We start from the raw sequence: 72089 nt of genomic DNA on the forward strand, positions 1-72089 counted from the left end.
ACATGCCAGTCAGGAGGGGTGTCACATACCCAACAACAGTCACAGCCAGCAGGACAGGTGTAGACAAACACAAACAAATGCCGTCCTATGGCCCCTGAATGAGGGGTATGGCTGACCCCCACCCAGGCCTACACAGACTGACCACAGCAGGCCAGGTAGTGGGATGTCAGTTGTGACAGCTAGGAAGTATGAAACCAAAGAGTATGCAATCAAAAGATAGAAACGGAAGTATGGTATGGCGTAGCCAGCATGATGGGTAAGACCACTGACAGAATCAGACTACAGGACATACCAGCACAGTCCTAGCAAATGTGTACAACTGTCAGGTGTGCCTCCGCACCTCACATAGAAATACAGTAACAGTCAGGTGCGCCCCCCCACTCCTGTGTAGAAACATATAGTCAGGTGTACCCCCCCCCCACTATGCAGACATGTTGCAACAGTCAATGCCAAATGATCGGTGGATACCCTGCAGACACAGCATGCTACCTGTCGGTGTACAACACAAAAGTCAGCTGTACAGTACAAACCACCGGACATGCTCCACACATGCATAACAGATGGTCTTACTAGGCATGCTCACACAGTTAGAGTAATGAAGGCAATGTCAGTCATCAACATACTGAAACGTCATACTGGGCATGCTCACACACTTAAACACATGAAAGCCACGTACGCAAACACCAGTGGCCCAGACATATCCAGCGGTTGCAATAGTTACTACAGACACATGTCAGTATGCACCACTTATGCCTTGCACACACAGTGGATAGGAATACAGACATATATGTAAGGACAAAACACCATAATACACCAAAGGTAGATGGATATTGATGTGTGGAAGAGAGTGACTGTGACAAGGAGCCATCTAAGCTGGACCCACCGAGCACACAGCCAAAGGGCCCCAAACACATCAGTTGCAGATGTCACATACTGCAGTTACTAGCGACCAGTACCTATCAGCACCACAGACTATGTGGTCCACGTGCTAGCTGTGCAACATGGCTGTACAAGGACATAGTCTGCTAGTTGCCCTAGACATGCACCTATGACATATGACCCCGTGTGTGGCCATCTGTGGTGTCTCACCCCTATATGAATGGTGTATGGGCCATGCACACACTGGCCATCCCATAGCGGTACACTGACAAGCCTGCTGAGGTTATCAAATGTGTAATACACCTTTGGGGGAATTGTAGGCAAGTAATCTCTGTGGCGTGTCCCATAACTGTGTATTGCTGTAGTGTTATATATTAGTTAGGTAAGAGTTCTAACCCCAGCCATGGCAACTGTGAGTGTGTGTCATTGTTCGTGTGTGTGAGTCAATCTCTCACTGACTGTGTAGAGAGCAATGCTTTTAGGTAACACACACCCTGTACATTTCTCATACCCACCTTTGGCAAGGCTGCTGATGTCACCCACCTAGAAATACTCCCCTGGGAGAGCTGTAGCCCAGTAATCTCTGTAGCGCATGTTGTAACTGAGTACTGCTGTAGTGTGATAATGTAATTAGGTAGAAGGTTGAACCCCAGATGTGGCAACTGTACATGTGTGTGTCTGTGTGTGCGTGTCTGACTGTGTGGCTGCTGATGTCACCCACCTAGAAATACTCACCTGGGAGAGCTGTAGCCCAGTAATCTCTGTAGCGCATGTTGTAACTGCGTACTGCTGTTGTAGGAGGTCGAATCCCAGCTGTGGCAACTGTGTGTGTGCATGTCTGTCTGTCACTGACTGTGTAGAGAGCAATGCTTTTTAGGCACTCACACCTCTTACAAGTCGAATACTCTCCTTTGGCAAGGCTGCTGATGTCATGCAACTTGAAATACACTTCTGGGACAGTAGTAGCCCTGTAATCTCTGTTGCATGTCCCGTAAAATCATATGGCCATAGTGTGATTAAGGAGTTAGTCGGGAGTTCTAGCCTCCGGCCTGCCGACTGTGTGTGTATGCGTGCATGTCTGAATGTGTAGAGAGCAATGCTTTTAGGTAACACACACACCCCCCATACATTTCACATACCCACCTTTGGCAAGGCTGCTGATGTCACCCACCTGGAAATACTCCCCTGGGAGAGCTGGAGCCCAGTAATCTTCATAGCACATGCTATAACTGTGTACTGATGTAATGTGATAATGTAATTAGATAGGAGGTCGAAACCCAGCTGTGGCAACTGTGCGCGTGTGTGTGTGTGTGTGTGTGTGTGTGTGTGTGTGTGTGTGTGTGTGTGTGTGTGTGTGTGTGTGTGTGTGTGTGTGTGTGTATGTCTGTCTGTCTTTGACTGTGTAGAGAGCAATGCTTTTTAGGCCACTCAAACCCCTTACAAGTCGAATACTCTCCTTTGGCAAGGCTGCTGATGTCACGCAACTTGAAATACACCTCCAGGACGATCATAGCTTAGTAATCTTTGTAACACATCCTGTAACATCGCATGGACCTAGTGTGATTAAGGACTTAGTTGGGAGTTCTAGCCCCTAACCTGCCGTCTGTGTGTGTATGTGTGCATGTCTGACTGTGTAGAGCGCAATGCTTTCAGGTAACACACACCCCATGCATTTCACATACCCATCTTTGGCAAGGCTGCTGATGTCACCCACCTGGAAATACTCCCCTGGGAGAGCTGGAGCCCAGTAATCTCCGTAGCACATGCTATAACTGCATACTGATGTAGTGTGATAATGTAATTAGGTAGAAGGTTGAACTCCAGATGTGGCAACTGTACATGTGTGTGTCTGTCTGTCACTGACTGTGTAAAGAGCAATGCTTTTTAGGCCACTCACACCCCTTACAAGATGAATACCCTCCTTTGGCAAGGCTGCTGATGTCACCCACCTAGAAATACTCACCTGGGAGAGCTGTAGCCCAGTAATATCCATAGTGCATGCAACTGCATACTTCTGTAGTGTGAATTAGATGTGTGTTTGGGTTCCATCCCCACACATGGCAGTGCCGGATGTATTGTGTGTGTCACTGTCTGTGTAGGGAGCTATGCATTTTAGGCTAGTCTCTCACAGTCATTTCAAAGCCCTACTTTGGCAATCCTGCTGACGTCAGTCAGTGTGAAATACACTTATGGGCAAGGACTACCCCAGTAATATCCATGGCACTTACTATAACTGTGCATTGCTGTAGTCTCATACACTAGTTAGGTAGGGGTTCTACTCCCAAACATGACATGTGAGTGAGTGTGAGTGTGTTTGTAACCTATATCCTGTGTACAGGTGATTGTGACTGTGTGACACCTGTGGCCAATGTGGAGTGGGTTTTGCATTTTCCTATATGGTGGCCATACTATATATCACAGTGTCCTCTGTACAGGGATAACACATGTGATATGGCTGAGAGGCCGGGGTGCAGAGCCATACCCAGACATGTGACATCAAGGCCAGGCAGTCACAGTTAGCAACCCCAGTATTACTCAGAGCACACTCTCATCCCATTTGTCAAACATACACATGCCTAGGTAACAGCCAATATGTGAGTAGTACACTGCACATTGGCCACCGATAGTAACTATTGAGTGAGAGCAGTGGGCCACAGAGGGCATGACACCCAGTCCATCTGTCCAATATGCACAAATGTGTAGACAGTGCACCTCCCCCATGTTCTCCAATGGACAACTGCACCACCTGTGGTGCCATCACATGTGACCCACAACAGACATACCATGCATGACAACATGCCCGTATGGACAAATGCCACTGACACCAAGGAATGCTGATAGCATGCACACCATGTAGGTGCAGGGTAAAGCTGCTGGCCATTACCAGCCCCCCCTCCACAGGTGGACAGGGCTGGCACATCTGATGATAATCTGTGTTCATAACATGGGCAGAACACCCCAGGTACAGTTCCACATGTCACTGTACATGCATTTGGGAGGTGTGCACATCCCAGATGCAGTCCATGTCATGGACAAAGGAACACAGACATGGCAAGCGATGCACAGCAATGCCCACATACAGTAGTCACCCAGGTGACCAGATAGGGGATACAATACCCACCTGTGTGTGCAAATGCAGACACTAAATCCCTGAGTCACAATGCAGACCATTGTCATGCAGCCTGATGCCAAGGTACACCCATCGCCTAGCCATTGACAGCCATCTGGCGCAGTGGAACACCACACACCTGTGCAGACATGCACAGATGCATGTCAGTAGTGGCACACTGTGTGTTTGTGTGTGTGTTGCATGCTGCAGATGTTCACATCCACACTCCCTACAACCCCCATGGGCATACTGCAGCATGCTGTCTGATGTCAGATACCTTCCCATACCCTTCACCCGTACTACTCCCGTATAACCTGTGTGGTGCATGGGATACCTGCACAGTGATGTGATGTGGCAATCCCACAACTGATGAGATGTACACCTGGCCCTGCCACATGTATCAATGTGTGTGTGTCTGAGTGAGTGTGCGACTGTGTTGACGCTGTCAACTGTTCATGCCGACAGGCACGTGTATGTCACCTACCATACAGCTACTGTATCCCTTTTGCAGATGTCACTCCCCATCACATATATGTTCTGAGTGCTCCACAACAGGTAGCCCATGTGGCGCATCCAATAATTGCAGCAGATTGTGCTAGCACTACATAGTCGTCAGGGGTTTGATACCCTGTGCTGCTAGGTGTGTGACACAACCATACCTCAGTTTTACCCTTCCACCCCTCCCTGACATGTATTAGCCTCTGACTGCATCCCCCACCCCCTCTCAGGTGGACATGGAGACCTACATATGCCTTGCTTATGCAGCAGCATGTGTAATGTAGGTAATGCTCATGATCAGCTGATGGCCTCTGCACGAATTGCAGCCCTCCCTTAGCTGATTGCATGTGAAACAGCTGTGGTAATATCCCCATCGCCAATTGTATAGAAACACACTCCAGTACCCAGGAACATCATGGTGGTGTTTGCCCTTGTCACCCACTGTGAGCAGGAACTAGATCTGGTGTGTGCCAAACAGCATCCCAGATGGATTACAGTGTACCTCTAACAATGTACACTGTGGAAACAGTGCAACAAATGGGAGGTGGATGTGCCTGACCTGACTACAGCCTGTAGGTGCTGCTATACCGCATTTGGAGTAATGTTGCTTTCACAGTGTTTGTGTGGATATGGCTGATGTACATGTCTCAATACTTGCCATGTCAGTTCCATGTTGATGGGGAATCACCATCTGCAGGGTCATCTGGAGCCTGGGCAGTGTTGTGTCCATGGCTGCATGTGCCACCCATGGAGCATCTAGCTGTTGACTGCTGAAGGTAGTGTGAGGATTGCAGTCAGTAGATGGAGAAAGCTGTGGTAGTCACAGACGTCATATCCCTCAAAGGACATATGTTGCAACATCCCTGTAACAACAGTAAATGTATGTGGTCATCACAGCAGCATGTCAATATTGGTCCTGTGTATGTGCTCCCAGCCACACCTCTGTCAACCTTTGTGCATATGTCGTGCATGAAGTGGTGTATATGTGCTGTACACCATACTTTATGGCATCAAATCTGAGAACAATCCATGGATATATCTGACTGCTACACATGTTATGTACAGTAGGGGTTACATTACATTACATTACCTACATATTCTGAGGATGTTTGTACAGTACTGAGATCTATGTGCTTATGGTGAATGTCGACAGTATGTGTAGTGTTGATATGTACCTTAGCCTGTATACAGACTGTGGTAGATGACATTGTTCTAGTTCCCCTACTTGCAGATGTTACATACTGCCCCACTGTATGGCACTGTAGTGATGTGCATGTTTGTAGGGCCATAAATACATGTGTCCCATACCACAGACACCCACCAGACCAAACTGTGTAGCAGGCCAGTATAGGTAGGGAAGTCTGTGAGTGACACATATGAGGATGGTGTCTAACACATAGTCCATATATCATCAACCATGCTAGCTAACCATATGTGGCTATGGCTGTGTTCACAGTGGTTGTGGATATGCACTGTCACACAGGTGCATCCTACCCTGTGCTGTGACATGCCTGTGGAGCCTGCTGTAAATGCTGGTACATGTGCATTCCCCCTTGGGAGGTGTAGGCCAGTGTTGAGCCAGTCTGCCTGCAGCCTGCACAGTGCATTGTGGCATGCCTAGCAGCTGAATATAGCTACCCAGTGGGATGTCATGTGCAGGTACTAGCCAGATGTCCCACTGCCGAGCCTCCACTAACAGTCATGTATGTCAGACAGGGCAGTGGGATGCAGTGCGGATGTATGTTAATACCTATTGTGTAGTATGTGGCCATGGCACCCCTGTACCAGTGGTCATATCGTTACAGGCCAGGCAGGGGTGTGTGAATGCATGACCTATGGTGGACATCATATAACTGTCGTCATGTGTTATACACATCTACATGGCCATCCACATCCATATTGTGAGGCATGGTACACATGTGTAGCACTAAGGGTGTATGTATATACCTCTGGAATGTACAGATTGTGTCAGACCCCCACATATACTGGCCAATATCTCTGCTGCAGTCCACAGCGGCATTACATGCTAGCAGCAGTACTGTACACTGATGTCCCTTGGATGTTGTTCAGTAACCAATGGCACACATGTTATGAGCAGATGTGATCTGCCACACACACCATGTCTGTGAAGACAATACCAAGGACAGTAGCAATAGCCTACTAGTATACCTGCTAGAGATACCTGACATCCCCTGCAACTATGACATTGGGAACATACAGGCTGGGGTGGCCTACACTTCATGTCCAGGAACTATGGTGGGAATTTATGTACATTTACATATACAGATAGCCAGATATATGAATACACATGTGTACTACAACCATTTAACACTGTCATGGCAACCACCCACCATTGATCCCCACATTATGTGTGCGTGGTCCCATTACATCTTCTGTGTTATGGGCATTCATCCCGTGTGTGGGCAGCAGTGCTACCAGCAGCATGTAGCAATACCCCCATACATGAAAAGTGGCACACTCAGGGCAGCCACATATACAGCGGAAGATCAGAATGTACAGACAGACTGTGAGTGGAGTTGTGTTATGCATTGTACAGTACTGGTGTTGCAGGGTGTGGGTGTACATACCACTTTGCCTTGGAATGCAGTCCATCTGCATAGCACACAACTGTGGGCTTACCCTCATGCTGGCTGGAGCTGTGCCTATCACGTCATGTCTGTCCACCACACAGGTCTTGTTTCAGATAATACACTGGCAGTGTGTGTTTTGCGTGTTACCGGTACATGGCTACATCCATGGCCGTCCATACCAGCAATTCCCTGACTAAGGGTATGTTACGGACTAGCTTGTAACACCTGCACCTTGTGTAGTGTATGGCAATAACTGTCCACATATGTGCCTGTATTCCAGCCTCTGTCCATCACCTACATACCAAGCTGTGCAGATATGTCATGTTGTTGTGGTTGATCCATAGTGGGCTGGTAGTATAACACACTGCCATGTCTGCCATCAGTCCACTGCTGTTGTAACCCCCACACATATGGTGGGGCTGGGCCATATACGTGTGGGTGCCACTTATACATGTGTGCCTTCATGCACTGCAGAGCCCAGTGTATGTAACAGTGGTATATGGCCCTGTATAAATGAATCTGGGGGGAGCACCTGAACAGACTTAGGCTGCTACAAAATGTGTGGTTATCAGGGCTGAGCTGCCTTAAGGTATCTGAATGTACAGTACCACATATTTCACCTATATACACATTACTGTTATGGATCTGGGTACTGCAGGACTACTGCTTCCTGCCAAACAAACTGTTCTGTGTGTTGGTGTGCATGTGATGGTATCAGTTATGCCAAGTTATGCAGCAGTTACAACCCATGTGGTCATAAGACGTCCATACCACCTATTGTGTCTGCACAGTGTGTAGATAGAGGCTGCTGAACTACACACCTGTAGTACATACTGTTGATTGTTAGGTATCCTGTGGCCCAATGTGTCTTTCCTATTTTACAATGTGTATGGCTTGGTCTGGACAGCAGCTGTGAACCTTTCCAACCTACTGTATGAGTGTAACTGGTCCACTGTAGCATCACTCCGTTGATATAGTTGTCAGTGTCTGAACAGCTATATGGCATAGCATGTAGAACTGTAATAGTACACAATGACAGGTTACCATGTTAGCATACCTGTGGGTGTTGTTTCACCTACGACCTCTCTGTGGGTGTATGTTACAGACAAGGATTGTCATTTGTATGGGTGGCACATACAGTGTGCAGTCATTCAGGGGTCAGCTGTAGGCATAGTGGTTGTTCCATATTGTATGCACCTACTGCTTATGTTTTGGACTGTACATATAACTGCGTGTGTATGTGTAGTCACATGTATATGTATATATATATATATATATATATATATAATCATGTATATGTATACCTGTATCTGCATATCTGTGTCTGTGTATCTGAAGTCTGGTAATGTTGATGGCATCCACATAATACATTTCCCATAGGTGCCAGAACATACTGCATGATATGTTACCAATAACAGCCTGAAAACATAAAGGTGGGATGTAGTACAGGTAACATCATATGCCCATGTTGCCACTGGCCCTGGTTATGAGTTTGCGAACACTTGGTAGTTATTTCCAGGGTGGACGTGTTTGGCTGGGGGGATACCTATCCATACAACCTGTATAGTGTGTGGTGCCTCTCAACCCCATTAACGTAACATGTAGCCTGTTACACTCCACTCCCTAACAGCTACATGTGCCTTGCAGTACCAGCACAACAGTGTTGCAGCAATGGGTCAGTAGGCATGGGAATCCCATTGAGGTCTGCCACATGTGTGTATATGTGCATGTGTGCATATCTGTAGGGTACACCGGTCCAAGTCCACACACTCCTATTGCAATTCCCCATGCCACACAGTAGTATGGATGTTGTTGTCACCCATAGGTGTGGCAATGCAATGCAACACCATACTATGCCTGTGGTGTGTGCATCACATGCATATCCCTGTGGTACCACTGTTGTGATATGCGATGGGTTGTTTTTGCGTTGTGGCCGCTGTGTGTTAGTGGGTATGTCAGAGTATCTAGATGGGTTCTAGTGTGTACAATACCCAGTGGGGTATGTGGGTGCTGTGTGCACTGTCTTTACATCATGGTACACCTGGTATATGGCCCATGTACCACCCTCAGGTGGCCAATGTCACCATCACCCATACAGGTAACAGAAAACAGAATACAACCCTGTTAAACATGTGCTGTGTGCAGCCTACCTGTAACACATTGGACACATGGACTAGTTAGTTATAAACTATACAACCAGGTCTCTAAGATGTGTGTCTACCTGTTATGTGTCGGTCAATGTGTATATGATGCTATGTATTCACCATATACAAACATTACATCCCCCATTACCATATTGTACATGTTTGTGGGTGGTCTGCATATAGCACGTGACCTGCTACACACCTCACCCTACAGATGGTGTTGTGTGTGCAATGACAGCCACACAGTAGACTAGCACTACATATCCGGGTTGGGGTCTTGACACAGTGTCACAAAGTCAGGATGTGTGTGTATGTGGATGGGTTGACATTAGGGTGCAGATCATACCTGTACCAGCAGGCCACCAGTCATGTTTGTACAGCCAATAGCTGTTATACATACCTGTGGCATGTGTGCAACTGTACACTACATATGTCATGGCCATGGTATCACCACACTGACATACCCATGTGGAATATGACTGCGGACCATCCTCCTGCTGACACATGTATGCCTACAGCACAAATGGATGACAGTATGTGGATATCAATTGGTGTTACCAACAGCTGGAAGGCATCCTAGCTGCATGGCTACACTAACTGACAAGTATGCAGTACATATTACCCCTGACTACATTCCACACCGCAGTACATTGTGGCACTCTATCACAGTTACCATGTGCATCAGAACCATGTTAGCCTGTCCCTGCATCGATGTTAGGGATGGCAGGGATGTGGCACAGATATCATCATATGCACAGGATGTGTGACTGTCATCCTAGCTGCATTGCTACACTACCTGACATGTATGCAGTACACATTACCCCTGACTACATTCTACACTGCGATACATTGCAGCACCCCATTACACTCACCATGTGCATCAGAACCATATTAGCCTGTCCCTGCATTGATGTTATGGATGACAGGGATGTGGCACAGGTATCATCATATGCACAGGGTGTGTGACTTTCATCCTAGTTGCATGGCTACACTGCCTGACATGTATGAAGTACACATTACCCCTGACTACATTCTACACTGTGGTACATTGCGGCACCCCATTATAGTCACCGTGTGCATCAGAACCATGTTAGCCTGTCCCTGCATCAATGTTATGGATGACAGGGATGTGGCACAGGTATCATCATATACACAGGGTGTGTTGCAGGTGTGCCAGAGGCTGAGGGTGGTCCAAACATGTGTCAGCATGTGTGTGAGTGAGGGGTGTGGTTCCTTGATTGGGGCATGGTGATGTGGTGTGTGCTGGTATGGGGATGCCCTAGGCACCCCCTGTGCCAATGCATATGCCAACCTTGTCGTATTGGAATGGGAAAAGGAACATATTTTTTGTGATCCCAGGTTTAAGAATGTCATACTATACAGACGTTTCGTAGATGACATCTTGTTGCTATGGAATGGAGATGAAAATAGCCTCATTTCCTTTATTAGCCATATGAACAGCGTCACTTCATTCTTTAAATTCAGTTTTGACATTTCCTGCCATAGTGTAAATTTTTTGGATATTAATATCAAGAAGGTCAACCAATGTAAGTTGGCAACGGCACTCCACAGGAAATCTTGCTGGAGGAATGGGATCCTCCATTATGATAGTTTACATCCGCGACACATTTTTTGTAATATAGTAAAAAATCAAGTAAGTAGGATAAACAGGATCTGCAGTGATAAACTGGATGCACTAAATGTTTTAACTACTCAGAAGAAGTATTTCATGGATAGGGGTTATCCCTCGAAATTGATAGATGAAATATGTGAGCCTACATCCGTTAATATGCTATCACAGACTAAAAAATTTTTTAACTATCCAAGATCCATTAAAAATCTAACTAATACTTTGTCCTATGATATAAAATTTACCAATGATGTACAACATTTAACTAATATAGTGAGAAGTAATTGGAAAATTCTACTCTCAGATTTATCTATTACAGAAGTTATTAGTGACAAACCAACGTTCAGATATATGAACTGCATGAATCTGAAAAGGCTTCTATGTAAGGAGAAATTGGTAAATACATCTATTGACATAAGATCCCAAGTGAAAACAGGTACTTTCCCATGTGGTAAATGTTCCTTTTGTGGATATATTTCAAAGAAGCGTGGGCCTGCACCTCAAGGTATCCACCTGGATGTAGTTTCCACGTTTTATGCAAACTGTAATACCAAAAACGTGGTCTACCTCGCTAACTGTACGCTTTGCGAGGCTTATTATGTGGGTTTGACCTCACGGAGGTTAAGGGACCGAATCTATGACCACATATATAATATCAGAAGGAATAATTTTAATAATGCCTTGGCATTACACTGTAATTCTTATCCTGAGCATAGGTTTTCATTCCAGGTACTACAAATAGTTGAGCACAATAGGAGGGAGGGTGATCATATGAACACCCTGGAAACCTTTGAACTAAGGTGGATTCTAAGGCTAAAGGCTCATATACCACCAGGTCTGAATACTATAGTCAATCTTCGTCCGGCCTTAACAGGACCTAGTTAACATTTGGTCCACAATATAATGGCCATCCAGCTTTTGTTAGCTTCTTTAGTATCCTAGTTTTTTAGCTCTCTAGCTTGGATATGTTTAACATTTCTATGATGTAGAAGTACATTACTTCGTTAAAGACCTTATAGAAGTGTCTACCATGATAGAATCTACGTAATAAAAAGGCATTGAAATAGAAAAGCATTATAATACAATGGCCATTATGTTTTTAACCTGGATATGGTTAATATGAATATCATATAGAAGTACTTATCCTTTTTAATAACGTCTAAGGATCTTATAGAGATATTTGTTATGACAGAATTTATATAAATAAAAAGTATGGTTTTCCATGCTTATCAGTAACTATCATGTACATTACATCCTAATCTAATATAAATTTTTCCTGAAAACATGTTGGGAACCTATATATTAGTCTTCCGGACCATCAACCTGATTGCCTGGTTTGATTTGTGCTGTAGTATAATGTATTACGTTAGAATATGTTCTCTGATATGATTACATCTTTTTGTCCGGTTAAGAAAAAGGGGCACCTCAATAATATTAGGCTAGTTAGCTTTCTGGAAAATCAGGAATATTTAATTTTACTTGACATATTTTTTGAAAAATTAATATTTTATTTTTTAGGTTTCACATCTTCACATTTTAACCTTATGCATTTTCTACGTAATGTGAAATTATTAATTTCTCATATTAATATGCTAGCTTGCAGACTTTGAAAATTTTTTATGTTTCTGGATAATCGGCCAACATATATTTTTAACGTTTTTGTTAATGTTTTTTGTTAATGATTTTTAGCATGGATTTTGTTATATTTCTTACGTAGTGGATCTTTTTATATGACTATATTGTTGTACATTATATATGCCATAACCAACTAGTATAAATTATTGTTCTTAGGTTATTTAATTAATATAGTTTTAGCTAACCACGGTTATTCTTCTCTTTCGTTAACGGCGATTTTTATATTATGTATTTTGATTTGAGTTCTTTATATCTTATAGCTCTGGCATTATCCATAAATATATAAATTTAAGGTGAAAACAAAAGGCAGACTTAAATAGTGAAATTATCTATTTGTAATGAGACAATATCTCAGAGAAAGAACGCTGCCTTGCAAGTATTCATTATTTATATGATGACTATGTATGTTTGCTTTTATTATTATTTTTCATTTAATATTATATGTAGCTTTGGCTTGTTCATAGTTTCTATCTACAATTAATATAGTTTACTTTATGATATCAGTGGATATGACACTCACTTATATGAGTATAATCTCCTTATACTAACAGGAATGTTTGGTTCCCGATTTACTTTGAAATGATTGTTAGCTAGCAAGGGACTAGGTGCTACATAAGTATTGCCTATGGCAATTGTAAATGTCTTTGGCGAATGCTGCATTTCATATTTACATATTTAAGTTCATATTTCTTAGTACTCTTAAGCATTCATGATTTTACAATGGTTGATTTAATTATGCTTTAGATTGTGCGCATATGCTCTGAATCTTGTTCCTTTAAATAGATTGACAATGAACAGCAAATGAGCTTATGAAAACTGCTGCCCTAACTTTTGGGAATAATGAATGTAAAGCATTGACGTACTAATGGTTTTACTCCTTCTAAAAATGGGCATTATTTCCTGTTAAGCAGGATTGTATTTAGCAATCATGCCATCAATTAAGGGATGTCTATGTACGTTGACATAAATTTATTGCATAAACTTTGGCATTATCATGTTATTGAACTTGTGAGCAGTTTCATTATGTTGCTTGTTTTTAAATATTACACTTAAAATATTTGGATTAGGTATTTGGATGTTGTTTTAGTAAATTAATATTGTAAATGAGTCTAATTTAATTAACATAGTTAATTGAATTATTGTAGGTAATGGACTAATATATAAAAGATGTTGGTAGCTTTGAAAGATTGTAACCTGATGAAGCGCAATCCTATTGCGTGAAAGCGCTTGTTCCAGTTTTATTTTTTGTTATTAAATGCTGTTTGACTCAATTCGTGGTGGTTTCAAGCAATTTCTTCAACACTGTCCCTGCATCGATGTTAGGGATGGCAGGGATGTGGCACAGATATCATCATATGCACAGGATGTGTGACTGTCATCCTAGCTGCATTGCTACACTACCTGACATGTATGCAGTACACATTACCCCTGACTACATTCTACACTGCGATACATTGCGGCACCCCATTACACTCACCATGTGCATCAGAACCATATTAGCCTGTCCCTGCATTGATGTTATGGATGACAGGGATGTGGCACAGGTATCATCATATGCACAGGGTGTGTGACTTTCATCCTAGTTGCATGGCTACACTGCCTGACATGTATGAAGTACACATTACCCCTGACTACATTCTACACTGTGGTACATTGCGGCACCCCATTATAGTCACCGTGTGCATCAGAACCATGTTAGCCTGTCCCTGCATCAATGTTATGGATGACAGGGATGTGGCACAGGTATCATCATATACACAGGGTGTGTTGCAGGTGTGCCAGAGGCTGAGGGTGGTCCAAACATGTGTCAGCATGTGTGTGAGTGAGGGGTGTGGTTCCTTGATTGGGGCATGGTGATGTGGTGTGTGCTGGTATGGGGATGCCCTAGGTGTGGTTGCATAGTGTGTGGGTATGCATGCACACAGTTCTGCCATGCGGCTGCCCCACACGGGTAATGTTGGGCAGCTGCAGACCATACCTGGCAGGGTGTGCAGTTCAGTGCCTCTGGCCACAGACACACCGACTGTGCCTGCCAGAGGTTCCATGGGCATGTGCAGGTACAGACCTTGAGGTGCTAGTCTCCCCTGATGATGACATATGTCTGCTGTAAGCATGTCTCGCCTGGGCCTGGCCAGAGCCACGTGCACATGGCCTGCTGTGGTGTGGTGTTGACAGCAGCCCCTGTGGTGTGCTGGGGCTGGTACTGCCCCTACAGGAGTGGCTGTGCGTCCTGGCACATCCACGTTGACTGCCAGCTGCTGGTGTTTCTGGCCTACATCCATGAAGATGTCACACCACTCCCACCACACTTTCTAGCACAGACATACCACGGTCAAGGAGGCCAACCACCTCACCCCACTGTCTATCCATGACTTCAGTATATTCGTGGAAGGCAACAGCAAGGTCATGGAGGTTGCCACTTACAGCTGCAAAAGCAGATCTCTGCAGCCTCAGGACCTGTCTGGAGTGCATTTCCATATGTGCCTGTGCCTCCATTACAACCTGAAACATGCTCCTGCTGGTACCAGTTGTGGCGCCTCTGCCAGGGGCAGAATGACCTCTGGTCTTCCCACGAGCACCACGGTACATCTGCCAATGTGGTGGCCTTCCGGACATCTGGCTATGCCGACCTTGACCCAACAGAGTTGGCATGGACACCACACTTTCCTGGTCATTGCCAGCAAGCATCAACTGTCCCTCTGGTATGGCCACATGTGATGGGGTTTGTAGGGGCACTGTAACTGTGTGCGGGCTTGGGGTGGCTAGGAGGGTGATGACACATGTTGACGCAGTGTCAACCTCTGACAACCCCACCTGTGCCTCACCTGTACCTTCATCATCATCGGTGTCTGTAGGGACACCTACCTCAGTATGCAAGCAGGAGGGACCGTAACCCACCTCGCCACCTGTGGGGGAAACAAATACACATGTTAATACCTGTACAGCAATGCATACCAGTACACACATTCACACACACTCACACTGACAGCAGCCTTACAACCACACCTTCCCTGTGTTTGCAGACAGTCTCACAGTCAGTTACATATGTTCCGCTTCCTGCATGGCACTTGCTAATACACGTGCATCACTACAGTCCATTAACATATCATCCCTCCCCATGCTGACACGGGTGGTTACCACACCTGACCTGTTACTCCATCACCTCCCTGACCTTGTTGGAGTAGGTTGTACATGGCCTCGCAGCTATCACCCTGTATTACCCTGTGTATGGGCAGTAATGGTGTATGAGGCCCCTATATGGTTGGGGCTGATACATTCACTACATATGTCATACACCAGAACATCATACTATAGTCTTTCTCAGTCCATGCCACATTTGCTGCACAAGTGACCCATCATGCAGGTGACAGTACTACCTGGATACACACACACTGATGTGCTGTGGTAATTCCCCATTGCATTTGTAGTGCTGCATATGTGGGTAGCCGGTTACCTATCTGCTGCTGGCAATATGATGTGTATACCTGGTATGTCCTGAACCTCCCAATGCATGCTCCATGCTACAGCCCTTGTTATGCCATCAAGCTGTCCTGTGTTCACATACCTGACAGGTTGTCCTGGTGTCCTATGTTTCAATCCATGTACGACACAATCTCAAGGGGAAATACTGCCATGTGGTCAATCCCACTATCGCCTGTGCATACATGGACACACACACACACACACACACACACACACACACACACACACACACACACACACACACACACACACATCTGATATGCATCATCCACACTCCACTAGATTGCACCTATGAACACAACCAAGTCACACACACACCCCACACTCATACATGTGGAGTTGCACAACATTTGTACACACAGTCCTCCCATTAGCCTTCTGTCAACATACATTACACATGGAGCTCAACAGCATGCAGTGCAACTATAGTGACATCATGCTAATGGCAGTATACATGTGTGTGTGAGGAATGGGCTTTGTTGGAAGGTGATGGCCCCACCCCATGTTAACACTGCACCCATGTACAATGTGTTACTGTGGCCTGTTCCGCACCCTGCCTAGTACTGTGCACCATACCTCGCAGGTGTAGACACCACTGATGCATATGTAGTACTGTGTCAGTTATGTCAGCTCCACTGCTCACAGCCCCTGTGTGTTGTAGCAACACATGCCTGGGATGGTATGTGAACAGCTATCAGTTGTGGATGCCTGATGTCTGCGTTACAGATCACAACATCAACAGTGCATGTATGACCAGTACATGACTATTACACTGACAACCAGCAGACCTTAACATGGCTGTGAGGGGTGCCCTACACATGTCCCAGACCTCTGCATGGTTGCAAGATCTACTCACGTGCACATCCCTTGGAGTGCACACACTGCAGTGATAAGTGCTGTGGAGTCAGGGTTATGTCTGCAATGTTTACTTAACCTGCTTGTGTGCAGCTGCAGCCATGGTGGTGTTGAGTCACACATGTCCCTACTCTAGGCCATGTGTCCTGCCACATGCCACATCCCTGTGGACACATTGCACATTGACAGGATGTTAGTTATCTTGCATGTGCCTGTTGTACCCTTCCAATACCCCAGCATGGTCTCTAATGTGATGCAGTGCATTTCTCAGCAACAAAACGTGAACATGTACAGCATGCAGTATGGGAAGGTGTGTTAGATGTGTGCATGGGGGATAGCCCAAAGCTATTACATGCCCAGTTAATCATCATGCATGAGCACAAGCCATACTCACCAGCTATGGGCTGCTGCTGTGGTTGTAACCTGGAGGGACCTACATAGGAGTGCAAGAAAGCTGATGTCAGTGGCCACAGCTGTGGCATTCATAACAGGTGAGTGCAGCATTATGTTACATCAACAGTAGAATTACGCAATATTACAGCTTCTACACAACTGTTTATTACTACTACACAGAAGCAGACAAAGTATATGACATCTCAGTTCTGCATGATGTACCTGTACAGCTGCAGATGCATACACATGAGTGGTGTACCGATGTGCCCTGGGGCCTTACCTGCATGCTCTTCAGCTGGTGTGTCTTTGGCACCCACCTCCAAGATGTGCCCTACCAGGTGTTGATGTTGCGGGCAGACAGCTGCAACTAGACTGCTGAGAAGCATCTCCACACAGGTGAGGGGTGGATGGGTGGGTTGCTCCCCCTGTTGTGAGGTGGTTCCTCCCTTATGGCAGCTGCATGCCAACGTACATGATGAAGCAGGTCGGTCCAATGATGTCGGACCTGCTCATAGCTGAGGTTCTGCAGTCTGACCCTGTAGAACAGCTCATTCCACAGAGTGGTCCCCTCCTGCTGGTCATGGGCTGTCTGGCCAAAAAGAAGTACATAGTGCTGTACCAGGTGATAGATGATTATAGCGGTTTCTGTGGCACTGTAGGGGGGAAGGTGAAAATGCGACATGATTCCTGGAAGACATAAAGTTGGAAACAGGTATGAGACACCCATACAACAGGGTTACCATAGTTCTTAATGCACATATATGTCTCCCCCCACCATTTCAGCTACAACAACATGTTCATAGACTGCAATAGTTATGTCAGCTGCTTACCTACCATTGGGACATATGTTGTATTGTACCAAGCTTTGTGCTATGTGTATGTGCCATGCTTTGTGCTATGTGTTTGTAGCCATGCTCACTGTGGGGACACTTATCTTTGCTGGCCTGTTACAGACTATTGCACCTGCATGCCATTGTCATTGCCACTATATATATATGTGTATGATTATACATCCATGTACATATATGTGCAGATATATGTTGCATGTTGTTGATATACCTATGTCTATATGATTGTCTGTATCTGTACACATACACATCACAGTCCATATCTCACAGATATGTGGAGTGCATACAGACATCCGGTCCACATTCTGTAACCGTCTTTCATTCACAGCTGCACTGTTCTGCCTTGCTGCAACACAGAAAGGTGCCACATGTGAACACAGCCTAACATTAGGGTGGTAACTATGTTGTGAGATTGCTGGTATGCCTATTACACACCCATAGCATTTGTGCATGCTACATTACACATTCACATGACTGTCCTACAAGTGCTTTGCACTGACGCACATGTGTCTATCATGACAGCAGTACATCCACCAACAGCTATTCTCTACACTAACATAACATACACAGATATTATGGCTGACATCTTTGCCATTCATTGCTGATCTGAACAGTTGGTGGGTATGTCCCACTGCTTACAGGGACAGACAGTATTGTCCAGAGCAGTTGTTCAGTGGGACATCATTACAGGGACAACTACAGATGGCACATATCAAACAGTCTACAACATGCCTCCTATTAATCTATACCACATCCTACATTAAATTACATATAGTTGTGTTTTACATACCTTTTAGTGTTTGGACGGATGTGGCACCTTCCCGGTTGTGGCCTGTAGTACTGTGTTCCACACTGTGTAAGTTCCATGGTATACATATGTTTTTAATATCTCTCACTCTCTCTCTCTCGCTCTCTCTCTCTCACTCTTCTCTCTCTCTACCTCACCAGTAGAGCGACTGAGTTGGTTTGAATGGATTACAGCATGGCTTTTGTAGGTGATGCACATGATCAGATGATGGGCTCTGCACCAGTGTGCAACAGTTGATGACTGCGTGCAGCCTGCTGTGTAGTAATTCTGTTAACCATCATCATGGTAACCCAGTATTATAAAATGCTTACTCATGTGGGCATTGTCCCTTCACCTTTCCAATATGGAGGACATACTTTCTGTATGTTGGCAGCAGTGTTACAAATGGCAGGTTACGGTACCTAATACAGCGGGGCTTGCAGACACAGGACAACTACACATTCTTAGGTTGTTCCAGACCTACAGACAGAGTGAGCGGTGTTGTTATGTGCCTTGTATATTGCTGGTCTTGCAGTGTTTGCGTGCACATAGTAGTTTAGGATGGAATGCACTCTGTCTGCATAGCTCTCAACAGTGGGCCTATCCACATGATGGCCAGTGGATTGTCTGTTTGTTTTTCCGTGTGCACCACACAGGGCTTGTCCTAGATATATCCGTGGCAATCTTTCTGTTGCATGCTATCAGTACATGGCTACTTCCAGTTCTGTTCCTGATGTGTTATTCCTGCCTGAGGGTATGTTGCATCGAATCCTGTAAAACCAGCAATGTGCAGGGTGTGTAACTGCAATATTATGGGTATGGCCTTGTGTTCCTGCCTCCATCCTCCATATATATGGCTGGCTTTGTCCTGCTGTGATACGGTTAGTGGTTGTTCGGTTTTGCCCTATCATAATATACTGCTGGCATTCCTGCTATCATCCCAGTCATATCGTAGACACCGACAAAATTTGTTGGTCAGGGTCCATACATGTGACAGATACATAGACATTATCAGAAGTAATAATTGTCCCCCTAGGCCTTGACTACGGGGTATAACTGGCGGCAGCTACCTACATCAGTTATTGTTTATTGTTACCTATCTTGATGGCGAATCCTTTGGCCACAGTAGTGCAAATTGATGAGCCTGTCCTGGACAGCATAGTATGTTATATATCTGCACTGTCTGCATCTACTTTTCTGTGTGGGCCTTGCATTCCTCACTGCTTACATAAGTGCAGAACTATGTGCTGTCGGTAATAGCATACATTATTGTAAAATATACCATTACAAGTTGTCTGTGTATACATATCTGTGTGTCGTCTCATGTCCTGCGAATAGTGAGTGGGCTATGTTTAGTTCCATACTCCTGTTCAAGTGTAAATGTCATTTAATAGGTTATACAGCAAAACGATTATGTTATACTGATTTCACATGGGAAATGGAATGTGCTGCAGTGGGACCCGAACTGAGAATGTGTGCGCGAGAGGTGGATGCCCTGCCCATTACACTATTGCAGCTCTGTGTAAGTTGCATATTTCTACATTAATGTCATACCCATACTCCCTTTCCCTGGCCCCCGAGCTCCACGTACTCAGCATCCATCCTTTCTGCAGTTGCTAGCCCTGCCATACCACACCTCCACACATTTCCCTCTCTGCACATCTCGGTATTCTTCCATATTACTGTCTCAATGCAACCTTCTGCAAGCTCTTCATCAGTTTAGTCCACATACGTTTGAACCTTCCCTTCAGCCACCTTCGATACTGGAGGGAACATAATTGTGACCCATAACATCTGGTGCGTCCCAGCAGGGATGGACCTGTTGTTGTGTCACAAGTACACTTTGCTGGTCTACACTGTTTCTCTCACTGGTAGCATCCTGTCAGGGTTTTCAGATGCAGTGGTTTGCTCGCACACCAAACCAGCCTCATCTCCCGCTTCCACGGATGAAACACGGCCTCACGCCGTGGCCCATTTTCCATTCCTATCTTCAGTATTATATGATACTACTGTTCTCACAATATGTGGACAGGCACTGTTCATTTGTACTCATAGACTGCTTGGAATACTGTGACTATGCACATTTTTGCTGGTATTAATGTACATACTTACATACATTTCCTATACTGTTGAGTGATTGTGCCGGATGATATGTTTTGTGATAACAGCAGCTGATTGTATATCTGCCATGCCTTTGTGGTAACTCGCTTGGACTATAGTGTGAAGGGGGGACCTGGGAGTGCTGATTATGTTGTTACTGGTCACGATGAGGGCTGTGGGCTACAGTGTGCCTAAGGCACTGTGGGGGAAGTGTAGGCTGGTATGCACTGGTGTGCACTAGACTCGGACTTGCTGACCTCCTGTTACAGCATCTTGCACTGGGTTGGCCCCCACATTGCTTAACCAGTGTGGGCATTGCTTACCGCCCACACAGGCATACTCCTGCTTCCTGCCGCATACCCCCACGCTACTTACATACATACATACATACATACAAATGTTTCAAGCATGGGCATTAAAGCCCTTCTAGCTTGCCAATATGCCAGAACACAAATAAATGTCCAGGCTGTTCTTAAAAATATCTAAACTAGTACTTGCTTTAATGTAATTTGGTAGTCTTTTCCAAGCATCAGCTACTCTGTCAGAGAACCAATTAGTACACTTCTCATTCCTATAGAATCTTCTACATAGGTAATCTGACAATTCTCTAGTACTTTTTGATAACCCCAAACATTCATGTACATGTTGTTATTATACATGCTTACATCAGGTGTACATGTCAGGTATGACTGTTCATGAAGGTCAGTGTAAGGTTAAGTGGAATTCCAATTTAGCATTTCTGGTTAGGCTACACCAAAAATTTAGGGTGTGATTGTATCACACCTTTATGGTACATCGGACAAACTACCAGGAAGGTTAAGGTTCGCATTTTGGAGCATTTAGGGGACATTAGGAGGGGCAACATGGATAGTCCTGTGGCCTCTCATTTTGTTAATATACACAATGGCAACACTGATGGGTTTTCTTTCAGTGTATTGGCCAGGCCACATTTTTGTGCAGGCAACTTTAAAGTTGAACTTAGCAGGTTAGAACACAGAATGATTTTAGGGTATCTTACATTGCACCCCAGGGGAATTAATTTAGACAGTGGCATCATAGTATGAATGTTTATGCAGTATCTGGTTAAGTATTTGGGTTAAATTAACTTTTGAATTTATGTATAATAAATATATATACATGTTTTTCATACAGTTCTGCATTTAGTATTTAACAAAAGTATGTAATGAATATTTAATGTTTATATTTGTAAAGTGATTTGCTGATTGTATTTATTTGAAGTGCTGGTATCATAAGGGTTAATGATGTAATGATCCAGCTACTTAATGAATTAATTGATGAGTATATAAAATAGGATGTGTTAGAATAGTTATTTGTTCCAATGAAGGCGAATTGCCGAGGTACCAGGACGGACGGATGTATTAAATGGATTATTTCTTTCCTCCTACTGCTTGACTCCTTCATCATTTTTTGGTGTTTTTCAGCTTTTGGTCATTGTATTTACTGTTTTTTGCCCTGGTTAGGCTACACTCAGGTATTTGGGTTAGGTTTAGTTATGCCATACCTGTGTTGTAGAGTAGATGTGAAAAGTGGAGGTGTAGGCGGCTAGGTTGAGGGGGGGACATTTTAAGTGTATAGTAGGGCGTTCGACTGATTGGTGGGGGAGCGGTAGTGCAGGTTTGCAGGGTGTTGGGATATGTATGCCAGGCAGGGCAGGAGGTGTCAGTGTCAGTAGTTGGTGTAGGGGTCTGGAGTATTGGGGGGTGGTGGACTTCGCAAGGTGGTGATCCCAATGTGCTTGGGTTTCCCTTCATGTGTTATTTACATGTGTAGTCTGGGACAGCTGCAATAATACACCTGGGTTGGGGGTCCCAGATTCTGCAAATATAGTTGTGTGGAGGGTGTCACCTACCTGTGACTGTGAACATTACTACGAATGCAACAGGGGTCGATAGGTAAGTGGTGTTATTGGGCCACACAGTGGGGCTGATAGTGGGGACATGTCCAGAGATGTGCAGAACGGCTGATGGGAAGGTCCACAGCTGGCCATTTTTTCTACAGCGACAGCTGTGTATATACCCTGCATTTTGGGGTAGGTCTGGACAATCACACCCCTGGGTGGGGGTGAGGACCGCAACATAGCTTTCAACCAATCAGAGACAAATCTCAACAGACTCAGGGACAAATCCTCAAATAATCAGGGACAATCAGGGGCAATCTTTAAATATTTGCACTATTAGCTTGAAACATTTGCAGATTAAGAGACTGTGGTGTAATATAGATATTCTGACATAAAACGTCTATAACTCTGGATTACTATCATTATTTATTAAGGGAGATTCACCACCTTTTCTTTAGCAGTCACCATTTTTAAGATGGATTAAGAGGGACAGACCTGCAACTGGAGTCTATATCAAGGACATCCCTGAAGATTGGGGACAGTTGAGAGGCCTGGACACCAATCATACCTTGTGATGCCAATTAGTTCGGCTTACATGCCTACAGTGGGGTGTTGCGACCATGTGTTCATTGGTGTCATTTAGTGGGTTTGCAAAAACATATCTGGTTATATCGTCCTTTGCCATGTAAACTAGACTTTGCTGCAGTGGGACTTGTACCAGGCATGGCTACTCGTTAGGTGTTGGCTCTGCCCAATGCACACTATTGCTTACATCCCTGAGGCGGTCCACATAGAACTGCTCCAGCCAACACCTGTACAGCTAGGCCTATAATGTCATACCCATAGTTCCCAGACTGCACTTCCTCTTCAGCAGTCTTCCTTACTCCGGGTGCAGGTTGGGTCTAAACACACCACTACACACTGCCCACTCTCCACTTCTCAGTACCCATCACATACGTTGTCTCGTCCCATGGGTCATAAGGCTTCCCCAACCTTGTAATCCGGGAACATGCCTGTGAACACATGTAATTCTTAACTGCTGTATCATATCCTAGCTATATATATGTGTATATTTACAAACACAGACATGCACACACACACACACACACACACACACACACACACACACACACACACACACATATATATATATATATATATATATATATATATATATATATATATATATATATAGGCTTTCCCACCCTTGTAGTCCGGGTATGTACACACCCTGCCTTGATAGGTCATCGCACGGGCTTCCTCCTATAACAAGACATTTTTGGGGTGTCCTGCAAGGGACGCGCCTGTCTCTGTTCCAAGATTAGACTTCTCGGGGCCACTATGTTCCTCCCCAGTTGTATCCTGCCTGTGGTCTGGGGAGCAGTGGATCATTTACATTGTTTGTGGGTTTGTTTGTATGTTTCCCCTGTCCGGCTGGGGGGGGTTTCATGCTACGTGTTACATGTTTCTTGCTTGGGCGCATCACCTCCATTGGCATGGCCTGTGAACATTTGTCATTCTTAAGTGCTTTATCTTATCATAGCTATATATCTGTGTATATCTACACACACACACACACACACACATATATATATATATATATATATATATATATATATATATATATATCTTCATAAATTCTGCATACATATATGTATATATATATATATATATATATATATATATATATATATATATACCTGATGACATGTGGAAGTATGGGTGTCAGCATATCTATATATGTATATGTGGGTATTTATTTATATGTCTATCTATGTTTGTATACATATGTACTACAGAGAGGAGGGAGGTATATATCTATTTAGTTATGGGTATTTATACTAACACATATACCTGTAATTCTTTAGCTGCATATCTGTTAATGTTGACTGGTATTGCTGGATACTGTGTTTCATGTGCATACCAGCCAAACCGTGTGTGCCACGTATGTTTTGCGATACCTACCAGTACATCCGTTGGTGTACACAGATTCGGCCCGCCTACTAATCTATTGTTAGTACCAGGAATACATTCATCCCATGCAGGACAACCCAAACATTGAGTATTCAACCTTCATCTACACCCAGGGTTACATAGGTACCCCTGGCTATGTGCATGGACTCCGGTGTGTGCCACACCTAGGATACTTGGGTCGGGACATCATATGGGATGGGTCCTGGGGGGGGCAATGTGTGGTGGTGTGGTAGCTATGGGTCGGTAACCAGGGTAGGGGTGGTAGCTACATGTGTGCTGCGGGTGGGGGGGCAGCAGAACTGTGGGTTATGCATGTATAGGTTGGGGATGGCCTGGGTTGGATGGGCCTCTACTGCCTAGTGGGTGGGAGAGAGGGGAATGTAATGCCAACATGTGATGCATAACAGAGGGCTGATTTAATTCCCTAGTTCAATGACAGATGTACCAGAAATTCCCTGCTCAGAAGGCTTCCTTCTCTTCCTGACTGGTTACACCAGTAGGAGTTGAGAGAGCTTAGCCTCCAGTTTGGCTATATGGTTGCATCTCTCACATGTGTTGGAATTTGTTGGGAGGAGGCGAGGGTTGTCTGTGTACATGAGGCAGTTGTAACATTGCCTCAAGATTCCCAGATTCACCAGCTGGACCGGAGAGGAAATTGACAACTGACCTTTGGACATACTAGAATAGTATTGGGAATTCCTTTATAATTGAAAAAAAGGGCCAATGGGGAACAAGGTACTCAAGGGGAGTTTGTGAGGGTGTAGTGCTTTTAATTTTTTAGTGCTGACTTATATAATTGCTTTAGTGAGCAAGTGCCAGGTAACTTAAATGCAATGTGTTACAGGTAACTTAAATTCAAAAATGACAAACAGTAACTTTCTTTCAAGTGAAACAAGGAAATAAGTACAGTGAGCAATGCAGATATCACTAGGGATCCACAGAAGCACTGAAAAGCCACATTTTAGGTGGAATTAGCATTTCAGGGAAATAACAAGCAAACAAACAACAAGCATACAAACAAAGCTAGATTCAGCAGGCCTGGATCTAGTCTATGCTACAGCAAACAAGGTGTACCAATTTCAGTAAGAAACAGTTCAAATATGTAGGCACTATAAGCCTTTAACCAGAAATTACCAGCTCAGAAGGGCAGAGTCCAGCCTCTCCTCCCACAAGAGTGCAGACCATGAACCTTCTTAATGTAAAATAACTGGCCTGAAGCCTAAGTGCTTAAACCAGAACTAATACACTTTTAGAATAACAGAGACTGAGCCCTCAATCAGCAGTTCCCAACTTAGAAGGATGTAAACTACCTGTCCTGCCACCACAGGCCACAAACCTTCCTAATGTAAAACAACTGGACTGAAGCCCAAGTGCTTAAGAAGCCCAAGTGCTTAAACTAAAAGGATTAGAATGAGTTACACCAAGCAGTGATAAATACAATTGGGTACTATTAAGATGACGCAAAAGCAAAATAAAGTAGGAAGAAACACAAATACAGTAAAAGCAGATAATGTTTTTTTTTTTGAGTGAGCAAATGAGATGGGCCCAGGAGTTACAGGACAGAAACAAGTGCAAATGCAGGCCTTCAAATCAGAAAGTTGGGAGAGATGGAAGACCGCCCAAACGGCCAATAACTACAAATTCTGGGCCAGAACAACTCCTTATGTGGTAGACAGGTTACCTAATGCTTACCACTCCCACTGATAAGCTAGAAGGCTTCTCTCCAACACAGAAAGGCTTGGGGGGCTCAGAAGCTTACAAACAGTCCTGGATACAGTATATTGCTAAACTCTGGAACAATATCCCCACATAAATAAAACTCTCTGACAAACTCAATAGTTTTAAACCACTGTTTAAACAACATATACAATTACTATTAATAGATGAGCCTTCTACATTACAGAATGACAATGAAGGCAGCGTTCATGGTAAGTGTGCCCTACAACTCCTTAATAATCATACATTAGTGTATGCTATTGCATTATGAGTAATGCTTTCAAATCATTTTTACAAGTCAGCAGCAGAAACAAACATTTCCACTATATCAATGAATTTGGAGGACAGCAGCAGCACAATGGCTGTTGGTGATAGTGATGATTACGACATAGTTTTATTTATTTATTTATCTTTGTTTACCAGAAAGTCCAACTGGGTAATCCCCATTTTCAGTGGAGGGGCAAGGAGAAATGCTCAATTTGCTTGCATTGCATTATACTAGGTTCCATTTATATACAGAACAGTTACATTTCTATTTACATTTTTACACATACAGTAATTACATTTATACATTCTAAGATTCTACAGAAGTAGTAGTTAGTAAACAGAAAGCCCACATGCAGTTTAGTGAATTGCACAAGCAGCAGTTATGTATAAAAACTGTGTTGTCATTTCAGTAAGAGGTTGAAAGTGTTTTGTTTAAGGAGAAATTTGGAGAGTATCATATGGTGAGCACAAAGTCTTAACCTTGTGATGAACGTGTGCAGGACCAGGATTGGGTAAGATGTTGTTTAAGCAGTGGTGTAAAACTATTGAGTTTGTCAGAGAGTTTTATTTATGTGGGGATACTGTTCCAGAGTTTAACAATATACTGGGAGTAGAGTGAGTCTCCTGCAACATTATTTGACTTATTTGTGAGTAGTAAGAATTTGTTACTAGAATGAGGGTCCCTTGCTGGGCACTAGGGCAGGAAAAAGTTTTGTAGTGCAGGGCATTTTCTGGATTATGAATGAGTTTGTGTGCTGTATTTAATGGTTTGTTGCATTCCAGTAGGTAACTAAGAAACCATGCCAAGGAGTATTGTGAAAGTGCTATTGAGGAGAGTCGAAGTTGCTGGTGTGAGACAGTATCAAATGCCTTTGACAAGTCCTAGAACATGGAGGACACAAGCAGACCATTGTTTCTATGTCAGTTTATTACATTGGTAAAATGTAGTAGAGCAGTAATGGGGAGGTGCTGGGGCCTAAATCCATGTTGTGTTTCTGAGAGCAGGTTATTTGAGGTTAGGTACTGCATCAACTACATATGGATGCATTTCACTAATATTTTGGAGAGGGGGAGAGAATTGCTATCGGTCTGTAGTTATTCAACTCTGTAGAAATGCCACCTTTTTGCAGTGGGATGATGTAGGATTTTTCCACAGTGATGGGACATATCTTTCTGCTGTGTTCCAGTTAATTAGTATGTATGCAGGAAAGGCCATGGCTTCTATGGCCATTTTAGGTAGTCTGATGGCAGTTGGAATACAACTATGGAAGTCATTTTTGTTTAAGGAGCAACTTCATTTTGAGTAACGTGGATACTGGGCTAAATCTGAAGAGCTGTGGGTGGTTTTGGTTGGACAAAGGTAGACAGGGGGGTCAGATGTATTAGTGTCTAAGAGAGATAATATATTGATTGTATAAAGTAGCAATTAAACTGTGTGGGGATATAGTTTGTCATATTGTCTGTTTTTGGAGAGTGAGTGGTGGTCTTGCCAGGGTGGAGTAGTTTATTTAGTGATGACCAAAAAAGTGTTGGGTACTTCATGTTTATCTTGTAGGTTGGCATAGTATGCTTGCTTAACCTGCTTAAGTTTTGCAAGGTTTTTAAGATATCTTAATTGCTGGAAGGCATTTTGAGTTCTATGTTTTGTACCAATTTTTTCCAGGTTGTATCCCTATCATGCCTTTTTTGTTTCTTTTGGTAGCCATGTTGTGGAGTTGGACTTCACTCTTTTATTACATGCTGCTGCTAGATTATTTAAGGTCTGTAAGAATATATTATTAAAGTGTTCTACATCAGTATATAGTGACATTGTTCTAAGTCCATTCTGGTTATATTGTTTTAATGTTTCATTAAACATATGTTTCTTGAAATTGGTTGTATATCATATATGATTATAGATAATATATTTATCTAGGTTTTGGTGAGTTCTAATGCGATATGTTGGCATGTGGTCACTTATGCTATCTGAGAGGTAGCCTGCTTTTGTTAGTTTGGCTGGTATGTTTGTAAAAATCAGTCTAATGTTGAGCATCTTCTGGAAATTTTATTGATTCTAGTAGATGTGGTTATTAATTGTCTGAAGTTGTACATGTTTATGGATTCAGTCGGAGTAGTGGATTTTATGAGTTACCAGTCTATAGTCTCAAAGTATTATAGTTTCATGGTTAATTTGCTGGGATATCCAATATAGAATGCTTTCAGCAGTATCAATGTTATTCCCTGGTGGTATATAAATTGCTGTTAAACATATAGTTTTCCTATTGTCGATTTTTAGGAGTGTTATTTGAAGTTCAGCATTGTTAAATTTAGGTATCTTCTGTGGGAGTAAGTGATGGTTAGGACATTTTTATAGATGATTGCTACACCACCTCCACCTGCATCCTTGTTTTGGCTGTCATGGCTGAGTATATTGTATCCTGGGGGGATCTACTTTTCCCTTATTTCTTATTTTAGCCAGGTTCCGGTAGCTATGTCTGCATCAGAAGTGTATGTGGAAAGATGGCTATGGATGTCATGGATTTTATTACACATACTTCTTAGGTTCATATTTAGTAAGGTGAGTTTGGGTTCTGTTTTTTGTTGAGAGGTATTAGATGACTAGTTTATTTTGGGGTTGGGAGTGATGGTTTTATGAACAGTGGGACCTGGGCTGGGGTGAATATTTCTGGTAATTTTGTGAATTGATATTTTTACAGAGGAAAGAGTGTAGTTATATTTATGAGGCAGCCCGAGGAAAGTGACAGACAGTCCCCACATTTAATGGCAGGACCTCACACCCTACAGCATGTTACTAATTCTGTAGTAAATGACAGTGCATCAAAAAGTCAAGCACATGGTGACATTACACTCAGATCTGTAGAGGAGGAACACCCATACACCTCTACACAAGTGTCTCCAAATCCAGATGATCACTGAGGATGATCGCAGACATTCCAAGGTAACAGTGTTCACAGTGGCACTTATACAGAGGGGACCAAGATGCAGATATTTGCTACAGCTACCCTAGGAAATGCAAAAAGCATTGGTTGCCCAGCAGTAAATGGACAGTGACATTGTTAGTGTTTATAGCACTGACATTAAGAGTGAACTGGAAATATTCAAAGCACTCTGAGGTATGTGTGGGGCTTTCCAGCACTACCTTGAAAAGGCAGACAGTAGAGATAATGGCATGATAAACTAATGCATATTATGCTGGCACACCAAACATCAGTGGCTGCCTCCATTCATACTCTAGCTAAGACTTACCAGACACAAGCATGAGTCAATCTTGGAAGGAGAAAAAGACGTAGTTCTGTCTGGACATATAAGGGCAGATCACATGAGACAACAAGTGCTTCTCAGGAAAGGACTGTAAATAGTCAGGGGGACAAGCACAACATATTTCAGGCCACATCAGCATTTATCTTATCTACCAGAACCTCTTATTCGAGGTTCAAACTACATTGCACTGTCACATCAGTGTCTGCTGGGTCATATGCATCAATTGGGTCATGACATTGAACCAACTCACCATAGAGCTCTCATGACAGCCCCTCTTCAAATTAACTTCCACTGTCACATGGCATATCCTTAGGAGATGTGTAGGATTCATTTGATCTTGAGCTACTGTGAATCAACTCTGACAATTTTTTTACTTTCAATTTTACCTTCAGAAGCACACCTGAATGTTTAAACATTAGGGAAATAAAATATGAGAAAAGAATATGTGTCTGGGGGCGCTGGGACTATTTACAACTGTAAATATTACATCCTTGTAATGGTACTGTTTAGAACCTCAAGGAACTGTGGAAAACAAATTTGTATGGCATAACATGAGAATGCAGTCATTAACACCAATGATCTATGCATTAATATTCCTAGAACTGGCACTTACCTACAACTTAAAAGTATTTATACACAACTTTTGATGGAAACACAGTAACTAAAAATGACATATTAGAATGAATATCCTGCCATATAGGTTCATCGGTAGGTTCATAGGTTCATAGGTAGGTACTAGGCTATCGGCCCAAGGGCCTACATAAGCCTAGCCAACAAGGTTCCCTGGCTTATGCCACCCAAGAAAGTTATTTTTCTGTGCCACTGTCGAGCAGAGACACAGAAGTGTTCCCTGGGGTGTATTTCCTATTTCCCATCCACTCATAGGTTCATAGGTAGGTATAGGCTATCGGCTCAAGGGCCTACTTAAGCCTAGTGTAAGCAAACATTGCACTTCACCCTCACCACTGCACAAATGATGACATTTATTGTCTCTGAAGTCACAAATTAATAATTATAGTGCATGACAAAATAAAGATGATCTGATGTATAATAACTCAGCATACAACGTACTTTAGTCTGATAAGAAATTACAAAATATAAAAAACATATGATACTTTTTCATTCAAATGTAGTGCATGAACTCATCAAATATTGAAATAACTGTTTTACTAATTATAGCAAATGTGAGCATTCAGTACATGCATACTTATGTATACCACTTCAGCAGAATTTATTTTGAAAAACAATTAAAAAAGGTTATTATTATTTATTTGTGCCTTAGGACATCACTGAACAGGCGTGGTTTCTACAGACAATAATATGAGTAGCTGTTATAAAAATAAAAAAATATATATTTTAAGATGAGAGAGAATGTCCAATGAACAGTGACAGCAGACTGTGTACCACACATCATAGCCAAAATATATCACTGCATGCATCAGTTATACTCTTATGTGTTTTTTTACAACAAAAGAACATTAACCTGAATGTCATGGTCCATACCTTTAGACTAGACACTGCCTCTTTACCTGTATAACTGTATGCATTGCACAAGCCTGCCACATGAGGTCTCTTACTACTGCTGCCAGCTGGTCATCACTAGTTATTGTGGGACTAGAAATGGGAGTTGCAGTGACAGTTTGGGTTACTTCACCACCAGACTGCCTGATAGTGTTGTGTGGAATGCAACATGCAAGTAAGCATTTTACAGGCAGCAGCTTGGTGAAACTGAAGGGCACCTAAAAACTATTCCAAGCACCTGAAACAGCTCTTCAGGAGGCCAAAGGCTCTCTCTATGACAATACAGTTCTGGGAAAGGGATGTGTTATAGGTCTCTTCTGCAGCTTCACTTGGATTTCTCGCTGGTGTCATGAGCCTTGGCTGCAGAGGAAATCCAGCATCTCATGAAAGACAAAGAGAGAGAGAGAGAGAGAGAGAGAGATTAAAAAAGGAGAGCATCCAGCAATATATTTTACCATGTATAATTAATTAAATACAACATAAAAAAGAAAAAAAAACATATATTTTCCACTTACCAACAAGATGACCACTGGGCATCCTACCATGCAGGAAGAGGTGGTAGACTGAGACAGAGTGCCAGAGATGGGAATCATGTGCACTGCCAGGATGCTGGGCAGAGACTTTGGTTGTTTGGCCAAGCAACTTTCAATTCACTGATGTTTTATATGTCTAATGTGTTACTGCAGTCTAGATTTGAACTTTCAGATAGTCTGACAAACATATACTAGGCAGCTGGAATACAACTGAGCATATTTGATAGCTTGTTTATTGTTTAATAGCTCGAATTAATTGTATTCATATCTTCTTAATACAATGTCTTTTTTGTCTCTTTTCCTGGACTAAGACTGAAATTGGTCTACCCTGGTCAACAAACTGAAATAAATAAATATATAAATCCATTTATGTGGCATTGATATGTCTGTATTTAGCATCCACCCTACTGTTATTAATAGTATTTTATTTTATTTATATTTGTTTACCAGTAAACTGCACTGATATCCATTGACCATTAGTAGGCACAGCCTGGGGAATAAAATCACATAAGAAATAAAAAACATATTTACAGATACAAGGATATACTAAAAAAATATATATATATATATACATATTTGCATTTGCAAGAATATGCCATGAAGAACATGATCAAATTGCCTAACTATACTGCCATAACTACAGTAGGACACCCAAGCTATATTGCCCCTGTTGTTGCTAAGAGAATGTGCAATCTGTTCAAGTCTTTTGTAGCACCTACACACTAAGTAGTCTTTGACAGTTTTACCTCATTTATATGAAGTACATAGAGAATGAGGCAGACAATACGGTCCTAAGAAGAGGATCATTTTAAGACTTTCCAAGTTCTTTAAACAATAGCAGTAATCTGATTAGATAAAACATTATATTCCAAGGTATAAAACAAATATCACTTTTTTTTTAAAAGAAACACCAGCCTGTCTGCCTGTAGTACTTTATAATAAACCCTTGTACCTAAATCAAAATCAGGGCCACTTTAAAAAAAATGAACAGCAATGCTTTGAATGTCCTGTGTTAAATCCAGCTTAGAAATGAACGCACATTTAGTGGCTGCCTGACAGTCATGGGGGGGGGGGGGGGGTCATAGGCTTCCCATATAACTTAGTAATAATAGATAAACTATGAATCCCACCTAATCTAGGAGATTGACTTCTTTTGCATGGTTAAGTAAAAACTAAACCTAATATGTTTTTATTCAGCTTTTCAACAAAGGGCATTCTTCACTGGGAGCCTTCTTTGAAAGTGGTGCAGCAGTTAGCATTACCGTCTCACAGCGAGAGGTTATCCAGTTCGGTTATTGGCTGGAATGCCTTTCTGTGCTGAGTCTACATGTCCTCCCTGCATTTGTGTGGCTTTCCTTCAGGTGCTCCGGTTTCCTCCCACATTCCAAAGACATGCATCTAGAGCATTTCTCTCCAGGCATCCGCTGAAAATGGGCTCTGTCCTAGTCGGACTTTCCTGGTAAACAAATATTAGATAAATAATGGAAACATTTAACAATATGATTCTTATTTTGACTTTTTAATACCCTCAGCCTCAGCAAGCCTCATAAAAGGGTTGGTATTGGTAAATACTAAGGGTATCTCCATAACAGCACCACATTTCAACAGAAATTAATTCATCATTAAAAAATTATTGCTCAAACTGAACTGGATTAGTTTTACCATATATACAAACACTGTTTCATATCTCTGCCTACAAGCACTCAAATACATACCCACACAACTCCACAGACTAACACACATAAGATTCTAAATGTGGCAGAATTATAAAATAAATAATTTAAAGTGCAAGTCATCATTTGTGGAATTGTCATTGAATATAGCAGTGACAACTGTCCTCGGTTAGTAATGTGCTTGCTACAAAGCAACTCAACACACAATGCATTTGTTACAGTATAACAATGAGCTCTATGGAATTGCTTGCACAACTGTTGTTGAAGTCATAGAGGGACATTACATTTGAGTACTGTAGTTGGATTCGTCCATCAGCTATGAATCTACCCAGCTTTAGACCCCCAGCAGTGGTTTAGTGTAGCTCATAAAACAGTGTCCTCAGGTGAGCAGAGAAATTATGTACTAAACTTTCCATTTTACTTAACAGATATTTTTTGCAAGACATTTTGCATTTTCATTTAATATCTAACTTTAAAGCTGTAAACGGAGGGCAGTGTTGTGTTTTATTAACTAGTATTGAGCTAGAGCCCGGAAAAAGAGCAGTATGGCCATATTCAGTGATTAGCGATCTCTTTTGTTTTGGAGAAACTTGCTACATTCATAAAATAGCATATTAGCTTTAGTGCAGAAAGTCCAATGAGCTCACGTTCCAAGGAAACTATTAAAAATACAACAAATGAGCATGAATCAAGCTGGGCTCAGCTCTAGTGTCTTAACTGCATTTTCTGCAAAGGATTCTAAAAGGATATGACATTCACCAGCATGTTTAAAAATAATTCATTTCTTATGCAACTTTTGTAGCAGCGTGATCATCAATATGCTATGAATATATTAGCGATTTTTCACTCATTCACTCATCTGCACTACACTGACTGAATCATCCATTCACTGACTCACTCATTTACCCACCTACACACACTGACTCACTCACTGTTACATTCATTCTCTGCCACTCTAAACATAAGTTATTAAAGTTGTACAGTGACTTTCAGCTCTAAATCTGTTTATTGCATTACTTTTAAGAAGAAAAGCCTGAGTGGAAAAGTATTAGTTTATGCAGCCTGGAAGCCCAGCATATGGATCATTGCAAATATGTCACACTGGTGCTTTGTTTTTGTCATAGTGATGTCTTTGAATATCCCAGCTCATACTAAGTGGACATATTCTGGAATTCATCATGTATTTCTAGCTGTGCTTCACTGACTCACTCATTTACCCTCCTACCTAAAATAAAATAAAATACTATTAGTAACAGAAGGGTGGATGCTAAATACAGATATATCAGTGTCGCATAAATGTATTTATTTATTTCAATTTGTTGACTAGGGTGCCCCTCCTTCATTATACTTTACAAAGATTACAAACAATGACTTTGCAATGATATCGATTTTCCTATTATTGTGACAGGGTATTGAAAACAGCTATCCGCATTGATACTGAAATCACTCCCCTGTCAGTCAGTAGTGAAGGTGAAGGGGTTTAGTTCAGTTGCAAACAGCTTCACAGTCTGTAGAGACTAAACTATATCAGCTGTGCAATAGGTCTTGCTCAATACTGATGGCTCGAGCACATTCTGTTCATTTTTCTGTTTTTAAACACATAATGTCAGTTGCATGTTTATTGATTTTAAAACGTTTGTATGTTTATATGGGCATGCCACAAACTGACAATTTCACTGTGATATATTAGTTCAGTGGTAAGGTGTCCATCTGTAACGCTAATAACCCAGAGTCAAGTGTTACTCAGAATCACAAGGGCTGGCACGTTGAAAATGCAACTCACTCTCTTTACGTAGGCACTCCTACCCCAAAGATCCCAGCTATGCGACATAGGTACAGAGATGACAGAGCCGTGTGCTATGTACTGAAGAGGGATCCCAGATATGTGACATAGGTGCAGTGGTGATAGAGTTGGGTGCTATGTACTGAAGAAGGATCCCAGAGATGTGACATAGGTGCCATGGTGATAGAGCTGGGTGCTATGTACTGAAGAAGGATTCCAGCTATGCAACATAGGTGCAGAGGTGATAGAGCTGGGTGCTATGTCCTGAAGAAGGATCCCAGCTATGCAACATAGGCACAGTGGTGATAGAGCTGGATGGTATGTACTGAAAAAGCACAGGTCGACATATGGGAAAAACTAAGAGTAGTATCTATGTTTTCCCGACCAAGTAGGGGTAAAATCATACCTTTCAATTTCTTTGCACAAGAATTCTTTACAAAACCAAAAATGATAGGGAGATAAATGCCCAAAATCAGAGAATTTTTTAAACATTACTCTAAGTCACTAAAAAAGTTAATATAAAAACAGGTTTTGCATCAACATGCACTTTCAGAACAATAATATATATGAAACTCTAATGTCTGGCATTATTGATTAACTGTAATCCTTCATGATTTACCAGAAAATCAAAAACTTTATGAGGGACAGGGCCAAAAAAAAAACAATGCTACACCAAGGTTCAAGACAGTTTGATTGTACAATGTGTTATTTAAAAGTTAAGTTACTATTGTGGCACAGACTCCTCACTGGCTCCAAACACAGGTTGAAAAAAATCAGAAGGTTGGGTGCTAGCTGAGTTTTGTACACCCAGTGAATGAGGAGCGCCTCCTGCACACAACTGTTGGTCAGTTGTAGGGAAACAAAAAAAAAAAAAATCTTTGCAGAAATATAGTAAAAAATGTTATTGAATATCATTAATTATACTAGTTAAGAAACCCTGTCCAGTTATTGGCCTTTTTTTAAAAATAATTGTGCTAAATTGTGTCATACTTAAAGTTTCTTCAATGGCTTAGACCTACAGTCCTGGCTTCCACTATTTGGAGCTACTGTTATAGATGGTCAGGAGGGTGCAAGCATAAATACTGGCATTTATGGTGGTAAAATATCCCTTGTTGCAGTTCAGCTATCATCCAGAATCATTCTTGTTTCATCCCATGGTATGTACTTAAAGCTGTTTCAGTCCTGGTCCTCACAGAACCATCACTCAGTGTTTTACTTGTCAGTATTTGTGTGTCTGTACATTTGTCAGGCTAGGGTATACACACTTTCAGTCACCACCATGTTAGGAGCAAATATGGTATGAGACTGACACTCCACCACAATAGGACCTGTACAGATGGACAGTGAGTTCCCCTTAATGCAACTATATCATGTTCTGTATGCCTTGCATGTATACTGCATAGCAACATGCTACCATCTCCACATTCACGGTGCTCATAACTACACTTCTAACTGCTGCCACCAGGTGGCAGGCATGTACCAGAAAGAACTGCCTTCTTTCTCCAGTGCAGAATGGTGGTCTGATCCTTCAGCAGCATTTCTTTTTTGCACCCTATAGTTACTGTTATGGCACAAAGTGATAACCTCTCAACTGTCCAGATTTTCATGGAATGTCCAGATTTTTGGCTCATATTTTTGGTCTGTTCTTCACAAAATTTGTGGTTTTCTGGAAAATCAGTGGGATGATCTGAAGATTGAAGTCACTAAGTAATGCCATACATTTGAGTTTCAGACTTAAAATCATTCAGAAAATGTATATTAAAACAAACCCTGTTACTCTAGCCACATTATAAGACCAATGTTTACAATATGTCCCAATTTTGGGGCCTTTTTGCCCCATTTTGTCAGGCTTTGTCCAGATTTCTTGCACTAAGAGGTTGAGAGGTTGAGAGGTATGGACTCATCTCAGTTATCAGAATACCTGGTTTGCATAGTTGTAGGGTCTTTAAGTATATTATTGTACAGTTTTACTGGCAACTCGGTACATAAAAATCTACTGCCAGTCATTAGCGGACCGGAGTTCCACTGTGGTGAACCCTAAACGGAAAAAGCCAAAAGATACAACATTGTACAGTTTTATAGAACTGCAACTTTTCCCAGAACCACAACTACTAGTTGATGTTACTTAAATAATGCCTGATGTTTTAATAAGCAGAGAATAGCGAGGTTTGAAATAGCACACTAATGGCTACTAAAAACTAAGGTTCATTCTCCAAAGCACTTATAAAGTAAGATTACTGGGGTGTTACTGCAGGTAATTTTCAGACTTAACTCTTATCTTTTGAAAATATTACAACACTTTGCCTTGCCATAAAATATGCTTGCTACAAGACTAATTATAAGGTAGAGCCATTTTAATATTCATAAATAAGAGTTACTATCTGTACAATCTAAATGGATGCTCCCATTGTAAATTATGCATTTCTCACTCAAAAAGGTTGGTAGCTACACAGAAATATGAATCAGCTCAATTATTAAAACATAAAGAATTAAAACTTCACTTTTCCACACCTCTGACTAGCTAATCATACATACATACAAGCTATTTATGTCTCCCTGTAGGTTCATAGGTTCATAGGTAGGTACTAGGATATTTTCCCAAAGGCATTTATAAGCCTAGCCGGAATGTGTTGGCTTTTGCCACCCCCTTAGATTAGTTCCCTGTGCCTCTGTCCAGCAGAGCCACTGAAGTGATCCCCGGGGTAAACTTTCTGTTTCCCATCCACTCATCAAGTTTCTTTTGAGTGTTAGCGAGGAGCTATGCCTAGTGTAGATTGGGATCTTGTTCCAAAGCATGGGAAGTCTCTGGGACAGGAACCTATCCCTCCAGCACATCCAATTTATTGTTGTGGTGAGGTTTAGATCCCTAGAGTGTGTGGCTCGAGGGAATAAGGTTTTCTTTAGGTGGAGCATGTCCATCAATTCTGGGTTGGACATGGCCTTGTATGTCAGGCAGAGATCACCTTTAAGTAGGTGGTATGCAACCAAGTACAGCTGTAGTTTCTTCAGTCAAGCTGCATTGGGCATCTGTTTGAGGTCAGTGATCCTCATGGTGAGTTACTTCTGTGGTCTTTCCAGCTGTTGCAGGTGTCTTGTAAGGTACATCCCAAATGGGGTGTTGTACTCTATGATGGGTCTGATGAGTGATGAGTAGAGGGGCACAATGACCTCTTTTGATCTGGATGCAAACCTTTTTGTGATTAGGTGGGCCACGTAGAAGGATTTTCTAACCACTTTGGCAATGTGATTATCAAAGGTGAGATTACTATCTACTTGGGTCCCCAGATCCCTTATTACGTCTTCCATATTTAGGGGACTACCACCTATGTGGTAGTTTGTGGGTACTTTGTTTTTTCCAAAGGGGATGACTATGCACTTTTTGGCATTTAGCTTGAGACCATGATTTTGACACCAGGTATCTGTCTCAGTAAGACCCTTTTGAAGGATGTCTGTGTCAGCTGGAGATTCAGTTATAGCCCCTAGTTTGCAGTCATCTATGAACGTGGTCAGCCATAGTCCTCCTGTGCTTGCCTGTACCTCTGAGAAGTATATGCCGAACAGGAGGGAGTCCTAGGACTGAGCCCTGGAAACACGACTTGTAACCGGTTTAGAGTCGGACCTAGCTCCCACAACTCTCACCATGTGGGTTCTGTCCGTGAGCCAGTTGGCAACCCATCTTGTAACGTAGGGGTTTATGTTCAGGCTGGTGAGCTTGTCTATAATACCAGAATGGGGAATGGTATCGAAGGCCTTAGCGAGGTCTAGGTAGGCTGTGTGTACCACCTTTCCCTCATCTGTAGCCTTGGTAACTGTCTCACAGAAGTCCACCAGGGTTAGGAGGCATGATCTGCCCTTAACAAAGCCGAACTGGGTAGGGTCCAGTGTTTGGAGTTTCCCAATGTCTCTGTTAATGAGTTCCATGATGATGCACTCCATAGCCTTGCAGACCAAGCTAGTCAGGCTTATAGGGCGATAGTTCCCGGGATCTGTTGTGGATTCACCTTTGTGGAGCGGAATAACCATTGCTGTGTGCCACTCTATGGGTACATAGCCTATGGAGAAGCTGAGTTTGAACAGTGTGTTTAGGTGAGTGGTTAGTTCGTCTTTGAGCTCATGTAGGATGCAGCCTGGGACACCATCCAGTCCCATTGATGCTGTGTTTTTGGCTTTGGCTAGGGCTGTTTTAACCTGAGTGTCTGTGATTTCAGGGTCTCTACATTCTTCTGGTATGGTTATGGGCTCTTTTGGGGGTGAGAGGGGAGTGAAGTTTGCACTGAACCTGTCTGCGAGGATGTTGGTGATATTGGTCGGTTCAGTGTATTTTGTGTCATTCTGCACTAACTCCAAGCAGATCTGAGCATTGCCACTTAGATTCTTGACATAGCTAAAGAATGCATTGTGGTTATCTTTGGAGTCCTTGGCAATTTTTCTTTCAAAGCTCGCCTTGGATGATTTCATGAGGGATTGTAGTTTCTTGCTGATACTGATCAGGGATGTATTCCCTTTTTGGTATTTTACTCTTTTCTGTACTAGTTTCCTCCTTCTATTGTATAGCTTGCCTATGGCAGGAGTCCACCAGACTGGTTTCCTTTTCTTGGAGGAGTCAGTCTTGGTTTTGCTTGGGATGGCATGATCCATGCATTCTTGTAGGTGCCCATAGAATACATTAGCAAAGGATTTTGCAGCTTGGACACCATTATCCTTCAGCATGGGGGCTTTGAAACTTTCCACCTCGGTCTTAAGTAACGTGAAATTTGCTTTTGAAAAGTTTTTCACAGTGGTTTTCTTGTCTGGGGGTGGGGGCAGAATGTGGATATCCAAAGTGATTTGTTTATGGTCAGATCTAACCAGCGAGGGGTTGACCTCCAGTGTAGAACACCAGTCGCCCATGTTGGGGATGACCAGGTCCAATATGTTGTCACCTCTGGTGGGAGTGTTGACCAGTTGAACCAGGGCATTTGAGTTTATAAATTCTAGGAAATGTTGGGCAAGGGAGTTAGTACTTGAGTAGTTCTCCCAGCTAATGTTTGGGTAATTGAAATCACCCAATATTAGGGTGTTTGGTAGGATCTTTATGTTTCCTAGTGTTTCCAGAAATGTGGAATGGGGGTCCTGGGACATGGTGGGTGATCTGTAGCAAGCTACAATTTGAATTGCAGTTTTGCCCGTTGTTAGTTGCACGTGAATGATCTCTGAAGCATAGTGCTGTGCCACTAACCTTGATGAATATGGATACACCCCATGCCTTTTGTATTTCTGTTTGGGTTCTGTGGCCGAAATGTATGGTATGAATTGTAGCCTGGTAGTGCTGGAGTGCTCTCTGGAGCCTTAAACCAGGTTTCTGTTACTGCACCTATATCGATTTTCTCCATACTGAGGAGTGCCTCGAGTGCGTGCATTTTGAGGTTTAGACTTCTGGCATTGAGTAGCATTACCCTCAGTTTTTTGTTACTTATGCTATTTACAGTGGTGGGTTTGTCTTTTGAGCCTTGCCTAAAAAAGGCACTATGGAGGTGGCAAGAGCCCTGGCCAGTATTCGAAAGCCTAAGGGTGACAGGTGCAAGCCGTCTCTAGCGAAGCAGCGTGGCTTGTCAAGCATGTCATCCCAGACAGACAGACACTGGATCCCCTTTGAATGACACCAGAAACTTAGCCAATTGTTGAAATTGAGAATTTTTTTCTTTATACCGTGGTATCATTCTTGGTGAGGGCAGAATGCTACTCAGGGTCAGGGTCATACCGGCCTGGGCTACATGATCAGAGAGCCTAAGGGTGACAGGTGCAAGCCATCTCTAGCAAAGCAGCGTGGCTTGTCGAGCATGTCATCCCAGGCAGACAGACACCGGATCCCCTTTGAATGACACCAGAAACTTAGCCAATTGTTAAAATCGAGATTTTTTTATTTATACTGTGGTATCATTCTTGGTGAGGGCAGAATGCTACTCAGGGTCAGGGTCATACCGGACTGGGCTATGTGATCAGAGAGCTCTTCCATATCTCTTTTCATGTAGTCCAGGGAAGTATGGCTCAGGTCATTCATGTCATGTAAAGTGACAAAACTATTAAAGTAGAAGTACTATTTAAAATTAACCCTAAATATTTTCACAAGACAAAATGTGCCCCTTCCACATGACTTGCAACAACTAGTTCTTAAAACAATCTGCTATGGTAAACCAAAATATTTTACAACCATAGATATTTAAATGACTAAATGCAGGTACAGTACATTGCAAAGTTGTCCCGCAAAAATCAAGTAATTGAAAACAGGTGGAAAAAATTGTTTGATTATACAATGGTCTCATTTGAAAGGTAAGACTTTTTAATACCATTGCACAACCAGCTCCTCTTCAGAGTTAACATGACTCCACTTCTTTCACTGACACTGAATGCTGGTTTCTTCATCAATATTATTTGATGTACTACTTACAAACATTAGATTACCACTCTGATATTCTTTAAAAATGATAAAATATAGGTAAGACTTCAACGAAAACTATACCTAACAATAGCCTGTTCACTGTATTAACTGTAATTCATTTTTGCATTTGTCAGCATCGCCTTGTAAGCAGCATACTACCAACATGTGTGCGTATGTTTTGCAGTCACATTAAATATGTCGCTGCCATTCCTCATTATCTCTAAGTATAATTATTGTCTCTGCTTTACACATTGTACAGTTGGTACTGTAGCCAGATCCTCATTGCAGTTCTGTATTAGGTCCAGATAGAATCACTTTAGCTAGGAGACTCTCTCTGATATCCTCCCTGTGGAAGAAATAAAGACACCTTGTTGAAGTTTCCAGTAGTTTATTCAGTTAATTAGGTAGAGTTTAGGGTTACAGAGTAAGAGAGGAGTTTTAAGGTTAGGGAGCAGGAAGGGAATTTTAGGTTTAGTGAGAGGAGTTTAGGTTTAGGGAACATTCAGGGAAATTAGGATTGGGAAGAGGGTTGGAGTTTCAGGTTTAGGAAATGGTCGGGGACTTTAGGGTCATGGAGGGGGCAGAAGAGTTCAAAGTTAGGAAGCAAGGACTTTGTTAGGAACTGGGTAGGAGTTTTAGGGTTAGAGTTTTGTCTTTAGTAGGGCTATGCAGTTTCATAGGGTTGGGTGTTGGGAAGAATAAGTCGCTAAGTAAGAGTGCATTAGTGGGAGTTACACATTTACCTTTTCAAGCAAGTGGCAGCGAGCAAGTGTGTCACCAGTTACTAGCACATGGGAAACTGTAGTAGAACTGAATCTGATATGTCATTTTGACAACTCTCTGTTCATCACATAAAATATTGTTAAAATTCCACAATTTTGTGAAGCAGTTTCTGGAATTACATTAAATAGTTGAAATTCTGATTGGGTACATTAATATACTCACTCATAGGACATAATGTACTGAAAATGAATAGTGAGCTTCTACATTATATGAAAAGCATTTCTATTTCTGTATGTCTGTTAACAGAACCACAAATATTGTGATTGAGCAGAGCATTGCAACTCTTTGTACTCAGCCCTTTTGCTTCATTGTTTATTTAAGTATTTGTTAACCAGGTAAGTGAACTAATCCTCAAACCCTTTTCAGCTATGACATGGAGGACAAGGGTAAATGAACACAATATACATAGATAGTTTAAGGCAAGTGAATCAGCCAGCATATTTTCTTTTGGGGGGGGGCAGAGTTCCCACAGAAAATGTATGTAGAAAGTCAGAGAACAAGCAAACCGCACAGACAGTACTGGAAATCAACACTAAAGCTCAGTTAGAGCTCTGAGGCACACATCTTGTGACTGCTGCATACAACTTGGAAAGTGACACTTCTGCTGAAATTACACACCTTTTTTGTACCTCGTGATTAATTTTCTTATTTTTCTCATTGCTCTTTTGGAAATGTTTTACGTTAACATAACTCTCAACCTGGAAACATCAAACATCTGGGCAAAGGCTCATGAAAAGTAGATACAACTGCACAAAAATCTGTATGCTGATTAACATCAATTTGCATACATAATCATGTAACCCACCCACTCCAATGGACTTGTGGGATACCAACATTAAAACACAATTGAAGAACAGACAAAAATATTAAACACAAAATATAACTTGACATTTGCTCTTTTTTTACTCGGATTTTGTATGTTTGAGTGGTTCAGTCTTATGCATAGAACCCACTCTATGTTGTATCCCCTATGAAAAAGGGAGATATTGCTAGATCTAAGGTCTATGTATTTTCACAGGTAGATGCTAAATACTACTAGCTCCAAGCAGTAAGGGGTTCATCTGGGATAGAGTCAAATGACAAGAAATTATGTCACTCTGCAAGCTATCACACGCATTGATATTTAAGTAAGTTAACTAGGGTATAGTAATTCTCTTAAATACAGTCAGGACTATAGCAAAGCTTACTTTAGATATTTTTCTTTATTTATTTCAGACTGTCCTGCAATGTTGTTTTACATATTTCCTGTGGTTTTGAACTCTGATGTCACTGTAAATATGCGTTTAGTATTGTCTTGTTCTTTTAACCCAGTCACTGGGGATGCACAAGCCAATGCATTTCTTTGTGCCGGTCCCAAGCCCAGATAAATGGGGAGGGTTACATCAGGAAGGTCATCCGGTATAAAACTTTTGCCAACTGACATATGCAGGCAACAATACAGATTTCTATACCGGATCGGTCGAGGCCCGAGTTAACCATGACTGCCACCAGTACTGTTAGCCAACAGGGTGTTGGTGGAAATTGGGCTACTGATGGCCAAAGGAGAAGGAGAAGAAGAGGAGGAAGGCATGCCTGAAGGCAGGAAGAGAGGAGGAAGGTTAGGGATGTGGTAGTGAGGGTAGGAACTTTGAGTGTTGGCAGTATGACTGGTATAGGGAGAGAGCTAGCTGATATGATGGAGAGAAGAAAGGCTGATATATTGTGCGTGCAAGAGACCAGATGGAAGGGGAGTAAGGCTAGGTGTATCAGAGCAGGTTCAAATTGTTCTATCATGGTGTGGATGGGAGGAGAAATGGGGTAGGGGTTATCCTGAAGGAACAGTATGCCAAGAGTGTTTTGGAGGTGAAAAGAGTGTCAAATAGAGTGATGTTTATGAAGCTGGAAATTGATGGTGTAATGATGAATGTTGTTAGTGCATATGCTTCACAATTTGGGAGTGGGATGGATGAGAAAAAAAACATTTTGGAGTGAGATGGATGAAGTAGTTGTGAGAGTACCCAAGGGTGAGAGAGTGGTGATTGGAGCAGATTTCAATGGGCATGTTGGTGAAGGGAACAGAGAGGATGAGGAAGGGATGGGTAAGTACGGGGTTAAGGAGAGTAATGAAGAAGGTCAGACGGCGGTGGATTTTGTGAAAAGGATGGACATGGCTGTGGTGAATACATATTTTAAGAAGAGGAAGGAGCATAGGGTGATATACAAGACTGGAGAAAGATGCACACAGGTGGATTATATCTTATGTAGGAGGGCCAGTCTGAAGTTGAATGGCGACTGTAAAGTGGTGGCAGGGGAAAGTGTAGTTAGGCAGCATAGGATGGTGGTCTGTAGGATGACACTGGTGATCAAGAAGTGGAGGAGGAGTGTAAGGGTCGTGCCAAGAATCAAATGGTGGAAGTTGAAAAAGGGTGATTTTGAGGTGGAGTTCAGTGAAGAGTTAAGACAGGCACTGGGTGGCAGTGAAGAGTCACCAAATAGCTGGGTAAGTACAGCAGAGCTGGTAACAGAGACAGCTAGAAAGGTGCTTGGTGTGACATCTGGACAGGGTAAGGAGGACAAGGAGACCTGGTGTTGGAATGAGGAAGTACAGGAAAGTATACAGAGAAAGAGGTTGGCAAAGAAGAAATGAGATTGTCAGAGAGATGAAGAATGTAGACAGGAGTATAAAGAGATGAGGCATATGGTGAAGAGAGAGGTGGTGAAGGCTAAGGATAAGGCTTATGGAGAGTTGTATGAAAGGTTGGACACTAAGGAGGGAGAAAAAGACCCGTACTGATTGACTAGACAGCGGGACCGAGTTGGGAAAGATGTGCAGCAGGTAAGGGTGATAAAGGATAATGAGGGATATGTACTTACAAGTGAGGAAACTGTGTTGAGCAGACAGAAAGAGTATGTTGAGGGGCTGATGAATCAAGAGAATGAGAGAGAAAGAAGGCTGGATGATGTGGGGATAATGAATCAGGAAGTGCAATGGATTAGCAAGGAGGAAGTAAGAACAGCTATGAAGAGGATGAAGAATGGAAAGGCTGTTGGTCCAGATGACATACCTGTGGAAGCATGGGGGTGTTTAGGAGAAATGGCAGTGGAGTTGTTAACCAGATTGTTTAATGAAATTTTGGAAAGTGAGAGGATATCTAAGGAGTGGAGAAGAAGTGTTTTGGTACTGATTTTTAAGAATAAGGGTGATGTGCGGAGCTGTAGCAACTACAGAGGGATACAACTGATCAGTCACAGCATGAAGTTATGGGAAAGAGTAGTGGAAGCTAGGGTAAGAAGGGAGGTAATGATTAGTGAGCAGCAGTATGGTTTCATGCCAGTTAAGAGCACTAGAGATGTAATGTTTGCTCTGAGACTGTTGAGGGAGAAGTATAGAGAAGGTCAGAAGGAGTTGCCTTGTGTCTTTGTGGACTTAGAGAAAGCATTTGACAGGGTGCCTAGAGAGGAGTTGTGGTATTGTATGAGGAAGTCGGGACTGGCAAAGAAGTATGTAAGAGTGGTACAGGATATGTATGAGGGCAGTGTGACAGTGGTGAGGTCTGTGGTAGGAGTGACAGATGCGTTTAAGGTGGAGGTGGGATTACATCAAAGATCAGCTCTGAGCCCTTTCTTATTTGTAATGGTGATGGACAGGTTGACAGATGAGATCAGACTATGATGTTTGCAGAAGACATTCTGATCTGTAGTGAGAGTAAGGTACAGGCTAAGGCAACCCTGGATAGGTGGAGATATGCTCTAGAAAGGAGAGGAATGAAGGTCAGCAGGGCTAAGACAGAATATATGTGGGTGAATGACAGGGAGGATACAGGAATGGTGAGGATGCAGGGAGTAAAGCTGGTGAAGGTAGATGAGTTTAAATACTTAGGATCAACAGTTTAGAGTAATGGTAAGTGTGAAAGAGAGGTGAAGAAGACAGGAGAGTACAGGCAGGGTGGAGTGAGTGGAGAAGAGTGTCAGAAGTAATTTGTGACAGATGGGTACCAGTAAGAGTGAAAGGAAAGGTCTACAAGAGGGTAGTAAGACCACATATGTTATATGGGTTAGAGATGGTGGCTTTGACAAAATTGTAGAAGTCAAAGCTGGAGGTGGCAGAGTTAAAGATGTTAAGATTTGCATTGGGTGTGATGAGGATGGACAAGATTAGGAGTCAGTATATTAGAGGGTCAGCTCAGGTTGGACAGTTTGGAGACAAAGACAGAGAGGCTCGATCGCATTGGTTTGGACATGTGCTGAGGAGGGATGCTGGGTATATTGGGAAAAGGATGCTAAAGATGGAGCTGCCAGGTAAGATGAAAAGAGGAAGGTATAAGATAAAGTTTATGGATGTGGTGAGAGAGGACATACAGGTGGTTGGTGTGACAGAGCAAGATGCATAGGACAAGAAGAAATGGGAACAGATGATCCACTGTGGTGACCCCTAATGGGAACAGCCGAAAGAAGAAGAAGATTGTCTTGTTCATTTATTATTTATTATTAAATATATTTAAACCTTTCATTGTGGCTGATCTGTGTAGAGATATTTAAATTCTGAAAGTACTTGCATATTAATTTGGTAACACTATGTAGAGCACTTCTGATAGTCTTTCTCTTGGTCAAACTACCATTTGTATTAATAGTAACATTACACAGTAAGATTGGACACCTTTTGTTAAAGGGCTTAAAGTAGCTGATAGGGAGTTGGCTGGTGGTGGTGATAACTACCTTATAATCTGGGCAAAAGGGGGCAGGGCTAGTAAACCTGTGCCAGTCATTCCCAGGTGTGTGTGTGTGTGTGTGTGTGTGTGTGTGTGTGTGTGTGTGTGTGTGTGTGTGTGTATAAATCAAACCTCAAAGCGTGTGTGTGTCAGCTACTTGGGCAGGGACACAAAGCACTGGTTGGACAGAGAAGGTGCTGGAGGTCTTGGCTTGCCACTCAGATGAAATCTCAACCCTATAGCTGTGCCAGTTCGGAGTCTTATTGGGTATCTGGAGAACAAGGGAGACACCAGTCCCAGACCAACTGTGGACTCTGTGTGTTCTTAAGGGAAATTTTACTTGATGCAGAGAGCTGCATCTGGAAATACTGTGTGTGTACCTTGTCATCCTCCCAGTGTACGTCCCCCACTATTGCTAGTGGTGAGGATTGAGGCTCCTTAATTACTGGTCCAGTGGTTGGTCATCACATTCCCTACAAACAGAAGGCCCGAAAATTGGGACAGATTTTAAATATTGTTCTTATAAACTTAGAAAGCTACTAGAATACCAAAATCTGTGTTTGTATACATTTTCTAAAGGATATGATGTCTGAAACTGAAATACATTTCATTATTTGGTCATTATTTACTGACTTCAATCTCCCATGAATTGCCAGAAAACCATAGATTTTATGGCGAACATACCAAGTATTTCAGGCAAAAATCTAGGTATTTTGCAAAAATCTGTACAGTTGAGAGGTATGTAGATGCATAACAGATAAATCACGTACCAATTTATCTCACCGTTTGTGAAAAGATGTTACCCAACAAATACTTGAGTCTTACATGCCATAAACAACATTGCAGGTATCTTGACAACTGTATTGAGAAGCCATGTCTCCAAAATGTAGAGGTTACAAAAGCCCATTTGTAGAGCAAATGTTAATTGCAAAAACCCACTGGGGCAAGCTTTTTTTCAGGGCTTACCAGGAGTGCTTTCCAATTAAGTGGCTTGCTTAGAGTAAGTAGCACAGCAGACAGGCAGATGCTGATGGAATCAAACCGTTGACTAAAGAATGAAGTTCACCATCTCACAGCCTTATACCTCTGTGTAAAATGGATATATATATATATATATATATATATATATATATATATATATATATACATATATACATGTACTTATATATATATATATATATATATATATATATATATATATCTAGGACTAGTGAACGAAAGTTCAATAGTCCAAATCCACAATCACCGAACACACTTTAACAAAAGGGCATTCACCGTAAAAGCGCTTTCGTTAAAGTGCGTTAAAAAAAAAAAAAAAAACAATAAATCTACTTTTATACCCATGTGGGGGGCTGTGCCCTCCACACCCCCCCTACTTTAATATTTTCACTCCAAGATCGCACTACAGTGAGGAAAAGGGAATATTCCCTTATCCGCACTGTAGTACGATCTCTGCAACAGTCCTTCCCCCACGACTCCCTCTAGCTGCAGGCATACTTTCGAAAGTGCTTTTTCGGTAAAAAGCACTTTTGCAGAAGTATGCCCGGCTGTTTGTGCTTCGGTGAAAAGTTCCTTCGGGGATCAGTACCGATCCCATATATATATATATATATACACATATACACATACATATATATATATATATATATATATATATATATACACACACACACACACTCATAAATACATAATTACATAGATATGCACACACATGATATATTACACACATATTCATGCATGTACATACAAAATGAATGGAATTCTCCTTGCTTTGGTAGTTGTAGAAAATCTTAAAAGCTGCAAAACAATTAAAGTTTAAATGAATGGAACACCAGTATGATGCTGGACTGAGCAAATCACTAGCACACCAGTTACTTTTGAGCAGAGAAATGTATTCATATCAAACTTTTCTTACAGCTTTTAATTGGGTTTACCTTCATAAGGTCGCAATGTCATTGTGTGTGCAATGCTCTAAAGTGCAAAAGTACAACAACATTTCTACATGTTGAAAAAAATAAGTGTGAAGTGTGAATTCAAATGAGCAGATGCCAGTGTGCATTCGCTCATGTGAATTTAGCATTCCGAGTGCAGATCGCACTACAGTGGGGATTGGGACTTGTACCCCTGCCATCACTGTAGCATGATCTCAGAGTTAGTATATTAACTTAGCAAGGAGTGTGGAGTTTCAAACACATTCAACATTTCCGGATTGTGGACTTTGTTGTGTAGCACTTTCGCCGTTTTAAGCAGTCGAGCGTGCAGTTTCCAAAGTTTTGAGTCAGATATTTGACCGGTCGCATATTTCATTTGAAACCTTATGAAGGTAAACCTTTAATTGGCTAACATGAAGACCATGCTTTAAAATCAGTTAGATATGGGCCAGATTGGAAAGGAAACGTCATTCTCGAGTACAACTTTTTTTCACTTCTAATATTTCCAAGAGAGGTTGTAATGTAAAGAACTGTTTAGTAAGGGCATCACGAAAGTGGAATTAGAAAGAAAAGTGGAGAGCAATACAAGCATGTTAGCCAGTGCCTGGAGATAGAAATGGCAGGCCATTAACACAGGAAATGAGCTGCTGAACAAAAAAAAAATGTGGTGATAATACAGCTTGTATTAGCAACATCAAAATGGACATGGAGGAAAAATGGAGAACTGGTCAACAAAAGTATACAAGGTTGATTGCAAGTTCTTGATGAAATTTCTTAAGGCAATGAATATGAAAAAGTCACAACACACTGTTTAGTCATAAAAGAAATTGAGAGAGTGGTTAATCCCTGATTCTTGTGCTAAGCTAAGAAGTTGAAAATGGTTACGATGTGTGAGAGAAAAACATATTGTATTACAAAAAAAACCCAGAAAAAGGTGGTTCTTAAAAACTTGTATCCTGTAACCTGTACGTAAAGGAATATGTTTTTTTCTCTGAACTTTCTCGTCTTGCTTACGTGTTTTTCAAACAGTCTGATGAGGTTGTGTGTCTGACTTTGACTTGATATGCTGGAGCTGTGATGAAAATGAATCATTTCATACTTTCATTTAAAGAAGTCCAGTTAGCAGCTACTGGTCATCATGTTCTTGATGCACACACATGCACATCAGATTCATACATCATTCACAATAACACAAAAAAAGCACCACTATTTTTAACAATAAAAGAAATGTGCAAGTCTGTGCAGGCAGCAGCAGACTGCAGAATTGTTTCCGATTTCTTTGCTGTAGTTCTATTAGGCATACTTAATGTTTTTTTTGTTTTTTTTTAATCATTTTTACTTATCACCTTGAGGTCGAGCCGCCAGAGCTGGAGATAAATTTTCTCATCCTGACCTGAATCCTAATTCCTGCAGAGTGGACACTGGTAGGCAGTGGGTACTGGGCGGACTGCCAGACTGCCTCGGCAGAACATACATTTTAACATGCACAGCCACAGGCAGCTCCACTCGCTGCTACTGCTAAAACAATTAATTTAATGGTCCAACTGAGGCGAGGGAGTCCGACAGGAAGGCAGTCTGTCTCATGAAGCCAATGTCATCACGCATGCCCCTGCACGTTGATGACATTGCCGGGTATACTAGCAATGCATGGTGACGTCATCAATTACTTTAAACTTGTAAATAAAAAATCAAAAAAAGATCAGGAATAGAAGGAGCCACTCAGGAATTCATGGCACCCCATTATTTAGCCCTCAAAACTGGTAAATACTGAGGAATTTGGTATGATTGAGACATATGTGCGTTAATGGCAACCCCAGACTTCTGTAAACTAATTTTTATATATTTCTGCTATTGTTTGGCCTATTTTTAATCACTGTATAACAAACATAACTCCTTCATACTGAGCTACATAACTACTGCAGTATTGTACTTGTCTCAGAGGTATACCTTAAAGTTGTATGTTTGTTTTAGCTTGAATAACCTGTTATAGAAATCTTAAAGTCGTACTTTGTGCATAAGTTGTATAATTTAGAAATCTTAAAGTTGTATTTTTTGTGTAAGTTATATAGCTTACATGTGGAGTTTTCTCCCCTGGCCTGAAAATGGGCTACTTATTCCAGTTGGACCTCCCCAGTAAACAAATGTCAAATAAAATAAATAAAAACTTCACAGACATATTAGCTACCCGTAAGCTAAAACAATGATGGTTCAATAGATTTACCACTGATTAAGGCTACAGCAAGACAGATGCAACAAGCTAATGCATTTATTTTCTTTCATCCACATGGGTAATATCAGTGTAAGTCTACGAATAAGGTTTGTTCTCCTACTTTCCTGACATTTTAAGATTGCAGGCCTCAGTGAAATAGTTTTACCAGATTTTTTAGTTTTGAGTGAATAGTTTTATCATTTAACTGCAATTTTAAATTACTATTGCTGCAGCTTTTACAGTTTAATTGAGAAAAGTAGCACATGTGGTCATTATGTGTGTGATGATTTAAGATGCTCTTTATATTGATTACTGCTGCAGTAGACGTAACCCTCAAAAGCCTCAGAAGAGTGTACTCTTTGGTGGCAGTAAAGCTCAGAAAGTCTTCACATCCAGACTTTTCATTTAGTCAGCTCAGTTCGAGCTGCTTGACAGTTTGGGTTTGTGGAATGTGCCCTAAATCTTTGGAAGCTGGCTGGCTGGATCTTTTGCAGGATATAATTCATATAGCTTAGGCTACTGCAGCAGTGATCATTTGAACATCAAAAACGAAGACAGCAAGTTCACCTAAATGGCTTCTTATATCCAGTATTATCCACAAACAGATTTAGTCCAAAGCCCGATCTCTGTTTAATAAAACAAATAAACAAACAAATAAAAATAGAATAAAAGTCCCTTAGAATCCACACAATAAGGGCTTTCGATAAAATCTTCTTCAGATCGTGATCCTTTGAACATCTACTGTTATGGTAAATTCAACTTACACAACTGTACTGTCTGTTTATAAAATGGATGTAAATATTTCTGTGTCCTGATTGGTTGAGTGGTGCCAACAGCCATGTCCGTATCAACACATAATCCAGCAACACCACATATTCAAACAGTCAGGAAAATATAAAAAAGCAAAGCGCCTTTCACACTGCATATCATGGAGATGATATTTGTATAATTATAATACTACTCACTACACAGGTGTAAAGAAAAAGAGATTTAGCAGTGCTGCCAAAATCATATAGATGACTGAATAAACTAAATGATGTAAGGCAAATAACTGCTGATTGTTTCGTTTTTTGACATTTCAAGTAGTATCTGTGTCATTTCCTTATTTATTTATGTATATTGGGCTGATTCATCAGGACATTGCCTATTTGCAGGAAAATACCCAAGCAGAAAGGTCAACATAGAACAAATACAGATATTAAATAAATAATTCAAATTACAGCATTGTTTACTTATATTTTTTTATTTTGTCTGTTTATTTATTGAATTTTGGTAAACCTAATCTACTGGCCATTTTCACTTATTACCCTGTTGCATAAACTATCAAGAAATAAGAAAAAGGAATACAGTATTTACAGAGAAAACAGTTAAATGTACAAGCTATTAAATGATAGTGTATAGTTCAGAGAAAAAAATATATATATTTATGTACCTGATAACATAGTTTCCTCAGAACTCCAAATCCCATTTCATCAAGACAAATGCATCAAAACTGCAGAAGAGCAAAACTCCATATCATCGAACTACACTTCTGCAAACTGAAGGGATTGCTTATTCCTCCACAGCAACAGTAGTGAAGGGAATGGAGATAATGTAAACATACAGTTCACTGGGCTGCTCTGTGGTAGATGTGGGTGTGCCGTGGGTGAGTGCCATTTTCTACAATGTAGTACAATCTCAGAGTTGGTATATTTAATTTGCGGGGGGGGTGTGGGGGGATGCAGGGGGGTGCAGCCCCTCCTCCCTGCTAAAATGTGGGATGGGATAGTGTAGGTTTCTCGTGTTTTGGGGGGTGGGTATGTTGTAGGTGGAGTTTATGGAGATTTTTGTTTTAGTCCAGGGGTGTGTTCGCAGAAGTGTGGTTTGATGATAATGAGTTTCGCTCTTCTGCAGTTTTGATGCATTTGTCTCGATGAAATGGGATTCTGCATTCTGGGGATTCGATGTTATAATGTAGACCCATATATATATATATATATATATATATATATATATATATATATATATATACATATATAAAATACTTTTTTTAGAAATGACAGCTGATTACAGCAGGACTGATGAATAGGAATGCATATAAGAGAGCAATATCTTTAGGTAAATATATAGCCACTGAACTCCCCACAGAGTGAAGAACTTTCTTCTTTCTTGTAAGACTGCTTATTGTAGAGATTTATTGCAATAGCATCAGCACAAAGCTGCTATGGGTACTTCTATGATAATATTTACTAAATGAGATGAATAAAGCAGCTCTTCAAAATAACTACCCTTCCAAGGTGATGAACTTTTTGTTGCATCTCTCTGGAAATGCCATTGCATATCCATTCCTTGAATGTTGCTGTACAGTACCTTTGAGTTCTTACTATCATGCTGGGATTATCTTATGGCCCAACTGGCAGGTATAAACAACCCTTTTTACTGGTACAGTTTGTCATGTCGATGTCTGTGTGAGGTGGTAGCTGTATATAATATAAACTGTGCTGCTTATAATGTGACCTCTGGTGATCTTGGTGCATCCACCTTCATACTCATCTTCAGCTTTAGGGAGGGTGACCATCCATTGTATAGTCAAAGTCTGTGTACAAGTTCTTAGTCAGTGACATGTACATTAAATTAATATCTTGTTTAGCAGCAATTTTTTCTTCTACTTTTAAGGTGCACAACTCAGCAATTTATATAAATATTGACTTCAAGTGACTCATATGTCAGTTTTGTATAATTATGGGATATCAAATGCATTACTAAAATGATTTATGCAATTTCCAACTACTATTATATACATTCTGGCTAAATCTGTAGCAATCAATTTATACCAAGTCTGGCAACAGTCGATTAATGACTATTTTGACTAAGGCTTTGTATCTAAATTCCTTATTATAAATTTACTATGGTCTTACTGATTACAGTTATGAAAATGACAAGTGTTTACTCAAGTTACTGGTCATCATACTTATTTTAAACTTAAAATATGCTATGTATTTTTGCTAAGAATATTAATAAACTTTGGCCATAAATCCCGCTTGCATTAAGAATCATTAGAGTGTCAGTAATGAGTGCTTTTGATTTATATATGCTGCCGTATTCTTGTAGCCTTGCCAAAAGTTTCACAAATGATACAGGAAATGTAACTGTCCTTATGCTCGTCTAGCTAATAGAAGAATAGGTCATATGACTGAAGACTGCGGCTGCACTGGAAAGGACAGAACCCTGCCCATCACACAACCACATATACCAAGGGCAAATTTAATTTTACATAGAGCTTTGTGACATCATTTTCAACAAACTGGAGCACTGCCCTTTCATTTTAGTAATACTGTCACACAGCCTGTTAGCTGTCTTCTTGTAATCACTTTCTTTGATGTCTCTTCTCAACACTACATCAACAAGTGCAGTCAGTTTAAATATAAAACCATCATCTCTTCCCGATTCATGAAGCATGCCACAATGTTTGTTGCTACACTGTCGACCAGTAATATATTCCTAGAGGAAATGCTTTTCACTGATATGCTAAATTACCTAAAAGGGTTTTAAAACATATTGTAACCTTATTAAGCCTCTATACGATAACTATTTTGCAACAAATATCAGTGTATGTAGTTAGTCTTGCATTGGCAATATCAGTACTTGCAAGAGATCTAGAAGTTAAACCTTCCACACTGTGTGTCTCCTTTCAGAATTACAATGACATAGATTTGTATGTCTAAGTTCGTTCTAAATTCAGAATAAATTCACCAGGCTCAAAACATAGATAAATATTCACAACGTGGCATAAATATTCAGTGCTTGGCAGCTAACTCTTGAGATTAAGACTCTGAACTGTTAATGAGCTGTTTCCTGAAATCAAAGTGTACAGGGTTTAATTCCTTCCACTTCCATTGACCAGTTTTTGTAATTCTGAGTAACTAGATAATGCTCCCAGGTTGCCCCTGAAAAGGGACACTTGTGTCCAATGGGTTTACCTGGTTAGCAAATGTATTAAAAAGGCCTTGACATTATAGCAATATGAACTTTAGAAGATATCTGGACAATGTTTTTCAATTCATCCAATACCCCATTAATTATCTTTGACAATTAATCCAAAGCCAAAGACAAGACTCAGATGTTGGTGGGAGGATTCTTTTATTGGTAACCAGGCAGAATGCATATCACCATTAATGTATAAGCTTAACTCAGAAATTATACGTCTCTTCAAGTGTTACTTGGCCATGCCTGTTAAAGATATAGTAAACAAGTTGCTAGCAGAACTTTCCTTAACACAGATTTTATCAGAACCAAAAAGACCAATCACTTTCATGAAGTGGGTTGGGGTTGGCGTAATAGGGTTGGGGTTGGCTTAATGGTTAAAGTGTTTTCCTTACCAATACAAGATACAGGGTTTGATACTTCCCTTTGGAGATATTGGCTAGGCTTAAAATGGTCCACAAAGGCCTGTACCATTGTACTTACCTCTGAACCTATAATAACAATAATAAAAGAAGAACATATATGCAAATAAATGATTATTAACACTATAGATCCACAAGCCACTTAAAATGGCTGTCTGGGGAAATCTAAGTATAAAGGAGAGATATGGTAGGCTATTAAAGGAATTGGTTTCTGTTGGTGTTCCATGGAACAAAACAAAAATAACCTCATAATAACCTGTCAATGAAAACATTTTTTTTTCATTGTATTAATTATTTTCTTGAAACTGACTGTTCTCTCATTCTGTGGGTGGTATTCATAGTCCTTGTATGAATGTATTACGGTTATCCACTCTGTCTGTTAATGAGTGTGTCTAGGCAGCTATTCATAGAGACTATATATGTTAATGCATGATAGCTGTGAATAAGTGTAAGCAAATCAGCTATAATGAGATGTAAAAGAGAAATTATGTAAAGCAGCAAGTTTACCACTGTCATATTTGAACTTATCTCCTAACTATTACACAATCTAGAGAACACAGTATGAATTGCAAGCACCACAGGAGAAGTCTGACTTTAATGATGTGAAAATGCACATTTGTAAGTATTAAAATGTCACCATTTGGAACATCGGCTACTGCCCATTACATGTTTTGGAACAAATGCACATGTCTGGACATGCCAACATAATGGCTCTGTGCTTGTCACATGTAATTACATACTTCTCTGCATCATCTATATATTGTCATTCAAGTACATTGTGTTACTGTGAATAACATGTGCATGTTTCACAGTATGGGGTGCCAATGACAATCTTCTTCTTCTTCTTCTTTTGGGTTTTCCCAGTTAGGGGTCACCACAGCGGATCACCTGTCCACTTATGATTGGTAGTGGAGTTTTACTGTGTTGAGTTGCCAGCCCAGCACCTAACCTTCTACAGAAGGCGCACACATGCACACACTCACACCTAGGGCCAATTTAGAGTGTCCAATCCACCTACAGCATGTATTTGGGATGTGGGAGGAAACCAGAGCACCTGGAGGAAACCCACGCAACCACAGGGAGGACATGCAGACTCTGCATAGAAGGCACCCCAGCCAAGGATCAAACCGGAGAACCTTTTGCTGTGAGGTGGCAAAGCTAACCACTGCACCACAGTGGCCGCCCATGCCAATGACAATCAAAACTGTAAAACAATTCATGACAGTTCATACTGGAATGATTGCATGCTAATATAACCATTTATTGTGTCACTGTCAATTGTCTTGGCTCATGGCTTGCATAATGTGCATTGATAATACAAACAAGGACTGCCTAAATATGATAGTGCACTTCTGAATAACAGTGATGGATTACACAACATTGTAACAAAATTGTATATATAGCCATTGGAGTGCAAACATATATTAACAGACATAATTAATTGAGTCAACATCACTCTGAAAACCAGATACCTTGAATTCTAAATTCGATTAACACATACAGAAGTTGCACAACCTACTCACATAATTATTTTATTTTTTAACTCTCTCCATGAAGTGCACCACTGGCAAGCTTGTTTGCACAGCTGATGGCAAAGTATTAGTGCATGTGAAATCATATCTTGAGGTATTGAACTTAGAATGGGAATTAGCAAAAATCTGTGGTCCAACATGTAGACCTTCACACAATTAAGCAGTATACGCATACAATCACATCTGAATCTGATGGAATACAGAACAGATATGTGTTATGGTCATGTTACTCATTTGTCATGTCAGTTGCAAATCTTCAGTCCTTATATGTATGCTACAGGTGTATTATGAAACACACGAGTGACACAGCTGATGGAATCATAGCTTATGAAAACAGCTTTAAAAGAAAATATATTTGATGGCACAGAAGGAGTGGGAAGAGATGGACAGTTAGTGACAGGAATACACATACAGACCAACTAAAAGATTAGTTTATGGTTCAATTTTGCACCCATTTGTGTTGTGTTACTCTTCAGTTTATCATCATAATTATTCAGGCAAGATCTTTACAAGACAGTGTTCCCAACAGGGAGCAAGCACATTAATACAGCAGCAGGATAATTGTGCATTAAAAATGTGTATCCAGCAATTACACCCACAGGGGTCAATCAAAACATGCAAAAACTCTTTGGCATACATCTGGATTTGAACCTTGACAGTATCCCATAACAACTCTACATATCTGAATATTATTAACCACACCACATAGGAGCTTCTGCTTCACAAAGTTGAAATATGACAACAGACTGAAACTAAGAAAAATGTATGTATTACTCTTCATTGCTCTTGTAATAATTGTAAAATCCCATAGAGTGTATGTTATGTCTATTAGCCTAATAAATTTGAAACAGTAAAAAGTGATGGCACTGAAGTGGGAAAAGAGAGAGACACAGAGACAGTGATAGAGACACACAAAGAATGTCATATTTTTTAGTCATTTTTTAACATCCTTGGGGTATGTTAATGTTATGTTTTTTCCTAACAAGTCATCTCTCATGCTATATACAGTTAAGTACTTCCAATAGGAAGAAAGCAGAGGATGGAAAGTATAACCATGATTGAGACATAAGCAGGATAATGGTGGGTTGCTAAAATAGTTAGACAATACTTACATAATAGTAATATAAATAAAATGCTAAATATGACTTTCATGCTTTTCTGGATTTGAACCCTTGACACTATGCCAAAAGCATTTTTCAGGCATGTGATTTATGTCAACACATCACACAGTGTTACTTCACAACCATAATTTTACTAGTTTAAATGTACAGTGACAAAACAATCAATCAAGGAAGAATATAGGCATCAGCTTTTTCTCAGTATTGACATTTTAACATTACAGAAGGTTTATATTACATCCAACAGCATAGCAAATGATCCAATGCAGGACAGAGATGTGTTATGTTAAGGTGTTATGTGTCATGATTTATACATTTGTCATGAAGCCAGGGATAATTTGGGCAGCATGCCAATCTCCACAAAAATGCTGAGGGCAAAAGTGTAGGCTTTTTGATGGGACAATTATGTTCATATCAGTTGTGCATAATTTTATTTTTTTTACCAAATTATACGTGTAGGATGCTACCTGCACTGGAGACAGTCTTGGCCAAGCTATTCCAAGCCTTAAACTTATACTGACACCTGGTAGAATCCCAGTGTAATAGCCTTTGACTGTACCACTTCATGAGGAGTGCCACAAAAATCCTGGACTCCTCAACACCCCATCTTTGTGCTATAAGTGAAACACTATCCTCATCTTCACCAGCTATGTTTGCAGAAGTCTAGCTACAAATATGTGTTTGAACTGGCACCTAATTCAGATCTCACATGTAACGGCTTGTGCACAAAAAACACACAGCTTTACCAACCGTTTTTTTTGCACAATTGAAAGCACAGCAACAGCTTTTCAGACACATTAGCACTGATTACATCAAAAAGTAAAAAAGGTGTAAATATGGCAGTAAGATTTAGTCATATCTGATGCTCAAACAATTGACACATGTTCCATTATTAAACACTGAAATGCTTTAGTGTTGTTTGTTATAATCATGGTTGGTTGGAGAACAAATGGTACGACTTGTGACATATTGAGCTGTTGGGAGTTACACACTAGTAAGAGTGAGCAGTACCACCTGGGAATCAAACCCATGAGAAAAAATGGATCAAATGTTAAATTTGGGTTAACTGTCAGTGTCATAGGTGAACTTAAATTTTAAATGGTAATTAGAGGTATATTAATTTAAGAAAGAATAGAGATATAGTTAAGAAATGTCATTATGTTTGTGACTTAGTCATGAGGCTGCATTTCTATGTAAAAGGCAATATTTGTGCTTGTAACTAAATTTCAGATGCACACAGTTACATGACCTAAGTAATAAATGGTGGGTTATGTTACATATGTACTTCACAAGACATACTGTCCTAAACACATTTATAATATGTAATAACTATACAAAACACATTGTGCACATCATACCTATTGTAATTGCATTGTAAGTTGAATATTACCACTGTCACATTTAACATGATTTTCACACATTATACTGGGCTTCTATAGTAAGCAGTAACGATGCATTTGTTGCAATAAACATAGTTATTATACTCATTTGCATTTATTGCTACATAATCAAAATGTTATAACAAATAAAAGTAACTGTAAATAAAACCATTTTTGTTCTTAACAGTACTTCTATAATACATGTCATGATATAAATTACATGCTATAAGTAAAGCATGATCAGTTATTTCTGTATGTGATAAAGATGCTGAAAGTAAACAAGTGCCTTTTTCCTTCTTTTTTATTTTTAAGAAATGAAGGCACAGCAATGTAAAAAGAGAAAAAAGGCTGGACAAAAGCTTGTTTAAGTTATTATGCTGTAATTTTGGGTTGTTGAGGTGGGTGATGGGGTGTAAAAGTGAACAGATTATAACATATTATAGAGTTGATATGTTTTCTCTTACTTTTGCATAGGTGAATGTCTGGATTAAGGCCCTGGCTTAATCAAATAACAAGTGTGTGTGTGTGTGTGTGTGTGTGTGTGTGTGTGTGTGTGTGTGTGTGTGTGTGTGTGTGTGTGTGAGCAAACAAGTAAGTAAGAGAGCACTGAATGCAATGTAAAGTTTTCCTTTAGCTAATAAATGTTCACTGTGAGTTGAGAAGTTTCCAGTGAAGGGCAGCTGTACATTTTGTTCTTCTGTTTCCATGCAGACAAGCTGACTACACAGATAGGCAATAAAAGCCAGAGCACTTTTTTAAGCTTAAAAGTTAATATTTTCTGAAAGCATGCAAGCTGCTTTTAACATCTGGCAGGAGAATAAAAATAAGACAAGAAAAGTCAGCAATTAAATTAAGTAGGTGCATAGGCTGTAACCTTAATAACTTTAATTTTAGGTTAGGTAATGCCTGTATGTGCAGCTGTTGATTTATAACAACTGTGTCTATCAGGAAGGTTAAACATCATCATCTGAAGCTGTACATAGTTTTGTGTATTCATTTTACGTTAATAGGTTAAGGGGGTGTTCTGAGGTTGTGTGTGTTTTTTTTTTTTTTGAGGTTTTTACTTAAACAAAAATTCTTGTAAACTGTGACATATGTTCAAGTCGAGAAGAGAAGGAAAAACTGTATAAAAGATCAACCTGTCAAGCAGTGGGTGCATATAAGACAAAAGTTGGAAATAGACATTTAAAAAAGCTGCCATATATACTATGTGGGAATAATAACTTCTTATCATAATGGCTACACTGACTGCAGTGGTTGTGCTGCGGTAGCGTTGTCGCCTCACAGTTAGACGTTGCCCGTTCGATTATCAGTTAGAGTGTCTTCTGTGTGGCGACATGCGTAAACAGGGCGTTCCTTCGTTGAAGGTTGAGCATTAGGCCCAGCAAGCCAGCACGTAAAACTCTACTGCCAATCATTAGCGGACCAGAGTTCCGCTGTGGCGACCCATAACTGGGAAAAAGCCGAAAGACACAAATCATAATGGCTACACTATCCATATTATAAACTTTCACGGAGCTTAAGAAATTTTGAGAGAAATAATCAGCTTTCAGCAAGGAATATTACTTATAGGTGGGTATTGTAAGTTGATTTTGCAATAGTGAGGATGTATCTGTGCGCCCTAGATGTGAAATATAATAACAGAGGGTAGATTTCTGAAGAAATATATGAAAATATTTAGTATGTAAGAAGTGAATTTAGTAGTAGGAACTCATAGAGAATTTACACTTTATCCCCAAGGTACACTAACTGGGATAAATTAGAAATTATATTTCACAGGAACATGTGTATTTAATTGAAAGCTTCGACACACATCCAGTAACTATTTCAGATCATGTAACAATAACAACTAAGATAAAATGCAGGGTAATGAAGTAAAAATGAGACAGTGGTACATCCCCACCTACCTGTTAAAAGGAGAGGAATTTAAATAATTCCAATTTGAGGCTCAGTTTGGCAGAGCTGCTCCAAATTTGGTGACTTAGCCAGAGACCTAGAGTGAATCTGAACTAAATCCAAGGCACCCATGATGGTCAACAAAAAAATACTATTTTTATGCTTGCATTGTACTTTTTTGAACTGTATTTTGCTTAATTGCTTTTTCTTTTCTTTACTGCTGTTGCTTCTATGACTGTTTTTTTTTTTCACTTTGAAATCGTGGTACTTTTGTATTTCATAGCGTAGGCTAGATTCAGAACTGCTGAATCTAGACTGTTTGGCAAAAAATGAGCACCAAAACCAGCCATCCTACATTAATGAAGGCCCTCCTGCACCCTTGTGGAAGAAGTGTGCAGTCCAGGACCAATCTGAGTTGAGGATTGTTGGAATAAGTCTCAGTTTTGGGCTCTCCCATTGGCTAGTTTGTGTTAAAACTGTTTAACTTCACTTGTATTTAAGCACCATGTTTCCGCATAGCTGCACACCATGCAACAGGGTTTAGCGCTGCCATGTACTGATGAAAACACTTAGAAACAACAATTTTTCCTTGATATCTGCTAGAGAACTCTCCTTAGCTCCATTGCCTCTCTGTGCGCAACATTGTTGTGCATTGCTACCCAGCAAGCAACTCAGCTGTGCATTCTGAGGAGTTGACTCAGTCTTCCACCTTTAGCCTTCTACAGAATAGCCACCCTTGTTAGTCTAACAAGCAAATCCTGGTCCATCTAGCCCATCCCCACTAGTCACTACAATATATACCTGCCATAATGGACTGACAGTTTCCTACCATTTCTCCAGCCAACCTGATTGACATGGGCATCCAGAGGTAATGTAGGAATTACTTCATGTATACTAACAACCACTTGCTGCTAAAGCAAACAAATACAGTATGTGAGAGATGTAACTATACCATGAAATTAGAATTAGTCCTGTCACATAACAACAAACAAGACATACAACAGGTTGTCAGCACACACACCTTCCCTCTCACACAAGAGAAGGTCAAGACACATAAACCCACATACGTGGAGTTTCTCACTAACAGCCTACCAAAAGACCAGAGACCTCTCAAGTGAAAATAATATACACATACTGATACACAAACAGAATCCACCACCACACATAACAACACACATATCAGTGTCTCAACAATTAAGTCCCTAAGGGGAAACACCTCAAAACCAAATGTTCTGGTTATAGAAAATTCAATAGAGAGACACACAGATGTTCCCCTCACCAGGGTGAACAAGGAGAAGGTCATGCTCAGCTACCTTTCAGGTGTCAGGATCTATCAAATCCCTCACGCACTCAAGTCACTCAGCAGCAATTACCGTTATGACTCTGTCATCGTACATGTTGGTGTGAATGATTTCAGATGTACCTCTCTGGACTATATGAAGAGAGACATGACTGAACTCTCAGATTATATGTGCCAGGCAGGTATGTTCCCAGCCCTAAGCAGCATTCTACCTTCACCGAGGATGATGCCACAACACAGACGAAAATGATTGACTTCAATAATTGGCTTAGCTTCTGGGATCATTCCAGGGGGATCCAGTATCTGTCTGCCTGGGAAGACATGGTCGACAGTTCATGTTGCTTTGCCAGAGATGGCCTTCACCTATCTCCTCAAGGCTTTTGGATACTGGCAAAGATGCTTGCCTCCTTCATAGTGCCTTTTTAGGCAATGCTCAAACAACAAAACTTCTGATGTAAAGAAATCCACTAAAGACAAACCCAAGGTCATGCTGCTTAATGCTAGGAGCTTAAACAGTAAACTACACTCCATGGAAGCACTCCTCACCTTGGAAGATGCTGATGTTTGTGCAGTCATACAGACTTGGCTCAAGGCCACTGAGATCACCCTGGCCATACAAGGCTGCAATGCCTTTCACACATTCAGACCCCAAAATGAGCATGAAAGAGCCATTAAATCCAAATATACCTCGATACTGGTGAAACAGTATGGCTCTCTTGAGCTACTCCAGGTCTATTTAACTATATAAAAAATACCTTTCCTCATTATCGCTAGTGACAGGTCCCCCACCATGAACCAGGAGAAACACACCACCTACCTGGACTTGCTACAGTCACTTAGTATACAGCCACACACCTTGGTCATGGGAGATTTCAACTATCCTTCTACTGACTGGGTGACTTACATGAGCAAAAACATGATTGCTATGAGGTTCCTGGACTTAAATAATTCAAATGCCCTGGAACAGTTGGTCCGCACCCCTGCAAGGGGCTCAAATGTCCTGGGCCTACTGTTCACCAGCATGAGGAGGTCACTGCACTACCCCCTGTGTGTTTCTCTCCCTGGTAAAGTCAGACCATAAATCTGTCTGGTTTGAAGTAAAGATAAAACCTGACACCCCACAGGAGTAAAAAAACGGAAAAATTTCTCTGTAGCAAATTATTGCCTACTAAGCAATGGTATAAAAAGTTTCAAAGCCCCTGCCAACATAGACAAGAATGTCTCCTATGCAGAGGAATAAACAATTGCCCTATATAGCCACTTAAACAAATGCATTGACTTGGCTGCACCTAATAGAAGCAAAACTAGGTCTTCCCAAAAAAACAAGCCACCCTGGTGGACTATAAGTATAATTAAATTATACAACAAAAGAAAGAAACTGATATCTAAGAACAGGAGAGAGCTAACTCAACAGAGGAAGAATACCCTCCACAGCTTGAACAAGCAAATCAGATATCTTGTTAAGTCCTCTAAGGCTAGCTACAAGTCTAAGTTAGCATCCCTAGCTAAAGACAGTCATAACGCATTCTTTAACTACGTCTGAAACCAAAGATGGAATGCCAAGCTGTGTGCCAAATGTATTTTTATTTATTTATTTATTTATTTACATTTGTTAACCGGGATAGTCCGACTGGATATATGTCCATTTTCAGCGGAGGCCCGGGGAGAAAAGCTCCCAACAGTAAAAAAAACATCATTACATAACTCAAAACGTCATTACATATCACTTATCTCAAACAGCATGATAGAATATTTGGTGAAGAACATTTAGACATTGATAGTATATTTACAGAATCACGTCAAGACAATCCATACACATTGCATCTATACATAAATCTGGAGAAGGGATTAACCAGGCTTGATACAGTAGCAAGTCCATTTTGACCCCAGGTGTAGTTTGAGTTTAGCTTTGAACTGACCTAGAGAAGAGAGTGAAGTGATCTCAGGAGGTAGTAAGTTCCATTTTCTACCTACAGAGTTAGTAAAGAGAGAGTCGCCGGCTAAGTTATTAGTTTTACATGTCTGGATAAGGAGTCTTATGGAAGAACGCAGTGATCTAGGGTTGTTATACAGGGTGACCAGATTTTTGAGTGCAGGGGTGTTTTCAGGGTTGTATAAAATTTTGTGAGTAATAACTAGTTGGTTATATAGTATTAGACTAGGTAGTTGGAGCCATCCAAGCTGAATTAGGTTGATGCAATGATGTGTCCTGAAAGGCAATCCAGTAGCAAACCTGGCGATGTGATTATAACAGATAGTGATTTTGTTCAGGACAGTCTTACTAGTATTATGGAGAAGAGGGGAGGCGTACAGGAGAGTAGAGAGAAGATAAGATCGGGCAATGGCAACTTTGGCTGGGAGAGTCAGAAAGCTTTTTATTCTATACAATGAACCTAATTTTTTATTGATGGTTTTGATCAATTGATTGACATGTAGGTCAAATTTTAAGTTATTGTCGATAGTGACACCTAGTAGTTTTGTAGAATGGTCTGGTGAGATTATTGTGCCATCCATTGCTTTGATTGTAAAGTTAATGGCGCTAGACCTTTGTGTTGGAAGGAATAACAGCATTTTAGTCTTTTTGGGATTCAGTATAAGGTGGTGATTTGAAAGCCAGTTTTCTATTGTGTTAAAGGTAGACTGGGTAGTTAACTGTAACTCTGTAGGGGATGTTCCTGAGCAAATCAGTGTAGAGTCATCTGCATATTGGATACAGCTGACATTAGGTATGACAGTGTTCAAATCATTGATGAAGATGGAGAATAACAGTGGGCCTAATATAGATCCTTGTGGTACTCCCAGGGTGTTAGGTAACAGGGTAGAGAGTTTGGACTGCCATAGTACAGCCTGTTTTCTACCACTTAGGTATGAATTAAACCATTGTAGGGCTTTGGGATCTAGACAAAGTGATTGCAGGGTATTGATTAATAGTTGGTGATCCACCATATCGAAAGCTTTGGACAGATCCAAAAATAGAGCTGAGGAAATAAGGTTATTGTTGCGATGGAAATTTATGGTATTGGAGAAGACTAGTAAGGCTGAGGTAGTGCTATGGTGAGGTCTGAAGCCATGCTGGGTATCTGCCATTAGGTGGTTATTAATTAGGTGTTGCATGAACTGTTTTTGAATACATTTTTCCATTATCTTTGCTAGAGGAGAGAGTATAGCTATAGGCCTATAATTGGAGAGCTCAGTAGAACTACCTCCTTTATGAAGAGGGATTACATAGGATATCTTCCAGATATCAGGGATATTTGCTTCTGTTAGAGTGCAATTGATAAGTAATGACACCGGGTAGGCAATGGCGTCAGCTGATATTTGCAGGTATTCAGCTGGAAGTTGGTCAGCTGAGAGTGTGGTGGGTTTTAGTTTTCTGATTAAGGTGCGGATAAGTGATGTAGCAACAGGTTGGAATTTAAATGAGGGTTGATTTATAAGGGCAGAGCTATCTAGGCTATGGGAACTAAGAGGCAGTTGGTTGGCTAGGGCTTGGATTGTCTCAGTGAAGAATCGGTTAAAACTGTCAGAGACTGCTTCTGATGGTTGATCGGTAAGGGCATCTGGAACAGGGGTAGTAGAATGACCAGGGTGTCGAAGATTATTTAACCCTGCCCAAAACTTTTGAGGGTGATTTTGATTTTCTGTTTGTAGTTTGTGATAATATTGTTTTTTGTCAAGTAGTATGTGTTTTTTAGTTTCATTCCTAAGTTGTCTGTATTTAATTTGATCATGTGTAAGTTTAGTAGTTCGCCATAAAGCCCATGCTTTATTTCTGAGACTAATTTTAAGCCTAGTCTCTTTTGAAAGCCAAGGTGCAGCTACTGCCTTAGTTTTCTTTGAGCGAGTAGGGGCATGAAAGTTAAGAATCTCAAGGAATTTATTGTTAAAATATAATACTGCTTCTTCTAAGGGAAGATGTTTTAGTATAGACCAATTGCAAGAATTTAATTCTAGTTGGAATTTGGTTGAGTCAAATTTTTTTTTATTTCTGACAGTTCTTAGTAAGGGTTGTTTGGGATTGGATACTTTGTGCTTAATTATATATGTGAGATGGTGATCACTTAGACTATCAGCGAGCGTTCCAAATGTATACAGGTTAGGGTGACTATTAATAAGTACCCAATCAAGTATACTGTCTTTCTGGTTGGGTTTGCCTGTCCTTGTTGGGGTGTTAATAACTTGCGTGAATGAGTGCAGGTTAATATGGGTGGTAGGGGATTCTAAAGAACATGTGGTCCAATCTGTGTTAAAGTCTCCGAGAAGTAAGGTTTCTTGAGGGTAGTGGCTAGATATCCAGTGTAGGGTGTCTTCAAGTGTAGCTATATTATTACCTGGGGGAATGTACATACAAATTATATAAATGCATTTACTATTGTTAAGTTGCAGTTTGGTGGTTAGAATTTCTAAGTTATTAATCTGAGGTGGTTGTAAGACATCCGTAGATACAATCAACTCAGATTTGTAAAGTATGGCTACCCCACCCCCTTTTCTGGAAGTACGGTCCAACCTGTGTATATTATACCCAGGGAGTAGTATTTAATTGTCAGTAGTGGTAGGTTTTAACCATGTCTCAGATAGGCACAGAATCTCAGGGGATAGATCAGCAATGAGTGCATGAAGTTCATGCACCTTGTTATTGATGCTTCTGATGTTGAGATGACAGGTTAGGAGAGAATTGGGTGGCCGGGAGATTATATGGTTGAGGCTTAGGTTTGTGGTAGAGGGAGAGTACATGCCTGAGTTGGTAGGGCCAGGATTGGGGTGTATATCCCCATCAAGTAATAGACTAAGTCTAAGCTTGGAGGCAAGTTTCAGGAATTTCTCTACAATTTTATAGTAATATTTGAGTTTTGGACTAATTTTCCTGGTGTATGTGTATGGGGATTGAGAGCATGATGTTAGATGTACCCATTTACTATGGAAGTGATAAAAGTTAGGATGTTTGTCTTCTGGAGTGTTTGTGTGGGCCTTTGAGGCTGGGAATCCTAATAGAGGTTGGGTTTCATATAATGTTAGGAGGTATGGGACAAATAGGATAGGTAGTAGAATGGAGTACCACATACCTAAAGAGATGATGAACTAAGTACCTAGAAGTGAACTATCAGATAATGGTGTGAAGGGAACTATAATTAAAAAGAGAGGGAAACAGCTGGGAATAATTAAATTAGCAGAAGGTGATAGGAGCTAGTACATGTGGGTGTGGCTTAATGGCAATAAATTTAGAGGTAGTAGGGGTGAGATTTGGGGCAGGGAGGGCGAAGAGAGCCTGAGCGTAGCGAGGCTTAACAGTGGCTATAGCAATCCTCAGATAATACCAAATCAGCTTTAGCTCAGCTAGGCAGTAGCTTAGCTAGTTAAGTAAATTAACTTATATACCAGGATTTTACATAAACTATTTTGGGACCTTAGACCCTAGACAGCAGCTTCCATAAGTTAATATACAATATTGTGTGACCACCTTAGCTCTTCGGTGAAAGCTGCTTGCTTTACTATATTTTCTGCAGGGTGTAGTAATTCTTTCCTTGGTCTGGGAGCTTAGAGGGACTAAGTCTCAAGGGAACTACCTAGGAAAAGTAGAAATAAGACCAGGTAGAGGTTAGGGAAAGAGGCACAATTAAAGGTCAGTAGCTATATTAATACCATCACAGATTAGGAAAGTCCTTGTATTACCCATACAAACCAACCGACAAGAGAGCAGTGCAATTGAATTAAAGATACACACTTTACACAGGTAGTTACTGTCCCCTAGAGGTTCCGTAATCTACGAACAGCAATGAAATGTACTGCTTTTGGTTGCTGGAGACTTACAATAGTTGGTTCAATTAGCTAACTACATAGGTCCAGCAATTATACTAACAGCAGGAGAGTAACCAAACAAACATGCACTTTCACTGATTTACAAATGGCTAGTTTGACCATAAAACAGATCATAGGCAGACAGGAGCATTCAGCAACTAGCTCTTCCAACAGTCGCTTAGCATTTAAAACAGCACTTTAGTAAAACAGATCATAGGCAGACAAAAGCGATCAACATCTAGCTCTTCCAACAGTAGCTAGCATTTAAAACAGCACTTTAGTTGTTTTAGAGCACTATGAGCACACAATGACCAAATAAACAGAAAGATTGTAACCAACTATCGTTACAGGACAACGCTGCTAGCGTTTTAGGATATGGTTAAGTACAGATATCTGTTTTCATACAAGCAGTTTAGAAATGTAAAGAATAGGCAAATACAGCAGAATTCAACATACCAGCTAGATAAGGACGCTGCCGACAGGGTCTAGGTTCTCCTGATATTTGAAAATGGCGGGTTACAGTAGGTGTATTTGAAACCTCGCTTACATGGTTGGGGGTGGAGTTATAAGATATTTCAGACCTTCGCGATAGCAATCCTCAGATAATACCAAATCAGCTTTAGCTCAGCTAGGCAGTAGCTTAGCTAGGTAAGTAAATTAACTTATATACCAGGATTTTACATAAACTATTTTGGGACCTTAGACCCTAGACAGCAGCTTCCATAAGTTAATATACAATATTGTGTGACCACCTTAGCTCTTCGGTGAAAGCTGCTTGCTTTACTATATTTTCTGCAGGGTGTAGTAATTCTTTCCTTGGTCTGGGAGCTTAGAGGGACTAAGTCTCAAGGGAACTACCTTAGCTCTTCGGTGAAAGCTGCTTGCTTTACTATATTTTCTGCAGGGTGTAGTAATTCTTTCCTTGGTCTGGGAGCTTAGAGGGACTAAGTCTCAAGGGAACTACCTTAGCTCTTCGGTGAAAGCTGCTTGCTTTACTATATTTTCTGCAGGGTGTAGTAATTCTTTCCTTGGTCTGGGAGCTTAGAGGGACTAAGTCTCAAGGGAACTACCTTAGCTCTTCGGTGAAAGCTGCTTGCTTTACTATATTTTCTGCAGGGTGTAGTAATTCTTTCCTTGGTCTGGGAGCTTAGAGGGACTAAGTCTCAAGGGAACTACCAGCTAGATAAGGACGCTGCCGACAGGGTCTAGGTTCTCCTGATATTTGTATGTATAGTGGGCAGTACCACTCACACTGAACCTGAGGAAATTGCCAACCTGCTAGCTGACATATTTGGCAATAACATCACCCCCCTGTCCCCACCTGACATACCCAAAAGCATTCCTGACACCAGTCCTCTACCTAGAATCTCCAAAGAATGGGTCATACAAGCACTCTCTAAGGCCAGAAACAGTCTCTATGGGACCAGATAACATCCCAGGCTGCTTACTAAACAATCTAAAACAAGACCTAGCAGAATCACTCAGCACTCTCTTTAACCATAGCCAGAGAACTGGCATTGTCCCGGCAGAGTGGACAACAGCAGCAGTAGTCCCCTTGCATGAACAGGGTCCATCAACTGACCCTGGAAACTATCAATTCATAAGCCTAACCAGCCTTATCTGCAAGGCCATGGAAAGAATCATCATGGACCTTATCCACAAGGACATAGGTGACCTTCAAACTCTTGACCTGACCCAGTTTGGCTTCTTCAAGGGTAGATCTTGCTTATTAAACCTGGTAGACATCTTTAAGAATGTTTGCAAAGCCCTGGATGAGGGCAAAACAGTGCATACCACCTGTTTCGATTTAGCCAAGGCTTTTGACACAATCCTCCGTTCAGGTATCATAGAGAAACTCTCCCAGCTGGGGATAACCTCATACATGACTAGATGAGTAGCCAACTGTCTCACGGACAGAACTCACACTGTCAAAGTTGGGGAATCCACCTCCACCAGTTGACCAGTTACCAGTGGTGTACCACAAGGATATGTCCTGTGCCCTCTACTATTTGAAATCTATTTCTCTGAGATCCAGGTGAAGGTAGGTAGCCTGTGACTTATCAAGTTTGCAGATGACTGTAAACTGAGAGCAATCATAGAGTCCCCCAGTGATGTTAACATATTACAGAAAGGGCTGACACAGACAAATGACAGGTGCCAAACTCAAGAACTAAAACGTAATGGAAAAAAATGCCTCCTTATCCCCTTTGGCAAAGAAGTAGCCCCTGATACTTATGATATAGATAACACTCCTCTAAGCTCAAACTCAGTGGTGTGAGTCTTGGAAACACAGCTTGATAGAAATCTAATCTTCAATCACTGTGAGTCTGTAGTGGTTAGAAAAACAGTCTACATTGCTCATCTCAAAAATAAGGGCATCACATCCAAGACCAGGGTGGTTATAGCTCCACTGTACTCGACCCTTATCAGACCACTAACTGAGTACAATGCTCCCATCTTTATGTACCTCACCAGACACCTGCAGCAACTGGAGAGACCACAGAAGTTTCTTATCAAGAGAATCCAGCGCCTACAAAATATGACATACATGGAAAGCCTGAAAACCCTGTCACTGTACTCTGCATCATACAGGTTGCTGACAGGCGACCTGTACCTGGCCAACAGAGCAGTCTCAGACCATGCCCTAATGGAACTGCTGCACATCCACAAATCAAATGGGACAAGAATAACTCACTGCAGAGATGTCAGCCTAGCCTGTGACATTAACAGAACATGCTTGATGGATAGATATATCTCCCAGCAATTACAACTCCTCTGGAATAAGCTCCCACTCCATGTGAAGCAGAGGTTCTCAATTACCCTATTCAAGTGCAACTTTTACAACTGGATAGGTGACTATAAATTCATCTTGGAGGTGGCACCTATGTCCCTCATGGACAGGGGCAGTTGGTGCTGACCATAGAATCGCTCTACTATCAATGAACATCTAAATATGGTCAATAAGGGTACTCAGGGTTTTACACAGCTTGGCTTGTAAAGGCCCTAGGACCATTGGCATAATAACCTCCTATGAACCTATGAACCTATGAGAGTTCATAAGTTCATAGGTTCATAGGTTCATACTAGGCTATCTGCCCTAGGGCATTTATAAGCCT

The sequence above is a fragment of the Protopterus annectens genome, chromosome 7.part0 (assembly GCF_019279795.1).
Source record: "Protopterus annectens isolate FY-2018-M chromosome 7.part0, PAN1.0, whole genome shotgun sequence".
Lineage (NCBI taxonomy): Eukaryota > Metazoa > Chordata > Ceratodontiformes > Protopteridae > Protopterus > Protopterus annectens.